Here is a 72089-nt window from a genome sequence, read left to right as displayed (position 1 = left end):
ACTACGCTTCTGATCAAAAAATATCATAGAACATAAATGGTAGGAAACATAATTCTCTACAAAAAAGGTCTCTTAACATTTTGCCATAGCTCGCTTCGTTTCCGAGATATTTGCAGATATATCTCAAGGGAAGGGGCCTGACGGACATATTTCGAGATATTTCTTCTTCTTGTTGTTCTTCTTCTGCACAGCTAAGCTGGAAGTGGCATTTACAGCTCGCAATAGTGCAGAGTTATCTCAAAGAAAGGGGCCACGGTGTTTCTGTATCTCTATTATGTTGGTGCGGCTTCGGAACTTTTAAATATCTTGATATATCTCGTGAACTACGCGTCTGATCAAAAAATATCATAGAACATAAAAAGTAGGAAACTTAATTCTCTACAAAAACGGTCTCTTAACATTTTGCCATAGCTCACTTCGTTTCCGAGATATTTGCAGATATATCTCAAGGGAAGGGGCCTGACGGACATATTTCGAGATATTTCTTCTTCTTGTTGTTCTTCTTCTGCACAGCTAAGCTGGAAGTGGCATTTGCGGCTCGCACTAGTGCACAGTTATCTCAAAGAAAGGGGCCACGGTGTTTCTGTATCTCTATTATGTTGGTGCGTCTTCGGAACTTTTAAATATCTCGATATATCTCGAAAACTACGCTTCTGATCAAAAAATATCATAGAACGTAAATTGTAGGAAACATTATTCTCTACAAAAAAGGTCTCTTAACATTTTGCCATAGCTCGCTTCGTTTCCGAGATATTTGCAGATTCATCTCAAGGGAAGGGGTCTGACGGACATATTTCGAGATATTTCTTCTTCTTGTTGTTCTTCTTCTGCACAGCTAAACTGGAAGTGGCATTTCCAGCTCGCAATCGTGCAGAGTTATCTCAAAGAAAGGGGCCACGGTGTTTCTGTATCTCTATTATGTTGGTGCGGCTTCGGAACTTTTAAATATCTCGATATATCTCGAAAACTACGCTTCTGATCAAAAAATATCATAGAACATAAATTGTAGGAAACATAATTCTCTACAAAAAAGGTCTCTTAACATTTTGCCATAGCTCGCTTCGTTTCCGAGATATTTGCAGATATATCTCAAGGGAAGGGGCCTGACGGACATATTTCGAGATATTTCTTCTTCTTGTTGTTCTTCTTCTGCACAGCTAAGCTGGAAGTGGCATTTGCAGCTCGCAATAGTGCAGAGTTATCTCAAAGAAAGGGGCCACGGTGTTTCTGTATCTCTATTATGTTGGTGCGGCTTCGGAACTTTTAAATATCTCGATATATCTCGAAAACTACGCTTCTGATCAAAAAATATCATAGAACATAAATTGTAGGAAACATATTTCTCTACAAAAAAGTCTCTTAACATTTTGCCATAGCTCGCTTCGTTTCCGAGATATTTGCAGATATATCTCAAGGGAAGGGGCCTGACGGACATATTTCGAGATATTTCTTCTTCTTGTTGTTCTTCTTCTGCACAGCTAAGCTGGAAGTGGCATTTGCAGCTCGCAATAGTGCAGAGTTATCTCAAAGAAAGGGGCCACGGTGTTTCTGTATCTCTATTATGTTGGTGCGGCTTCGGAACTTTTAAATATCTTGATATATCTCGAGAACTACGCATCTGATCAAAAAATATCATAGAATCTAAAAAGTAGGAAACATAATTCTCTACAAAAAAGGTCTCTTAACATTTTGCCATAGCTCGCTTCGTTTCCGAGATATTTGCAGATTCAGCTCAAAGGAACTGGCCTGACGGACATATTTCGAGATATTTCTTCTTCTTGTTGTTCTTCCTCTGCACAGCTAAGCTGGAAGTGGCATTTGCAGCTCGCAATAGTGCAGAGTTATCTCAAAGAAAGGGGCCACGGTGTTTCTGTATCTCTATTATGTTGGTGCGGCTTCGGAACTTTTAAATATCTTGATATATCTCGAGAACTACGCGTCTGATCAAAAAATATCATAGAACATAAAAAGTAGGAAACTTAATTCTCTACAAAAAAGGTCTCTTAACATTTTGCCATGGCTCGCTTCGTTTCCGAGATATTTGCAGATTCAGCTCAAAGGAACTGGCCTGACCGACATATTTCGAGATATTTCTTCTTCTTGTTGTTCTTGCTCTGCACAGCTAAGCTGGAAGTGGCATTTGCAGCTCGCAATGGTGCGGAGTTATCTCAAAGAAAGGGGCCACGGTGTTTCTGTATCTCTATTATGTTGGTGCGGCTTCGGAACTTTTAAATATCTTGATATATCTCGAGAACTACGCATCTGATCAAAAAATATCATAGAACATAAAAAGTAGGAAACTTAATTCTCTACAAAAAAGGTCTCTTAACATTTTGCCATAGCTCGCTTCGTTTCCGAGATATTTGCATATTTATCTCAAGGGAAGGGGCCTGACGGACATATTTCGAGATATTTCTTCTTCTTGTTGTTCTTCTTCTGCACAGCTAAGCTGGAAGTGGCATTTGCGGCTCGCACTAGTGCAGAGTTATCTCAAAGAAAGGGGCCACGGTGTTTCTGTATCTCTATTATGTTGGTGCGGCTTCGGAACTTTTAAATATCTCGATATATCTCGAAAACTACGCTTCTGATCAAAAAATATCATAGAACCTAAATTGTAGGAAACATAATTGTCTACAAAAAAGGTCTCTTAAGATTTTGCCATAGCTCGCTTGGTTTCCGAGATATTTGCAGATTTATCTCAAGGGAAGGGTCCTGATGGACATATTTCGAGATATCTCTTCTTCTTGTTGTTCTTCTTCAGCACAGCTAAGCTGGAAGTGGCATTTGCAGCTCGCAATAGTGCAGAGTTATCTCAAAGAAAGGGGCCACGGTGTTTCTGTATCTCTATTATGTTGGTGCGGCTTCGGAACTTTTAAATATCTCGATATATCTCGAAAACTACGCTTCTGATCAAAAAATATCATAGAACATAAATTGTAGGAAACATAATTCTCTACAAAAAAGGTCTCTTAACATTTTGCCATAGCTCGCTTCGTTTCCGAGATATTTGCAGATATATCTCAAGGGAAGGGGCCTGACGGACATATTTCGAGATATTTCTTCTTCTTGTTGTTCTTCTTCTGCACAGCTAAGCTGGAAGTGGCATTTGCAGCTCGCAATAGTGCAGAGTTATCTCAAAGAAAGGGGCCACGGTGTTTCTGTATCTCTATTATGTTGGTGCGGCTTCGGAACTTTTAAATTTCTTGATATATCTCGAGAACTACGCATCTGATCAAAAAATATCATAGAACATAAAAAGTAGGAAACATAATTCTCTACAAAAAAGGTCTCTTAACATTTTGCCATAGCTCGCTTCGTTTCCGAGATATTTGCAGATATATCTCAAGGGAAGGGGCCTGACGGACATATTTCGAGATATCTCTTCTTCTTGTTGTTCTTCTTCTGCACAGCTAAGCTGGAAGTGGCATTTGCAGCTCGCAATAGTGCAGAGTTATCTCAAAGAAAGGGGCCACGGTGTTTCTGTATCTCTATTATGTTGGTGCGGCTTCGGAACTTTTAAATATCTTGGTATATCTCGAGAACTACGCATCTGATAAAAAAATATCATAGAACATAAAAAGTAGGAAACATAATTCTCTACAAAAAAGGTCTCTTAACATTTTGCCATAGCTCGCTTCGTTTCCGAGATATTTGCAGATATATCTCAAGGGAAGGGGCCTGACGGACATATTTCGAGATATTTCTTCTTCTTGTTGTTCTTCTTCTGCACAGCTAAGCTGGAAGTGGCATTTGCAGCTCGCAATAGTGCAGAGTTATCTCAAAGAAAGGGGCCACGGTGTTTCTGTATCTCTATTATGTTGGTGCGGCTTCGGAACTTTTAAATATCTTGATATATCTCGAGAACTACGCATCTGATCAAAAAATATCATAGAACATAAAAAGTAGGAAACATAATTCTCTACAAAAAAGGTCTCTTAACATTTTGCCATAGCTCGCTTCGTTTCCGAGATATTTGCAGATATATCTCAAGGGAAGGGGCCTGACGGACATATTTCGAGATATCTCTTCTTCTTGTTGTTCTTCTTCTGCACAGCTAAGCTGGAAGTGGCATTTGCGGCTCGCACTAGTGCAGAGTTATCTCAAAGAAAGGGGCCACGGTGTTTCTGTATCTCTATTATGTTGGTGCGGCTTCGGAACTTTTAAATATCTCGATATATCTCGAAAACTACGCTTCTGATCAAAAAATATCATAGAACATAAATTGTAGGAAACAGAATTCTCTACAAAAAAAGTCTCTTAACATTTTGCCATAGCTCGCTTCGTTTCCGAGATATTTGCAGATATATCTCAAGGGAAGGGGCCTGACGGACATATTTCGAGATATTTCTTCTTCTTGTTGTTCTTCTTCTGCACAGCTAAGCTGGAAGTGGCATTTGCGGCTCGCACTAGTGCAGAGTTATCTCAAAGAAAGGGGCCACGGTGTTTCTGTATCCCTATTATGTTGGTGCGGCTTCGGAACTTTTAAATATCTCGATATATCTCGAGAACTACGCATCTGATCAAAAAATATCATAGAACATAAAAAGTAGGAAACTTAATTCTCTACAAAAAAGGTCTCTTAACATTTTGCCATAGCTCGCTTCGTTTCCGAGATATTTGCAGATTTATCTCAAGGGAAGGGGCCTGACGGACATATTTCGAGATATTTCTTCTTCTTGTTGTTCTTCTTCTGCACAGCTAAGCTGGAAGTGGCATTTGCGGCTCGCACTAGAGCAGAGTTATCTCAAAGAAAGGGGCCACGGTGTTTCTGTATCTCTATTATGTTGGTGCGGCTTCGGAACTTTTAAATATCTCGATATATCTCGAAAACTACGCTTCTGATCAAAAAATATCATAGAACATAAATTGTAGGAAACAGAATTCTCTACAAAAAAGGTCTCTTAACATTTTGCCATAGCTCGCTTCGTTTCCGAGATATTTGCAGATATATCTCAAGGGAAGGGGCCTGACGGACATATTTCGAGATATTTCTTCTTCTTGTTGTTCTTCTTCTGCACAGCTAAGCCGGAAGTGGCATTTGCAGCTCGCAATAGTGCAGAGTTATCTCAAAGAAAGGGGCCACGGTGTTTCTGTATCTCTATTATGTTGGTGCGGCTTCGGAACTTTTAAATATCTTGATATATTTCGAGAACTACGCATCTGATCAAAAAATATCATAGAACATAAAAAGTAGGAAACTTAATTCTCTACAAAAAAGGTCTCTTAACATTTTGCCATAGCTCGCTTCGTTTCCGAGATATTTGCAGATTCAGCTCAAAGGAACTGGCCTGACGGACATATTTCGAGATATTTCTTCTTCTTGTTGTTCTTCCTCTGCACAGCTAAGCTGGAAGTGGCATTTGCAGCTCGCAATAGTGCAGAGTTTTCTCAAAGAAAGGGGCCACGGTGTTTCTGTATCTCTATTATGTTGGTGCGGCTTCGGAACTTTTAAATATCTTGATATATCTCGAGAACTACGCATCTGATCAAAAAATATCATAGAACATAAAAAGTAGGAAACTTAATTCTCTACAAAAAAGGTCTCTTAAGATTTTGCCATAGCTCGCTTCGTTTCCGAGATATTTGCAGATTTATCTCAAGGGAAGGGGCCTGACGGACATATTTCGAGATATTTCTTTTTCCTGTTGTTCTTCTTCTGCACAGCTAAGCTGGAAGTGGCATTTGCAGCTCGCACTAGAGCAGAGTTATCTCAAAGAAAGGGGCCACGGTGTTTCTGTATCTCTATTATGTTGGTGCGGCTTCGGAACTTTTAAATATCTCGATATATCTCGAAAACTACGCTTCTGATCAAAAAATATCATAGAACATAAATTGTAGGAAACAGAATTCTCTACAAAAAAGGTCTCTTAACATTTTGCCATAGCTCGCTTCGTTTCCGAGATATTTGCAGATATATCTCAAGGGAAGGGGCCTGACGGACATATTTCGAGATATTTCTTCTTCTTGTTGTTCTTCTTCTGCACAGCTAAGCCGGAAGTGGCATTTGCAGCTCGCAATAGTGCAGAGTTATCTCAAAGAAAGGGGCCACGGTGTTTCTGTATCTCTATTATGTTGGTGCGGCTTCGGAACTTTTAAATATCTTGATATATTTCGAGAACTACGCATCTGATCAAAAAATATCATAGAACATAAAAAGTAGGAAACTTAATTCTCTACAAAAAAGGTCTCTTAACATTTTGCCATAGCTCGCTTCGTTTCCGAGATATTTGCAGATTCAGCTCAAAGGAACTGGCCTGACGGACATATTTCGAGATATTTCTTCTTCTTGTTGTTCTTCCTCTGCACAGCTAAACTGGAAGTAGCATTTCCAGCTCGCAATAGTGCAGAGTTATCTCAAAGAGAGGGGCCACGGTGTTTCTGTATCTCTATTATGTTGGTGCGGCTTCGGAACTTTTAAATGTCTTGATATATCTCGAGAACTACGCATCTGATCAAAAAATATCATAGAACATAAAAAGTAGGAAACATAATTCTCTACAAAAAAGGTCTCTTAACATTTTGCCATAGCTCGCTTCGTTTCCGAGATATTTGCAGATATATCTCAAGGGAAGGGGCCTGACGGACATATTTCGAGATATCTCTTCTTCTTGTTGTTCTTCTTCTGCACAGCTAAGCTGGAAGTGGCATTTGCAGCTCGCAATAGTGCAGAGTTATCTCAAAGAAAGGGGCCGGGGTGTTTCTGTATCTCTATTATGTTGGTGCGGCTTCGGAACTTTTAAATATCTTGATATATCTCGAGAACTACGCATCTGATCAAAAAATATCATAGAACATAAATAGTAGGAAACTTAATTCTCTACAAAAAAGGTCTCTTAACATTTTGCCATAGCTCGCTTCGTTTCCGAGATATTTGCACATTTATCTCAAGGGAAGGGGCCTAACGGACATATTTCGAGATATTTCTTCTTCTTGTTGTTCTTCTTCTGCACAGCTAAGCTGGAAGTGGCATTTGCAGCTCGCAATAGTGCAGAGTTATCTCAAAGAAAGGGGCCACGGTGTTTCTGTATCTCTATTATGTTGGTGCGGCTTCGGAACTTTTAAATGTCTTGATATATCTCGAGAACTACGCATCTGATCAAAAAATATCATCGAACATAAATAGTAGGAAACTTAATTCTCTACAAAAAAGGTCTCTCAACATTTTGCCATAGCTCGCTTCGTTTCCGAGATATTTGCACATTTATCTCAAGGGAAGGGGCCTAACGGACATATTTCGAGATATTTCTTCTTCTTGTTGTTCTTCTTCTGCACAGCTAAGCTGGAAGTGGCATTTGCGGCTCGCACTAGTGCAGAGTTATCTCAAAGAAAGGGGCCACGGTGTTTCTGTATCTCTATTATGTTGGTGCGGCTTCGGAACTTTTAAATATCTCGATATATCTCGAAAACTACGCTTCTGATCAAAAAATATCATAGAACATAAATTGTAGGAAACATATTTCTCTACAAAAAAGTCTGTTAACATTTTGCAATAGCTCGCTTCGTTTCCGAGATATTTGCAGATATATCTCAAGGGAAGGGGCCTGACGGACATATTTCGAGATATTTCTTCTTCTTGTTGTTCTTCTTCTGCACAGCTAAGCTGGAAGTGGCATTTGCAGCTCGCAATAGTGCAGAGTTATCTCAAAGAAAGGGGCCACGGTGTTTCTGTATCTCTATTATGTTGGTGCGGCTTCGGAACTTTTAAATATCTTGATATATCTCGAGAACTACGCATCTGATCAAAAAATATTATACAACATAAAAAGTAGGAAACTTAATTCTCTACAAAAAAGGTCTCTTAACATTTTGCCATAGCTCGCTTCGTTTCCGAGATATTTGCAGATTTATCTCAAGGGAAGGGGCCTAACGGACATATTTCGAGATATTTCTTCTTCTTGTTGTTCTTCTTCTGCACAGCTAAACTGGAAGTGGCATTTCCAGCTCGCAATAGTGCAGAGTTATCTCAAAGAGAGGGGCCACGGTGTTTCTGTATCTCTATTATGTTGGTGCGGCTTCGGAACTTTTAAATGTCTTGATATATCTCGAGAACTACGCTTCTGATCAAAAAATATCATAGAAGATAAAAAGTAGGAAACTTGATTTTCTACAAAAAAGGTCTCTTAACATTTTGCCATAGCTCGCTTCGTTTCCGAGATATTTGCACATTTATCTCAAGGGAAGGGGCCTAACGGACATATTTCGAGATATTTCTTCTTCTTGTTGTTCTTCTTCTGCACAGCTAAGCTGGAAGTGGCATTTGCAGCTCGCAATAGTGCAGAGTTATCTCAAAGAAAGGGGCCACGGTGTTTCTGTATCTCTATTATGTTGGTGCGGCTTCGGAACTTTTAAATATCTTGATATATCTCGAGAACTACGCATCTGATCAAAAAATATTATAGAACATAAAAAGTAGGAAACTTAATTCTCTACAAAAAAGGTCTCTTATGATTTTGCCATAGCTCGCTTCGTTTCCGAGATATTTGCAGATTTATCTCAAGGGAAGGGGCCTAACGGACATATTTCGAGATATTTCTTCTTCTTGTTGTTCTTCTTCTGCACAGCTAAACTGGAAGTGGCATTTCCAGCTCGCAATAGTGCAGAGTTATCTCAAAGAGAGGGGCCACGGTGTTTCTGTATCTCTATTATGTTGGTGCGGCTTCGGAACTTTTAAATGTCTTGATATATCTCGAGAACTACGCATCTGATCAAAAAATATCATCGAACATAAATAGTAGGAAACTTAATTCTCTACAAAAAAGGTCTCTCAACATTTTGCCATAGCTCGCTTCGTTTCCGAGATATTTGCACATTTATCTCAAGGGAAGGGGCCTAACGGACATATTTCGAGATATTTCTTCTTCTTGTTGTTCTTCTTCTGCACAGCTAAGCTGGAAGTGGCATTTGCGGCTCGCACTAGTGCAGAGTTATCTCAAAGAAAGGGGCCACGGTGTTTCTGTATCTCTATTATGTTGGTGCGGCTTCGGAACTTTTAAATATCTCGATATATCTCGAAAACTACGCTTCTGATCAAAAAATATCATAGAACATAAATTGTAGGAAACATATTTCTCTACAAAAAAGTCTGTTAACATTTTGCCATAGCTCGCTTCGTTTCCGAGATATTTGCAGATATATCTCAAGGGAAGGGGCCTGACGGACATATTTCGAGATATTTCTTCTTCTTGTTGTTCTTTTTCTGCACAGCTAAGCTGGAAGTGGCATTTGCAGCTCGCAATAGTGCAGAGTTATCTCAAAGAAAGGGGCCACGGTGTTTCTGTATCTCTATTATGTTGGTGCGGCTTCGGAACTTTTAAATATCTTGATATATCTCGAGAACTACGCATCTGATCAAAAAATATTATAGAACATAAAAAGTAGGAAACTTAATTCTCTACAAAAAAGGTCTCTTAACATTTTGCCATAGCTCGCTTCGTTTCCGAGATATTTGCAGATTTATCTCAAGGGAAGGGGCCTAACGGACATATTTCGAGATATTTCTTCTTCTTGTTGTTCTTCTTCTGCACAGCTAAACTGGAAGTGGCATTTCCAGCTCGCAATAGTGCAGAGTTATCTCAAGGAGAGGGGCCACGGTGTTTCTGTATCTCTATTATGTTGGTGCGGCTTCGGAACTTTTAAATGTCTTGATATATCTCGAGAACTACGCATCTGATCAAAAAATATCATAGAAGATAAAAAGTAGGAAACTTGATTTTCTACAAAAAAGGGCTCTTATCATTTTGCCATAGCTCGCTTCGTGTCCGAGATATTTGCAGATTTATCTCAAGGGAAGGGGCCTGACGGACATATTTCGAGATATTTCTTCTTCTTGTTGTTCTTCTTCTGCACAGCTAAGCTGGAAGTGGCATTTGCAGCTCGCAATAGTGCAGAGTTATCACAAAGAAAGGGGCCACGGTGTTTCTGTATCTCTATTATGTTGGTGCGGCTTCGGAACTTTTAAATATCTCGATATATCTCGAAAACTACGCTTCTGATCAAAAAATATTATGGAACATAAATTGTAGGAAACATAATTCTCTACAAAAAAGGTCTCTTAACATTTTGCCATAGCTCGCTTGGTTTCCGAGATATTTGCAGATATATCTCAAGGGAAGGGCCCTGACGGACATATTTCGAGATATTTCTTCTTCTTGTTGTTCTTCTTCTGCACAGCTAAGCTGGAAGTGGCATTTGCAGCTCGCAATAGTGCAGAGTTATCTCAAAGAAAGGGGCCACGGTGTTTCTGTATCTCTATTATGTTGGTGCGGCTTCGGAACTTTTAAATATCTTGATATATCTCGAGAACTACGCATCTGATCAAAAAATATTATAGAACATAAAAAGTAGGAAACTTAATTCTCTACAAAAAAGGTCTCTAAACATTTTGCCATAGCTCGCTTTGTTTCCGAGATATTTGCAGATTTATCTCAAGGGAAGGGGCCTAACGGACATATTTCGAGATATTTCTTCTTGTTGTTCTTCTTCTGCACAGCTAAGCTGGAAGTGGCATTTGCGGCTCGCACTAGTGCAGAGTTATCTCAAAGAAAGGGGCCACGGTGTTTCTGTATCTCTATTATGATGGTGCGGCTTCGGAACTTTTAAATATCTTGATATATCTCGAGAACTACGCTTCTGATCAAAAAATATCATAGACCATAAAAAGTATTGAACTTAATTCTCTACAAAAAAGGTCTCTTAACATTTTGCCATAGCTCGCTTCGTTTCCGAGATATTTGCACATTTATCTCAAGGGAAGGGGCCTAACGGACATATTTCGAGATATTTCTTCTTCTTGTTGTTCTTCTTCTGCACAGCTAAGCTGGAAGTGGCATTTGCAGCTCGCAATGGTGCAGAGTTATCTCAAAGAAAGGGGCCACGGTGTTTCTGTATCTCTATTATGTTGGTGCGGCTTCGGAACTTTTAAATATCTTGATATATCTCGAGAACTACGCATCTGATCAAAAAATATTATAGAACATAAAAAGTAGGAAACATAATTCTCTACAAAAAAGGTCTCTTAAGATTTTGCCATAGCTCGCTTCGTTTCCGAGATATTTGCAGATTTATCTCAAGGGAAGGGGCCTAACGGACATATTTCGAGATATTTCTTCTTCTTGTTGTTCTTCCTCTGCACAGCTAAACTGGAAGTAGCATTTCCAGCTCGCAATAGTGCAGAGTTATCTCAAAGAGAGGGGCCACGGTGTTTCTGTATCTCTATTATGTTGGTGCGGCTTCGGAACTTTTAAATGTCTTGATATATCTCGAGAACTACGCATCTGATCAAAAAATATCATAGAACATAAAAAGTAGGAAACGTAATTCTCTACAAAAAAGGTCTCTTAACATTTTGCCATAGCTCGCTTCGTTTCCGAGATATTTGCAGATATATCTCAAGGGAAGGGGCCTGACGGACATATTTCGAGATATCTCTTCTTCTTGTTGTTCTTCTTCTGCACAGCTAAGCTGGAAGTGGCATTTGCGGCTCGCAATAGTGCAGAGTTATCTCAAAGAAAGGGGCCGGGGTGTTTCTGTATCTCTATTATGTTGGTGCGGCTTCGGAACTTTTAAATATCTTGATATATCTCGAGAACTACGCATCTGATCAAAAAATATCATAGAACATAAATAGTAGGAAACTTAATTCTCTACAAAAAAGGTCTCTTAACATTTTGCCATAGCTCGCTTCGTTTCCGAGATATTTGCACATTTATCTCAAGGGAAGGGGCCTAACGGACATATTTCGAGATATTTCTTCTTCTTGTTGTTCTTCTTCTGCACAGCTAAGCTGGAAGTGGCATTTGCAGCTCGCAATAGTGCAGAGTTATCTCAAAGAAAGGGGCCACGGTGTTTCTGTATCTCTATTATGTTGGTGCGGCTTCGGAACTTTTAAATATCTTGATATATCTCGAGAACTACGCATCTGATCAAAAAATATTATAGAACATAAAAAGTAGGAAACTTAATTCTCTACAAAAAAGGTCTCTTAAGATTTTGCCATGGCTCGCTTCGTTTCCGAGATATTTGCAGATTTATCTCAAGGGAAGGGGCGTAACGGACATATTTCGAGATATTTCTTCTTCTTGTTGTTCTTCTTCTGCACAGCTAAACTGGAAGTGGCATTTCCAGCTCGCAATAGTGCAGAGTTATCTCAAAGAGAGGGGCCACGGTGTTTCTGTATCTCTATTATGTTGGTGCGGCTTCGGAACTTTTAAATGTCTTGATATATCTCGAGAACTACGCATCTGATCAAAAAATATCATCGAACATAAATAGTAGAAAACTTAATTCTCTACAAAAAAGGTCTCTCAACATTTTGCCATAGCTCGCTTCGTTTCCGAGATATTTGCACATTTATCTCAAGGGAAGGGGCCTAACGGACATATTTCGAGATATTTCTTCTTCTTGTTGTTCTTCTTCTGCACAGCTAAGCTGGAAGTGGCATTTGCGGCTCGCACTAGTGCAGAGTTATCTCAAAGAAAGGGGCCACGGTGTTTCTGTATCTCTATTATGTTGGTGCGGCTTCGGAACTTTTAAATATCTCGATATATCTCGAAAACTACGCTTCAGATCAAAAAATATCATAGAACATAAATTGTAGGAAACATATTTCTCTACAAAAAAGTCTGTTAACATTTTGCCATAGCTCGCTTCGTTTCCGAGATATTTGCAGATATATCTCAAGGGAAGGGGCCTGACGGACATATTTCGAGATATTTCTTCTTCTTGTTGTTCTTCTTCTGCACAGCTAAGCTGGAAGTGGCATTTGCAGCTCGCAATAGTGCAGAGTTATCTCAAAGAAAGGGGCCACGGTGTTTCTGTATCTCTATTATGTTGGTGCGGCTTCGGAACTTTTAAATATCTTGATATATCTCGAGAACTACGCATCTGATCAAAAAATATTATACAACATAAAAAGTAGGAAACTTAATTCTCTACAAAAAAGGTCTCTTAACATTTTGCCATAGCTCGCTTCGTTTCCGAGATATTTGCAGATTTATCTCAAGGGAAGGGGCCTAACGGACATATTTCGAGATATTTCTTCTTCTTGTTGTTCTTCTTCTGCACAGCTAAACTGGAAGTGGCATTTCCAGCTCGCAATAGTGCAGAGTTATCTCAAAGAGAGGGGCCAGGGTGTTTCTGTATCTCTATTATGTTGGTGCGGCTTCGGAACTTTTAAATGTCTTGATATATCTCGAGAACTACGCTTGTGATCAAAAAATATCATAGAAGATAAAAAGTAGGAAACTTGATTTTCTACAAAAAAGGTCTCTTAACATTTTGCCATAGCTCGCTTCGTTTCCGAGATATTTGCACATTTATCTCAAGGGAAGGGGCCTAACGGACATATTTCGAGATATTTCTTCTTCTTGTTGTTCTTCTTCTGCACAGCTAAGCTGGAAGTGGCATTTGCAGCTCGCAATAGTGCAGAGTTATCTCAAAGAAAGGGGCCACGGTGTTTCTGTATCTCTATTATGTTGGTGCGGCTTCGGAACTTTTAAATATCTTGATATATCTCGAGAACTACGCATCTGATCAAAAAATATTATAGAACATAAAAAGTAGGAAACTTAATTCTCTACAAAAAAGGTCTCTTAAGATTTTGCCATAGCTCGCTTCGTTTCCGAGATATTTGCAGATTTATCTCAAGGGAAGGGGCCTAACGGACATATTTCGAGATATTTCTTCTTCTTGTTGTTCTTCTTCTGCACAGCTAAACTGGAAGTGGCATTTCCAGCTCGCAATAGTGCAGAGTTATCTCAAAGAGAGGGGCCACGGTGTTTCTGTATCTCTATTATGTTGGTGCGGCTTCGGAACTTTTAAATGTCTTGATATATCTCGAGAACTACGCATCTGATCAAAAAATATCATCGAACATAAATAGTAGAAAACTTAATTCTCTACAAAAAAGGTCTCTCAACATTTTGCCATAGCTCGCTTCGTTTCCGAGATATTTGCACATTTATCTCAAGGGAAGGGGCCTAACGGACATATTTCGAGATATTTCTTCTTCTTGTTGTTCTTCTTCTGCACAGCTAAGCTGGAAGTGGCATTTGCGGCTCGCACTAGTGCAGAGTTATCTCAAAGAAAGGGGCCACGGTGTTTCTGTATCTCTATTATGTTGGTGCGGCTTCGGAACTTTTAAATATCTCGATATATCTCGAAAACTACGCTTCTGATCAAAAAATATCATAGAACATAAAAAGTAGGAAACTTAATTCTCTACAAAAAAGGTCTCTTAACATTTTGCCATAGCTCGCTTCGTTTCCGAGATATTTGCAGATTTATCTCAAGGGAAGGGGCCTAACGGACATATTTCGAGATATTTCTTCTTCTTGTTGTTCTTCTTCTGCACAGCTAAACTGGAAGTGGCATTTCCAGCTCGCAATAGTGCAGAGTTATCTCAAAGAGAGGGGCCAGGGTGTTTCTGTATCTCTATTATGTTGGTGCGGCTTCGGAACTTTTAAATGTCTTGATATATCTCGAGAACTACGCTGGTGATCAAAAAATATCATACAAGATAAAAAGTAGGAAACTTGATTTTCTACAAAAAAGGTCTCTTAACATTTTGCCATAGCTCGCTTCGTTTCCGAGATATTTGCACATTTATCTCAAGGGAAGGGGCCTAACGGACATATTTCGAGATATTTCTTCTTCTTGTTGTTCTTCTTCTGCACAGCTAAGCTGGAAGTGGCATTTGCAGCTCGCAATAGTGCAGAGTTATCTCAAAGAAAGGGGCCACGGTGTTTCTGTATCTCTATTATGTTGGTGCGGCTTCGGAACTTTTAAATATCTTGATATATCTCGAGAACTACGCATCTGATCAAAAAATATTATAGAACATAAAAAGTAGGAAACTTAATTCTCTACAAAAAAGGTCTCTTAAGATTTTGCCATAGCTCGCTTCGTTTCCGAGATATTTGCAGATTTATCTCAAGGGAAGGGGCCTAACGGACATATTTCGAGATATTTCTTCTTCTTGTTGTTCTTCTTCTGCACAGCTAAACTGGAAGTGGCATTTCCAGCTCGCAATAGTGCAGAGTTATCTCAAAGAGAGGGGCCACGGTGTTTCTGTATCTCTATTATGTTGGTGCGGCTTCGGAACTTTTAAATGTCTTGATATATCTCGAGAACTACGCATCTGATCAAAAAATATCATCGAACATAAATAGTAGAAAACTTAATTCTCTACAAAAAAGGTCTCTCAACATTTTGCCATAGCTCGCTTCGTTTCCGAGATATTTGCACATTTATCTCAAGGGAAGGGGCCTAACGGACATATTTCGAGATATTTCTTCTTCTTGTTGTTCTTCTTCTGCACAGCTAAGCTGGAAGTGGCATTTGCGGCTCGCACTAGTGCAGAGTTATCTCAAAGAAAGGGGCCACGGTGTTTCTGTATCTCTATTATGTTGGTGCGGCTTCGGAACTTTTAAATATCTCGATATATCTCGAAAACTACGCTTCTGATCAAAAAATATCATAGAACATAAATTGTAGGAAACATATTTCTCTACAAAAAAGTCTGTTAACATTTTGCCATAGCTCGCTTCGTTTCCGAGATATTTGCAGATATATCTCAAGGGAAGGGGCCTGACGGACATATTTCGAGATATTTCTTCTTCTTGTTGTTCTTCTTCTGCACAGCTAAGCTGGAAGTGGCATTTGCAGCTCGCAATAGTGCAGAGTTATCTCAAAGAAAGGGGCCACGGTGTTTCTGTATCTCTATTATGTTGGTGCGGCTTCGGAACTTTTAAATATCTTGATATATCTCGAGAACTACGCATCTGATCAAAAAATATTATACAACATAAAAAGTAGGAAACTTAATTCTCTACAAAAAAGGTCTCTTAACATTTTGCCATAGCTCGCTTCGTTTCCGAGATATTTGCAGATTTATCTCAAGGGAAGGGGCCTAACGGACATATTTCGAGATATTTCTTCTTCTTGTTGTTCTTCTTCTGCACAGCTAAACTGGAAGTGGCATTTCCAGCTCGCAATAGTGCAGAGTTATCTCAAAGAGAGGGGCCACGGTGTTTCTGTATCTCTATTATGTTGGTGCGGCTTCGGAACTTTTAAATGTCTTGATATATCTCGAGAACTACGCTTGTGATCAAAAAATATCATAGAAGATAAAAAGTAGGAAACTTGATTTTCTACAAAAAAGGTCTCTTAACATTTTGCCATAGCTCGCTTCGTTTCCGAGATATTTGCACATTTATCTCAAGGGAAGGGGCCTAACGGACATATTTCGAGATATTTCTTCTTCTTGTTGTTCTTCTTCTGCACAGCTAAGCTGGAAGTGGCATTTGCAGCTCGCAATAGTGCAGAGTTATCTCAAAGAAAGGGGCCACGGTGTTTCTGTATCTCTATTATGTTGGTGCGGCTTCGGAACTTTTAAATATCTTGATATATCTCGAGAACTACGCATCTGATCAAAAAATATTATAGAACATAAAAAGTAGGAAACTTAATTCTCTACAAAAAAGGTCTCTTAAGATTTTGCCATAGCTCGCTTCGTTTCCGAGATATTTGCAGATTTATCTCAAGGGAAGGGGCCTAACGGACATATTTCGAGATATTTCTTCTTCTTGTTGTTCTTCTTCTGCACAGCTAAACTGGAAGTGGCATTTCCAGCTCGCAATAGTGCAGAGTTATCTCAAAGAGAGGGGCCACGGTGTTTCTGTATCTCTATTATGTTGGTGCGGCTTCGGAACTTTTAAATGTCTTGATATATCTCGAGAACTACGCATCTGATCAAAAAATATCATCGAACATAAATAGTAGGAAACTTAATTCTCTACAAAAAAGGTCTCTCAACATTTTGCCATAGCTCGCTTCGTTTCCGAGATATTTGCACATTTATCTCAAGGGAAGGGGCCTAACGGACATATTTCGAGATATTTCTTCTTCTTGTTGTTCTTCTTCTGCACAGCTAAGCTGGAAGTGGCATTTGCGGCTCGCACTAGTGCAGAGTTATCTCAAAGAAAGGGGCCACGGTGTTTCTGTATCTCTATTATGTTGGTGCGGCTTCGGAACTTTTAAATATCTCGATATATCTCGAAAACTACGCTTCTGATCAAAAAATATCATAGAACATAAATTGTAGGAAACATATTTCTCTACAAAAAAGTCTATTAACATTTTGCCATAGCTCGCTTCGTTTCCGAGATATTTGCAGATATATCTCAAGGGAAGGGGCCTGACGGACATATTTCGAGATATTTCTTCTTCTTGTTGTTCTTTTTCTGCACAGCTAAGCTGGAAGTGGCATTTGCAGCTCGCAATAGTGCAGAGTTATCTCAAAGAAAGGGGCCACGGTGTTTCTGTATCTCTATTATGTTGGTGCGGCTTCGGAACTTTTAAATATCTTGATATATCTCGAGAACTACGCATCTGATCAAAAAATATTATAGAACATAAAAAGTAGGAAACTTAATTCTCTACAAAAAAGGTCTCTTAACATTTTGCCATAGCTCGCTTCGTTTCCGAGATATTTGCAGATTTATCTCAAGGGAAGGGGCCTAACGGACATATTTCGAGATATTTCTTCTTCTTGTTGTTCTTCTTCTGCACAGCTAAACTGGAAGTGGCATTTCCAGCTCGCAATAGTGCAGAGTTATCTCAAGGAGAGGGGCCACGGTGTTTCTGTATCTCTATTATGTTGGTGCGGCTTCGGAACTTTTAAATGTCTTGATATATCTCGAGAACTACGCATCTGATCAAAAAATATCATAGAAGATAAAAAGTAGGAAACTTGATTTTCTACAAAAAAGGGCTCTTAACATTTTGCCATAGCTCGCTTCGTTTCCGAGATATTTGCAGATTTATCTCAAGGGAAGGGGCCTGACGGACATATTTCGAGATATTTCTTCTTCTTGTTGTTCTTCTTCTGCACAGCTAAGCTGGAAGTGGCATTTGCAGCTCGCAATGGTGCAGAGTTATCTCAAAGAAAGGGGCCACGGTGTTTCTGTATCTCTATTATGTTGGTGCGGCTTCGGAACTTTTAAATATCTTGATATATCTCGAGAACTACGCATCTGATCAAAAAATATTATAGAACATAAAAAGTAGGAAACTTAATTCTCTACAAAAAAGGTCTCTAAACATTTTGCCATAGCTCGCTTCGTTTCCGAGATATTTGCAGATTTATCTCAAGGGAAGGGGCCTAACGGACATATTTCGAGATATTGCTTCTTCTTGTTGTTCTTCTTCTGCACAGCTAAACTGGAAGTGGCATTTCCAGCTCGCAATAGTGCAGAGTTATCTCAAAGAGAGGGGCCACGGTGTTTCTGTATCTCTATTATGTTGGTGCGGCTTCGGAACTTTTAAATATCTCGATATATCTCGAAAACTACGCTTCTGATCAAAAAATATCATAGAACATAAATTGTAGGAAACATATTTCTCTACAAAAAAGTCTATTAACATTTTGCCATAGCTCGCTTCGTTTCCGAGATATTTGCAGATATATCTCAAGGGAAGGGGCCTGACGGACATATTTCGAGATATTTCTTCTTCTTGTTGTTCTTTTTCTGCACAGCTAAGCTGGAAGTGGCATTTGCAGCTCGCAATAGTGCAGAGTTATCTCAAAGAAAGGGGCCACGGTGTTTCTGTATCTCTATTATGTTGGTGCGGCTTCGGAACTTTTAAATATCTTGATATATCTCGAGAACTACGCATCTGATCAAAAAATATTATAGAACATAAAAAGTAGGAAACTTAATTCTCTACAAAAAAGGTCTCTTAACATTTTGCCATAGCTCGCTTCGTTTCCGAGATATTTGCAGATTTATCTCAAGGGAAGGGGCCTAACGGACATATTTCGAGATATTTCTTCTTCTTGTTGTTCTTCTTCTGCACAGCTAAACTGGAAGTGGCATTTCCAGCTCGCAATAGTGCAGAGTTATCTCAAGGAGAGGGGCCACGGTGTTTCTGTATCTCTATTATGTTGGTGCGGCTTCGGAACTTTTAAATGTCTTGATATATCTCGAGAACTACGCATCTGATCAAAAAATATCATAGAAGATAAAAAGTAGGAAACTTGATTTTCTACAAAAAAGGGCTCTTAACATTTTGCCATAGCTCGCTTCGTTTCCGAGATATTTGCAGATTTATCTCAAGGGAAGGGGCCTGACGGACATATTTCGAGATATTTCTTCTTCTTGTTGTTCTTCTTCTGCACAGCTAAGCTGGAAGTGGCATTTGCAGCTCGCAATGGTGCAGAGTTATCTCAAAGAAAGGGGCCACGGTGTTTCTGTATCTCTATTATGTTGGTGCGGCTTCGGAACTTTTAAATATCTTGATATATCTCGAGAACTACGCATCTGATCAAAAAATATTATAGAACATAAAAAGTAGGAAACTTAATTCTCTACAAAAAAGGTCTCTAAACATTTTGCCATAGCTCGCTTCGTTTCCGAGATATTTGCAGATTTATCTCAAGGGAAGGGGCCTAACGGACATATTTCGAGATATTGCTTCTTCTTGTTGTTCTTCTTCTGCACAGCTAAACTGGAAGTGGCATTTCCAGCTCGCAATAGTGCAGAGTTATCTCAAAGAGAGGGGCCACGGTGTTTCTGTATCTCTATTATGTTGGTGCGGCTTCGGAACTTTTAAATATCTCGATATATCTCGAAAACTACGCTTCTGATCAAAAAATATCATAGAACATAAATTGTAGGAAACATATTTCTCTACAAAAAAGTCTATTAACATTTTGCCATAGCTCGCTTCGTTTCCGAGATATTTGCAGATATATCTCAAGGGAAGGGGCCTGACGGACATATTTCGAGATATTTCTTCTTCTTGTTGTTCTTTTTCTGCACAGCTAAGCTGGAAGTGGCATTTGCAGCTCGCAATAGTGCAGAGTTATCTCAAAGAAAGGGGCCACGGTGTTTCTGTATCTCTATTATGTTGGTGCGGCTTCGGAACTTTTAAATATCTTGATATATCTCGAGAACTACGCATCTGATCAAAAAATATTATAGAACATAAAAAGTAGGAAACTTAATTCTCTACAAAAAAGGTCTCTTAACATTTTGCCATAGCTCGCTTCGTTTCCGAGATATTTGCAGATTTATCTCAAGGGAAGGGGCCTAACGGACATATTTCGAGATATTTCTTCTTCTTGTTGTTCTTCTTCTGCACAGCTAAACTGGAAGTGGCATTTCCAGCTCGCAATAGTGCAGAGTTATCTCAAGGAGAGGGGCCACGGTGTTTCTGTATCTCTATTATGTTGGTGCGGCTTCGGAACTTTTAAATGTCTTGATATATCTCGAGAACTACGCATCTGATCAAAAAATATCATAGAAGATAAAAAGTAGGAAACTTGATTTTCTACAAAAAAGGGCTCTTAACATTTTGCCATAGCTCGCTTCGTTTCCGAGATATTTGCAGATTTATCTCAAGGGAAGGGGCCTGACGGACATATTTCGAGATATTTCTTCTTCTTGTTGTTCTTCTTCTGCACAGCTAAGCTGGAAGTGGCATTTGCAGCTCGCAATGGTGCAGAGTTATCTCAAAGAAAGGGGCCACGGTGTTTCTGTATCTCTATTATGTTGGTGCGGCTTCGGAACTTTTAAATATCTTGATATATCTCGAGAACTACGCATCTGATCAAAAAATATTATAGAACATAAAAAGTAGGAAACTTAATTCTCTACAAAAAAGGTCTCTAAACATTTTGCCATAGCTCGCTTCGTTTCCGAGATATTTGCAGATTTATCTCAAGGGAAGGGGCCTAACGGACATATTTCGAGATATTGCTTCTTCTTGTTGTTCTTCTTCTGCACAGCTAAACTGGAAGTGGCATTTCCAGCTCGCAATAGTGCAGAGTTATCTCAAAGAGAGGGGCCACGGTGTTTCTGTATCTCTATTATGTTGGTGCGGCTTCGGAACTTTTAAATGTCTTGATATATCTCGAGAACTACGCATCTGATCAAAAAATATCATAGAACATAAAAAGTAGGAAACTTAATTCTCTACAAAAAAGGTCTCTTAATATTTTGCCATAGCTCGCTTCGTTTCCGAGATATTTGCAGATTTATCTCAAGGGAAGGGGCCTGACGGACATATTTCGAGATATTTCTTCTTGTTGTTCTTCTTCTGCACAGCTAAGCTGGAAGTGGCATTTGCGGCTCGCACTAGTGCAGAGGTATCTCAAAGAAAGGGGCCACGGTGTTTCTGTATCTCTATTATGATGGTGCGGCTTCGGAACTTTTAAATATCTTGATATATCTCGAGAACTACGCTTCTGATCAAAAAATATCATAGAACATAAAAAGTATTAAACTTAATTCTCTACAAAAAAGGTCTCTTAACATTTTGCTATAGCTCGCTTCGTTTCCGAGATATTTGCAGATTTATCTCAAGGGAAGGGGCCTGACGGACATATTTCGAGATATTTCTTCTTCTTGTTGTTCTTCTTCTGCACAGCTAAGATGGAAGTGGCATTTGCGGCTCGCACTAGTGCAGAGATATCTCAAAGAAAGGGGCCACGGTGTTTCTGTATCTCTATTATGTTGGTGCGGCTTCGGAACTTTTAAATATCTCGATATATCTCGAAAACTACGCTTCTGATCAAAAAATATCATAGAACATAAATTGTAGGAAACATAATTCTCTACAAAAAAGGTCTCTTAACATTTTGCCATAGCTCGCTTGGTTTCCGAGATATTTGCAGATATATCTCAAGGGAAGGGGCCTGACGGACATATTTCGAGATATTTCTTCTTCTTGTTGTTCTTCTTCTGCACAGCTAAACTGGAAGTGGCATTTCCAGCTCGCAATAGTGCAGAGTTATCTCAAAGAGAGGGGCCACGGTGTTTCTGTATCTCTATTATGTTGGTGCGGCTTCGGAACTTTTAAATGTCTTGATATATCTCGAGAACTACGCATCTGATCAAAAAATATCATAGAAGATAAAAAGTAGGAAACTTAATTTTCTACAAAAAAGGGCTGTTAACATTTTGCCATAGCTCGCTTCGTTTCCGAGATATTTGCAGATTTATCTCAAGCGAAGGGGCCTGACGGACATATTTCGAGATATTTCTTCTTCTTGTTTTTCTTCTTCTGCACAGCTAAGCTGGAAGTGGCATTTGCGGCTCGCACTAGTGCAGACTTATCTCAAAGAAAGGGGCCACGGTGTTTCTGTATCTCTATTATGTTGGTGCGGCTTCGGAACTTTTAAATATCTCGATATATCTCGAAAACTACGCTTCTGATCAAAAAATATCGTAGAACATAAATTGTAGGAAACATAATTCTCTACAAAAAACGTCTCTCAACATTTTGCCATAGCTCGCTTCGTTTCCGAGATATTTGCAGATTCAGCTCAAAGGAACTGGCCTGACGGACATATTTCGAGATATTTCTTCTTCTTGTTGTTCTACCTCTGCACAGCTAAGCTGGAAGTGGCATTTGCAGCTCGCAATAGTGCAGAGTTATCTCAAAGAAAGGGGCCACGGTTTTTCTGTATCTCTATTATGTTGGTGCGGCTTCGGAACTTTTAAATATCTTGATATATCTCGAGAACTACGCATCTGATCAAAAAATATCATAGAACATAAAAAGTAGGAAACTTAATTCTCTACAAAAAAGGTGTCTTAACATTTTGCCATAGCTCGCTTCGTTTCCGAGATATTTGCAGATTTATCTCAAGGGAAGGGGCCTAACGGACATATTTCGAGATATTTCTTCTTCTTGTTGTTCTTCTTCTGCACAGCTAAACTGGAAGTGGCATTTCCAGCTCGCAATAGTGCAGAGTTATCTCAAAGAGAGGGGCCACGGTGTTTCTGTATCTCTATTATGTTGGTGCGGCTTCGGAACTTTTAAATATCTTGATATATCTCGAGAACTACGCATCTGATCAAAAAATATCATGGAACATAAAAAGTAGAAAACTTAATTCTCTACAAAAAAGGTCTCTTAAGATTTTGCCATAGCTCGCTTCGTTTCCGAGATATTTGCAGATTTATCACAAGGTAAGGGGCCTGACGGACATATTTCGAGATATTTCTTTTTCCTGTTGTTCTTCTTCTGCACAGCTAAGCTGGAAGTGGCATTTGCAGCTCGCAATAGTGCAGAGTTATCTCAAAGAAAGGGGCCACGGTGTTTCTGTATCTCTATTATGTTGGTGCGGCTTCGGAACTTTTAAATATCTTGATATATCTCGAGAACTACGCATCTGATCAAAAAATATCATAGAAGATAAAAAGTAGGAAACTTAATTCTCTACAAAAAAGGGCTCTTAACATTTTGCCATAGCTCGCATCGTTTCCGAGATATTTGCAGATTTATCTCAAGGGAAGGGGCCTGACGGACATATTTCGAGATATTTCTTCTTCTTGCTGTTCTTCTTCTGCACAGCTAAGCTGGAAGTGGCATTTGCGGCTCGCACTAGTGCAGAATTATCTCAAAGAAAGGGGCCACGGTGTTTCTGTATCTCTATTATGTTGGTGCAGCTTCGGAACTTTTAAATATCTTGATATATCTCGAGAACTACGCATCTGATCAAAAAATATCATGGAACATAAAAAGTAGAAAACTTAATTCTCTACAAAAAAGGTCTCTTAACATTTTGCCATAGCTCGCTTCGTTTCCGAGATATTTGCAGATTTATCTCAAGGTAAGGGGCCTGACGGACATATTTCGAGATATTTCTTTTTCCTGTTGTTCTTCTTCTGCACAGCTAAGCTGGAAGTGGCATTTGCAGCTCGCAATAGTGCAGAGTTATCTCAAAGAAAGGGGCCACGGTGTTTCTGTATCTCTATTATGTTGGTGCGGCTTCGGAACTTTTAAATATCTTGATATATCTCGAGAACTACGCATCTGATCAAAAAATATCATAGAAGATAAAAAGTAGGAAACTTAATTCTCTACAAAAAAGGGCTCTTAACATTTTGCCATAGCTCGCATCGTTTCCGAGATATTTGCAGATTTATCTCAAGGGAAGGGGCCTGACGGACATATTTCGAGATATTTCTTCTTCTTGTTGTTCTTCTTCTGCACAGCTAAACTGGAAGTGGCATTTGCGGCTCGCACTAGTGCAGAGTTATCTCAAAGAAAGGGGCCACGGTGTTTCTGTATCTCTATTATGTTGGTGCGGCTTCGGAACTTTTAAATATCTCGATATATCTCGAAAACTACGCTTCTGATCAAAAAATATCGTAGAACATAAATTGTAGGAAACATAATTCTCTACAAAAAACGTCTCTCAACATTTTGCCATAGCTCGCTTCGTTTCCGAGATATTTGCAGATTCAGCTCAAAGGAACTGGCCTGACGGACATATTTCGAGATATTTCTTCTTCTTGTTGTTCTACCTCTGCACAGCTAAGCTGGAAGTGGCATTTGCAGCTCGCAATAGTGCAGAGTTATCTCAAAGAAAGGGGCCACGGTTTTTCTGTATCTCTATTATGTTGGTGCGGCTTCGGAACTTTTAAATATCTTGATATATCTCGAGAACTACGCATCTGATCAAAAAATATCATAGAACATAAAAAGTAGGAAACTTAATTCTCTACAAAAAAGGTGTCTTAAGATTTTGCCATAGCTCGCTTCGTTTCCGAGATATTTGCAGATTTATCTCAAGGGAAGGGGCCTAACGGACATATTTCGAGATATTTCTTCTTCTTGTTGTTCTTCTTCTGCACAGCTAAACTGGAAGTGGCATTTCCAGCTCGCAATAGTGCAGAGTTATCTCAAAGAGAGGGGCCACGGTGTTTCTGTATCTCTATTATGTTGGTGCGGCTTCGGAACTTTTAAATATCTTGATATATCTCGAGAACTACGCATCTGATCAAAAAATATCATGGAACATAAAAAGTAGAAAACTTAATTCTCTACAAAAAAGGTCTCTTAAGATTTTGCCATAGCTCGCTTCGTTTCCGAGATATTTGCAGATTTATCACAAGGTAAGGGGCCTGACGGACATATTTCGAGATATTTCTTTTTCCTGTTGTTCTTCTTCTGCACAGCTAAGCTGGAAGTGGCATTTGCAGCTCGCAATAGTGCAGAGTTATCTCAAAGAAAGGGGCCACGGTGTTTCTGTATCTCTATTATGTTGGTGCGGCTTCGGAACTTTTAAATATCTTGATATATCTCGAGAACTACGCATCTGATCAAAAAATATCATAGAAGATAAAAAGTAGGAAACTTAATTCTCTACAAAAAAGGGCTCTTAACATTTTGCCATAGCTCGCATCGTTTCCGAGATATTTGCAGATTTATCTCAAGGGAAGGGGCCTGACGGACATATTTCGAGATATTTCTTCTTCTTGCTGTTCTTCTTCTGCACAGCTAAGCTGGAAGTGGCATTTGCGGCTCGCACTAGTGCAGAATTATCTCAAAGAAAGGGGCCACGGTGTTTCTGTATCTCTATTATGTTGGTGCAGCTTCGGAACTTTTAAATATCTTGATATATCTCGAGAACTACGCATCTGATCAAAAAATATCATGGAACATAAAAAGTAGAAAACTTAATTCTCTACAAAAAAGGTCTCTTAACATTTTGCCATAGCTCGCTTCGTTTCCGAGATATTTGCAGATTTATCTCAAGGTAAGGGGCCTGACGGACATATTTCGAGATATTTCTTTTTCCTGTTGTTCTTCTTCTGCACAGCTAAGCTGGAAGTGGCATTTGCAGCTCGCAATAGTGCAGAGTTATCTCAAAGAAAGGGGCCACGGTGTTTCTGTATCTCTATTATGTTGGTGCGGCTTCGGAACTTTTAAATATCTTGATATATCTCGAGAACTACGCATCTGATCAAAAAATATCATAGAAGATAAAAAGTAGGAAACTTAATTCTCTACAAAAAAGGGCTCTTAACATTTTGCCATAGCTCGCATCGTTTCCGAGATATTTGCAGATTTATCTCAAGGGAAGGGGCCTGACGGACATATTTCGAGATATTTCTTCTTCTTGTTGTTCTTCTTCTGCACAGCTAAACTGGAAGTGGCATTTGCGGCTCGCACTAGTGCAGAGTTATCTCAAAGAAAGGGGCCACGGTGTTTCTGTATCTCTATTATGTTGGTGCGGCTTCGGAACTTTTAAATATCTCGATATATCTCGAAAACTACGCTTCTGATCAAAAAATATCATAGAACATAAATTGTAGGAAACATAATTCTCTACAAAAAAGGTCTCTTAACATTTTGCCATAGCTCGCTTCGTTTCCGAGATATTTGCAGATATATCTCAAGGGAAGGGGCCTGACGGACATATTTCGAGATATTTCTTCTTCTTGTTGTTCTTCCTCTGCACAGCTAAGCTGGAAGTGGCATTTGCAGCTCGCAATAGTGCAGAGTTATCTCAAAGAAAGGGGCCACGGTGTTTCTGTATCTCTATTATGTTGGTGCGGCTTCGGAACTTTTAAATATCTTGATATATCTCGAGAACTACGCATCTGATCAAAAAATATTATAGAACATAAAAAGTAGGAAACTTAATTCTCTACAAAAAAGGTCTCTTAACATTTTGCCATAGCTCGCTTCGTTTCCGAGATATTTGCAGATTTATCTCAAGGGAAGGGGCCTGACGGACATATTTCGAGATATTTCTTCTTGTTGTTCTTCTTCTGCACAGCTAAGCTGGAAGTGGCATTTGCGGCTCGCACTAGTGCAGGGTTATCTGAAAGAAAGGGGCCACGGTGTTTCTGTATCTCTATTATGTTGGTGCGGCTTCGGAACTTTTAAATATCTCGATATATCTCGAAAACTACGCTTCTGATCAAAAAATATCATAGAACATAAATTGTAGGAAACATAATTCTCTACAAAAAAGGTCTCTTAACATTTTGCCATAGCTCGCTTCGTTTCCGAGATATTTGCAGATTTATCTCAAGCGAAGGGGCCTGACGGACATATTTCGAGATATTTCTTCTTCTTGTTGTTCTTCTTCTGCACAGCTAAGCTGGAAGTGGCATTTGCGGCTCGCACTAGTGCAGACTTATCTCAAAGAAAGGGGCCACGGTGTTTCTGTATCTCTATTATGTTGGTGCGGCTTCGGAACTTTTAAATATCTCGATATATCCCGAAAACTACGCTTCTGATCAAAAAATATCATAGAACATAAATTGTAGGAAACATAATTCTCTACAAAAAAGGTCTCTTAACATTTTGCCATAGCTCGCTTCGTTTTCGAGATATTTGCAGATATATCTCGAGGGAAGGGGCCTGACGGACATATTTCGAGATATTTCTTCTTCTTGTTGTTCTTCCTCTGCACAGCTAAGCTGGAAGTGGCATTTGCAGCTCGCAATAGTGCAGAGTTATCTCAAAGAAAGGGGCCACGGTGTTTCTGTATCTCTATTATGTTGGTGCGGCTTCGGAACTTTTAAATATCTTGATATATCTCGAGAACTACGCATCTGATCAAAAAATATTATAGAACATAAAAAGTAGGAAACTTAATTCTCTACAAAAAAGGTCTCTTAACATTTTGCCATAGCTCGCTTCGTTTACGAGATATTTGCAGATTTATCTCAAGGGAAGGGGCCTGACGGACATATTTCGAGATATTTCTTCTTGTTGTTCTTCTTCTGCACAGCTAAGCTGGAAGTGGCATTTGCGGCTCGCACTAGTGCAGAGTTATCTCAAAGAAAGGGGCCACGGTGTTTCTGTATCTCTATTATGTTGGTGCGGCTTCGGAACTTTTAAATATCTCGATATATCTCGAAAACTACGCTTCTGATCAAAAAATATCATAGAACATAAATTGTAGGAAACATAATTCTCTACAAAAAACGTCTCTTAACATTTTGCCATAGCTCGCTTCGTTTCCGAGATATTTGCAGATTTATCTCAAGGGAAGGGGCCTGACGGACATATTTCGAGATATTTCTTCTTGTTGTTCTTCTTCTGCACAGCTAAGCTGGAAGTGGCATTTGCGGCTCGCACTAGTGCAGAGTTATCTCAAAGAAAGGGGCCACGGTGTTTCTGTATCTCTATTATGTTGGTGCGGCTTCGGAACTTTTAAATATCTCGATATATCTCGAAAACTACGCTTCTGATCAAAAAATATCATAGAACATAAATTGTAGGAAACATAATTCTCTACAAAAAAGGTCTCTTAACATTTTGCCATAGCTCGCTTCGTTTCCGAGATATTTGCAGATTTATCTCAAGGGAAGGGGCCTGACGGACATATTTCGAGATATTTCTTCTTCTTGTTGTTCTTCTTCTGCACAGCTAAGCTGGAAGTGGCATTTGCAGCTCGCAATAGTGCAGAGTTATCTCAAAGAAAGGGGCCACGGTGTTTCTGTATCTCTATTATGTTGGTGCGGCTTCGGAACTTTTAAATATCTTGATATATCTCGAGAACTACGCTTCTGATCAAAAAATATCATAGAACATAAATTGTAGGAAACATAATTCTCTACAAAAAAGGTCTCTTAACATTTTGCCATAGCTCGCTTTGTTTCCGAGATATTTGCAGATATATCTCAAGGGAAGGGGCCTGACGGACATATTTCGAGATATTTCTTCTTCTTGTTGTTCTTCTTCTGCACAGCTAAGCTGGAAGTGGCATTTGCAGCTCGCAATAGTGCAGAGTTATCTCAAAGAAAGGGGCCACGGTGTTTCTGTATCTCTATTATGTTGGTGCGGCTTCGGAACTTTTAAATGTCTTGATATATCTCGAGAACTACGCATCTGATCAAAAAATATCATAGAACATAAAAAGTAGGAAACTTAATTTTCTACAAAAAAGGGCTGTTAACATTTTGCCATAGCTCGCTTCGTTTCCGAGATATTTGCAGATTTATCTCAAGGGAAGGGGCCTGACGGACATATTTCGAGATATTTCTTCTTCTTGTTGTTCTTCTTCTGCACAGCTAAGCTGGAAGTGGCATTTGCGGCTCGCACTAGTGCAGACTTATCTCAAAGAAAGGGGCCACGGTGTTTCTGTATCTCTATTATGTTGGTGCGGCTTCGGAACTTTTAAATATCTCGATATATCTCGAAAACTACGCTTCTGATCAAAAAATATCATACAACATAAAAAGTAGGAAACTTAATTCTCTACAAAAAAGGTCTCTTAATATTTTGCCATAGCTCGCTTCTTTTCCGAGATATTTGCAGATTTATCTCAAGGGAAGGGGCCTAACGGACATATTTCGAGATATTTCTTCTTCTTGTTGTTCTTCTTCTGCACAGCTAAACTGGAAGTGGCATTTCCAGCTCGGAATAGTGCAGAGTTATCTCAAAGAAAGGGGCCACGGTGTTTCTGTATCTCTATTATGTTGGTGCGGCTTCGGAACTTTTAAATATCTCGATATATCTCGAAAACTACGCTTCTGATCAAAAAATATCATAGAATATAAATTGTAGGAAACATAATTCTCTACAAAAAAGGTCTCTTAACATTTTGCCATAGCTCGCTTCGTTTCCGAGATATTTGCAGATTTATCTCAAGGGAAGGGGCCTGACGGACATATTTCGAGATATTTCTTCTTCTTGTTGTTCTTCTTCTGCACAGCTAAGCTGGAAGTGGCATTTGCAGCTCGCAATAGTGCAGAGTTATCTCAAAGAAAGGGGCCACGGTGTTTCTGTATCTCTATTATGTTGGTGCGGCTTCGGAACTTTTAAATATCTTGATATATCTCGAGAACTACGCTTCTGATCAAAAAATATCATAGAACATAAATTGTAGGAAACATAATTCTCTACAAAAAAGGTCTCTTAACATTTTGCCATAGCTCGCTTCGTTTCCGAGATATTTGCAGATATATCTCAAGGGAAGGGGCCTGACGGACATATTTCGAGATATTTCTTCTTCTTGTTGTTCTTCTTCTGCACAGCTAAGCTGGAAGTGGCATTTGCAGCTCGCAATAGTGCAGAGTTATCTCAAAGAAAGGGGCCACGGTGTTTCTGTATCTCTATTATGTTGGTGCGGCTTCGGAACTTTTAAATGTCTTGATATATCTCGAGAACTACGCATCTGATCAAAAAATATCATAGAACATAAAAAGTAGGAAACTTAATTTTCTACAAAAAAGGGCTGTTAACATTTTGCCATAGCTCGCTTCGTTTCCGAGATATTTGCAGATTTATCTCAAGGGAAGGGGCCTGACGGACATATTTCGAGATATTTCTACTTCTTGTTGTTCTTCTTCTGCACAGCTAAGCTGGAAGTGGCATTTGCGGCTCGCACTAGTGCAGACTTATCTCAAAGAAAGGGGCCACGGTGTTTCTGTATCTCTATTATGTTGGTGCGGCTTCGGAACTTTTAAATATCTCGATATATCTCGAAAACTACGCTTCTGATCAAAAAATATCATACAACATAAAAAGTAGGAAACTTAATTCTCTACAAAAAAGGTCTCTTAACATTTTGCCATAGCTCGCTTCTTTTCCGAGATATTTGCAGATTTATCTCAAGGGAAGGGGCCTAACGGACATATTTCGAGATATTTCTTCTTCTTGTTGTTCTTCTTCTGCACAGCTAAACTGGAAGTGGCATTTCCAGCTCGGAATAGTGCAGAGTTATCTCAAAGAAAGGGGCCACGGTGTTTCTGTATCTCTATTATGTTGGTGCGGCTTCGGAACTTTTAAATATCTTGATATATCTCGAGAACTACGCATCTGATCAAAAAATATCATAGAACATAAAAAGTAGGAAACTTAATTCTCTACAAAAAAGGTCTCTTAACATTTTGCCATAGCTCGCTTCGTTTCCAAAATATTTGCAGATTTATCTCAAGGGAAGGGGCCTGACGGACATATTTCGAGATATTTCTTCTTCTTGTTGTTCTTCTTCTGCACAGCTAAGCTGGAAGTGGCATTTGCAGCTCGCAATAGTGCAGTTATCTCAAAGAAAGGGGCCACGGTGTTTCTGTATCTCTATTATGTTGGTGCGGCTTCGGAACTTTTAAATATCTTGATATATCTCGAGAACTACGCTTCTGCTCAAAAAATAACATAGAACATAAATTGTAGGAAACATAATTCTCTACAAAAAAGGTCTCTTAACATTTTGCCATAGCTCGCTTCGTTTCCGAGATATTTGCAGATATATCTCAAGGGAAGGGGCCTGACGGACATATTTCGAGATGTTTCTTCTTCTTGTTGTTCTTCTTCTGCACAGCTAAGCTGGAAGTGGCATTTGCAGCTCGCAATAGTGCAGAGTTATCTCAAAGAAAGGGGCCACGGTGTTTCTGTATCTCTATTATGTTGGTGCGGCTTCGGAACTTTTAAATATCTTGATATATCTCGAGAACTACGCATCTGATCAAAAAATATTATAGAACATAAAAAGTAGGAAACTTAATTCTCTGCAAAAAGGTCTGCTAACATTTTGCCATAGCTCGCTTCGTTTCCGAGATATTTGCAGATTTATCTCAAGGGAAGGGGCCTGACGGACATATTTCGAGATATTTCTTCTTCTTGTTGTTCTTCTTCTGCACAGCTAAGCTGGAAGTGGCATTTGCGGCTCGCACTAGTGCAGAGTTATCTCAAAGAAAGGGGCCACGGTGTTTCTGTATCTCTATTATGTTGGTGCGGCTTCGGAACTTTTAAATATCTTGATATATCTCGAGAACTACGCATCTGATCAAAAAATATCATAGAACATAAAAAGTAGGAAACTTAATTCTCTACAAAAAAGGTCTCTTAATATTTTGCCATAGCTCGCTTCGTTTCCGAGATATTTGCAGATTTATCTCAAGGGAAGGGGCCTGACGGACATATTTCGAGATATTTCTTCTTGTTGTTCTTCTTCTGCACAGCTAAGCTGGAAGTGGCATTTCCAGCTCGCAATAGTGCAGAGTTATCTCAAAGAGAGGGGCCACGGTGTTTCTGTATCTCTATTATGTTGGTGCGGCTTCGGAACTTTTAAATGTCTTGATATATCTCGAGAACTACGCATCTGATCAAAAAATATCATAGAAGATAAAAAGTAGGAAACTTAATTCTCTACAAAAAAGGGCTCTTAACATTTTGCCATAGCTCGCATCGTTTCCGAGATATTTGCAGATTTATCTCAAGGGAAGGAGCCTGACGGACATATTTCGAGATATTTCTTCTTCTTGTTGTTCTTCTTCTGCACAGCTCAGCTGGAAGTGGCATTTGCGGCTCGCGCTAGTGCAGAGTTATCTCAAAGAAAGGGGCCACGGTGTTTCTGTATTTCTATTATGTTGGTGCGGCTTCGGAACTTTTAAATATCTCGATATATCTCGAAAACTACGCTTCTGATCAAAAAATATCATAGAACATAAATTGTAGGAAACATAATTCTCTACAAAAAACGTCTCTTAACATTTTGCCATAGCTCGCTTCGTTTCCGATATATTTGCAGATTTATCTCAAGGGAAGGGGCCTAATGGACATATTTCGAGATATTTCTTCTTCTTGTTGTTCTTCTTCTGCACAGCTAAACTGGAAGTGGCATTTCCAGCTCGCAATAGTGCAGAGTTATCTCAAAGAAAGGGGCCACGGTGTTTCTGTATCTCTATTATGTCGGTGCGGCTTCGGAACTTTTAAATATCTTGATATATCTCGAGAACTACGCATCTGATCAAAAAATATCATAGAACATAAAAAGTAGGAAACTTAATTCTCTACAAAAAAGGTCTCTTAACATTTTGCCATAGCTCGCTTCGTTTCCGAGATATTTGCAGATTTATCTCAAGGGAAGGTGCCTGACGGACATATTTCGAGATATTTCTTCTTCTTGTTGTTCTTCTTCTGCACAGCTAAGCTGGAAGTGGCATTTGCGGCTCGCACTAGTGCAGAGTTATCTCAAAGAAAGGGGCCACGGTGCTTCTGCATCTCTATTATGTTGGTGCGGCTTCGGAACTTTTAAATATCTTGATATATCTCGAGAACTACGCATCTGATCAAAAAATATCATAGAACATAAAAAGTAGGAAACTTAATTCTCTACAAAAAAGGTCTCTTAACATTTTGCCATAGCTCGCTTCGTTTCCGAGATATTTGCAGATTTATCTCAAGGGAAGGGGCCTAACGGACATATTTCGAGATATTTCTCCTTCTTGTTGTTCTTCTTCTGCACAGCGAAACTGGAAGCGGCATTTCCAGCTCGCAATAGTGCAGAGCTATCTCAAAGAAAGGGGCCACGGTGTTTCTGTATCTCTATTATGTTGGTGCGGCTTCGGAACTTTTAAATATCTCGATATATCTCGGAAACTACGCTTCTGATCAAAAAATATCATAGAACATAAATTGTAGAAAACATAATTGTCTACAAAAAAGGTCTCTTAACATTTTGCCATAGCTCGCTTCGTTTCCGAGATATTTGCAGATACATCTCAAGGGAAGGGGCCTGACGGACATATTTCGAGATATTTCTTCTTCTTGTTGTTCTTCCTCTGCACAGCTAAGCTGGAAGTGGCATTTGCAGCTCGCAATAGTGCAGAGTTATCTCAAAGAAAGGGGCCACGGTGTTTCTGTATCTCTATTATGTTGGCGCGGCTTCGGAACTTTTAAATATCTTGATATATCTCGAGAACTACGCATCTGATCAAAAAATATCATAGAACATAAAAAGTAGGAAACTTAATTCTCTACAAAAAAGGTCTCTTAACATTTTGCCATAGCTCGCTGCATTTCCGAGATATTTGCAGATTTATCTCAAGGGAAGGGGCCTGACGGACATATTTCGAGATATTTCTTCTTCTTGTTGTTCTCCTTCTGCACTACTAAGCTGGAAGTGGCATTTGCAGCTCGCAATAGTGCAGAGTTATCTCAAAGAAAGGGGCCACGGTGTTTCTGTATCTCTATTATGTTGGTGCGGCTTCGGAACTTTTAAATGTCTTGATATATCTCGAGAACTACGCATCTGATCAAAAAATATCATAGAAGATAAAAAGTAGGAAACTTAATTTTCTACAAAAAAGGGCTGTTAACATTTTGCCATAGCTCGCTTCGTTTCCGAGATATTTGCAGATTTATCTCAAGGGAAGGGGCCTGACGGACATATTTCGAGATATTTCTTCTTCTTGTTGTTCTTCTTCTGCACAGCTAAGCTGGAAGTGGCATTTGCGGCTCGCACTAGTGCAGACTTATCTCAAAGAAAGGGGCCACGGTGTTTCTGTATCTCTATTATGTTGGTGCGGCTTCGGAACTTTTAAATATCTCGATATATCTCGAAAACTACGCTTCTGATCAAAAAATATCATACAACATAAAAAGTAGGAAACTTAATTCTCTACAAAAAAGGTCTCTTAACATTTTGCCATAGCTCGCTTCTTTTCCGAGATATTTGCAGATTTATCTCAAGGGAAGGGGCCTAACGGACATATTTCGAGATATTTCTTCTTCTTGTTGTTCTTCTTCTGCACAGCTAAACTGGAAGTGGCATTTCCAGCTCGGAATAGTGCAGAGTTATCTCAAAGAAAGGGGCCACGGTGTTTCTGTATCTCTATTATGTTGGTGCGGCTTCGGAACTTTTAAATATCTTGATATATGTCGAGAACTACGCATCTGATCAAAAAATATCATAGAACATAAAAAGTAGGAAACTTAATTCTCTACAAAAAAGGTCTCTTAACATTTTGCCATAGCTCGCTTCGTTTCCGAGATATTTGCAGATTTATCTCAAGGGAAGGGGCCTAACGGACATATTTCGAGATATTTCTCCTTCTTGTTGTTCTTCTTCTGCACAGCTAAACTGGAAGTGGCATTTCCAGCTCGCAATAGTGCAGAGTTATCTCAAAGAAAGGGGCCACGGTGTTTCTGTATCTCTATTATGTTGGTGCGGCTTCGGAACTTTTAAATATCTTGATATATCTCGAGAACTACGCATCTGATCAAAAAATATTATAGAACATAAAAAGTAGGAAACTTAATTCTCTACAAAAAAGGTCTCTTAACATTTTGCCATAGCTCGCTTCGTTTCCGAGATATTTGCAGATTTATCTCAAGGGAAGGGGCCTGACGGACATATTTCGAGATATTTCTTCTTCTTGTTGTTCTTCTTCTGCACAGCTAAGCTGGAAGTGGCATTTGCGGCTCGCACTAGTGCAGAGTTATCTCAAAGAAAGGGGCCACGGTGTTTCTGTATCTCTATTATGTTGGTGCGGCTTCGGAACTTTTAAATATCTTGATATATCTCGAGAACTACGCATCTGATCAAAAAATATCATAGAACATAAAAAGTAGGAAACTTAATTCTCTACAAAAAAGGTCTCTTAACATTTTGCCATAGCTCGCTTCGTTTCCGAGATATTTGCAGATTTATCTCAAGGGAAGGGGCCTGACGGACATATTTCGAGATATTTCTTCTTCTTGTTGTTCTTCTTCTGCACAGCTAAGCTGGAAGTGGCATTTGCGGCTCGCGCTAGTGCAGAGTTATCTCAAAGAACGGGGCCACGGTGTTTCTGTATCTGTATTATGTTGGTGCGGCTTCGGAACTTTTAAATATCTTGATATATCTCGAGAACTACGCATCTGATCAAAAAATATCATAGAACATAAAAAGTAGGAAACTTAATTCTCTACAAAAAAGGTCTCTTAATATTTTGCCATAGCTCGCTTCGTTTCCGAGATATTTGCAGATTTATCTCAAGGGAAGGGGCCTGACGGACATATTTCGAGATATTTCTTCTTGTTGTTCGTCTTCTGCACAGCTAAGCTGGAAGTGGCATTTGCGGCTCGCACTAGTGCAGAGTTATCTCAAAGAAAGGGGCCACGGTGTTTCTGTATCTCTATTATGTTGGTGCGGCTTCGGAACTTTTAAATATCTCGATATATCTCGAAAACTACGCTTCTGATCAAAAAATATCATAGAACATAAATTGTAGGAAACATAATTCTCTACAAAAAAGGTCTCTTAACATTTTGCCATAGCTCGCTTCGTTTCCGAGATATGTGCAGATTCAACTCAAAGGAACTAGCCTGACGGACATATTTCGAGATATTTCTTCTTCCTGTTGTTCTTCCTCTGCACAGCTAAGCTGGAAGTGGCATTTGCAGCTCGCAATAGTGCAGAGTTATCTCGAAGAAAGGGGCCACGGTGTTTCTGTATCTCTATTATGTTGGTGCGGCTTCGGAACTTTAAAATATCTTTATATATCTCGAGAACTACGCATCTGATCAAAAAATATCATAGAACATAAATTGTAGGAAACATAATTCTCTACAAAAAACGTCTCTTAACATTTTGCCATAGCTCGCTTCGTTTCCGAGATATTTGCAGATTCAGCTCAAAGGAACTGGCCTGACGGACATATTTCGAGATATTTCTTCTTCTTGTTGTTCTTCCTCTGCACAGCTAAGCTGGAAGTGGCATTTGCAGCTCGCAATAGTGCAGAGTTATCTCAAGGAAAGGGGCCACGGTGTTTCTGTATCTCTATTATGTTGGTGCGGCTTCGGAACTTTTAAATATCTTGATATATCTCGAGAACTACGCATCTGATCAAAAAATATCATAGAACATAAAAAGTAGGAAACTTAATTCTCTACAAAAAAGGTCTCTTAACATTTTGCCATACCTCGCTTCGTTTCCGAGATATTTGCATATTTATCTCAAGGGAAGGGGCCTGACGGACATATTTCGAGATATTTCTTCTTCTTGTTGTTCTTCCTCTGCACAGCTAAGCTGGAAGTGGCATTTGCAGCTCGCAATAGTGCAGAGTTATCTCAAGGAAAGGGGCCACGGTGTTTCTGTATCTCTATTATGTTGGTGCGGCTTCGGAACTTTTAAATATCTTGATATATCTCGAGAACTACGCATCTGATCAAAAAATATCATAGAACATAAAAAGTAGGAAACTTAATTCTCTACAAAAAAGGTCTCTTAACATTTTGCCATACCTCGCTTCGTTTCCGAGATATTTGCATATTTATCTCAAGGGAAGGGGCCTGACGGACATATTTCGAGATATTTCTTCTTCTTGTTGTTCTTCTTCTGCACAGCTAAGCTGGAAGTGGCATTTGCGGCTCGCACTAGTGCAGAGTTATCTCAAAGAAAGGGGCCACGGTGTTTCTGTATCTCTATTATGTTGGTGCGGCTTCGGAACTTTTAAATATCTCGATATATCTCGAAAACTACGCTTCTGATCAAAAAATATCATAGAACCTAAATTGTAGGAAACATAATTCTCTACAAAAAAGGTCTGTTAACATTTTGCCATAGCTCGCTTCGTTTCCGAGGTATTTGCAGATATATCTCAAGGGAAGGGGCCTGACGGACATATTTCGAGATATTTCTTCTTCTTGTTGTTCTTCCTCTTTACAGCTAAGCTGGAAGTGGCATTTGCAGCTCGCAATAGTGCAGAGTTATCTCAAAGAAAGGGGCCACGGTGTTTCTGTATCTCTATTATCTTGGTGCGTCTTCGGAACTTTTAAATATCTCGATATATCTCGAAAACTACGCTTCTGATCAAAAAATATCATAGAACATAAATTGTAGGAAACATAATTCTCTACAAAAAACGTCTCTTAACATTTTGCCATAGCTCGCTTCGTTTCCGAGATATTTGCAGATTCATCTCAAAGGAACTGGCCTGACGGACATATTTCGAGATATTTCTTCTTCTTGTTGTTCTTCTTCTGCACAGCTAAGCTGGAAGTGGCATTTGCAGCTCGCAATAGTGCAGAGTTATCTCAAAGAAAGGGGCCAAGGTGTTTCTGTATCTCTATTATGTTGGTGCGGCTTCGGAACTTTTAAATATCTTGATATATCTCGAGAACTACGCATCTGATCAAAAAATATCATAGAACATAAAAAGTAGGAAACCTAATTCTCTACAAAAGAGGTCTCTTAACATTTTGCCATAGCTCGCTTCGTTTCCGAGATATTTGCAGATTTATCTCAAGGGAAGGGGCCTAACGGACATATTTCGAGATATTTCTTCTTCTTGTTGTTCTTCTTCTGCACAGCTAAACTGGAAGTGGCATTTCCAGCTCGCAATAGTGCAGAGTTATCTCAAAGAAAGGGGCCACGGTGTTTCTGTATCCCTATTATGTTGGTGCGGCTTCGGAACTTTTAAATATCTCGATATATCTCGAAAACTACGCTTCTGATCAAAAAATATCATAGAACATAAATTGTAGGAAACATAATTCTCTATAAAAAACGTCTCTTAACATTTTGCCATAGCTCGCTTCGTTTCCGAGATATTTGCAGATTCAGCTCAAAGGAACTGGCCTGACGGACATATTTCGAGATATTTCTTCTTCTTGTTGTTCTTCTTCTGCACAGCTAAGCTGGAAGTGGCATTTGCAGCTCGCAATAGTGCAGAGTTATCTCAAAGAAAGGGGCCACGGTGTTTCTGTATCTCTATTATGTTGGTGCGGCTTCGGAACTTTTAAATATCTTGATATATCTCGAGAACTACGCATCTGATCAAAAAATATCATAGAACATAAAAAGTAGGAAACTTAATTCTCTGCAAAAAAGGTCTCTTAACATTTTGCCATAGCTCGCTTCGTTTCCGAGATATTTGCAGATTTATCTCAAGGGAAGGGGCCTGACGGACATATTTCGAGATATTTCTTCTTCTTGTTGTTCTTCTTCTGCACAGCTAAGCTGGAAGTGGCATTTGCGGCTCGCACTAGTGCAGAGTTATCTCAAAGAAAGGGGCCACGGTGTTTCTGTATCTCTATTATGTTGGTGCGGCTTCGGAACTTTTAAATATCTTGATATATCTCGAGAACTACGCATCCGATCAAAAAATATCATAGAACATAAAAAGTAGGAAACTTAATTCTCTACAAAAAAGGTCTCTTAACATTTTGCCATAGCTCTCTTCGTTTCCGAGATATTTGCAGATGTATCTCAAGGGAAGGGGCCTGACGGACATATTTCGAGATATTTCTTCTTCTTGTTGTTCTTCTTCTGCACAGCTAAGCTGGAAGTGGCATTTGCAGCTCGCAATAGTGCAGAGTTATCTCAAAGAAAGGGGCCACGGTGTTTCTGTATCTCTATTATGTTGGTGCGGCTTCGGAACTTTCAAATATCTTGATATATCTCGAGAACTACGCATCTGATCAAAAAATATCATAGAACATAAAAAGTAGGAAACTTAATTCTCTGCAAAAAAGGTCTCTTAACATTTTGCCATAGCTCGCTTCGTTTCCGAGATATTTGCAGATTCAGCTCAAAGGAACTGGCCTGACGGACATATTTCGAGATATTTCTTCTTCTTGTTGTTCTTCTTCTGCACAGCTAAGCTGGAAGTGGCATTTGCAGCTCGCAATAGTGCAGAGTTATCTCAAAGAAAGGGGCCACGGTGTTTCTGTATCTCTATTATGTTGGTGCGGCTTCGGAACTTTTAAATATCTTGATATATCTCGAGAACTACGCATCTGATCAAAAAATATCATAGAACATAAAAAGTAGGAAACTTAATTCTCTGCAAAAAAGGTCTCTTAACATTTTGCCATAGCTCGCTTCGTTTCCGAGATATTTGCAGATTTATCTCAAGGGAAGGGGCCTGACGGACATATTTCGAGATATTTCTTCTTCTTGTTGTTCTTCTTCTGCACAGCTAAGCTGGAAGTGGCATTTGCGGCTCGCACTAGTGCAGAGTTATCTCAAAGAAAGGGGCCACGGTGTTTCTGTATCTCTATTATGTTGGTGCGGCTTCGGAACTTTTAAATATCTTGATATATCTCGAGAACTACGCATCCGATCAAAAAATATCATAGAACATAAAAAGTAGGAAACTTAATTCTCTACAAAAAAGGTCTCTTAACATTTTGCCATAGCTCTCTTCGTTTCCGAGATATTTGCAGATTTATCTCAAGGGAAGGGGCCTGACGGACATATTTCGAGATATTTCTTCTTCTTGTTGTTCTTCTTCTGCACAGCTAAGCTGCAAGTGGCATTTGCAGCTCGCAATAGTGCAGAGTTATCTCAAAGAAAGGGGCCACGGTGTTTCTGTATCTCTATTATGTTGGTGCGGCTTCGGAACTTTTAAATATCTTGATATATCTCGAGAACTACGCATCTGATCAAAAAATATCATAGAACATAAAAAGTAGGAAACATAATTCTCTATAAAAAACGTCTCTTCACATTTTGCCATAGCTCGCTTCGTTTCCGAGATATTTGCAGATTCAGCTCAAAGGAACTGGCCTGACGGACATATTTCGAGATATTTCTTCTTCTTGTTGTTCTTCCTCTGCACAGCTAAGCTGGAAGTGGCATTTGCAGCTCGCAATAGTGCAGAGTTATCTCAAAGAAAGGGGCCACGGTGTTTCTGTATCTCTATTATGTTGGTGCGGCTTCGGAACTTTTAAATATCTTGATATATCTCGAGAACTACGCATCTGATCAAAAAATATCATAGAACATAAAAAGTAGGAAACTTAATTTCCTACAAAAAAGGTCTCTTAACATTTTGCCATAGCTCGCTTCGTTTCCGAGATATTTGCAGATTTATCTCAAGGGAAGGGGCCTGACGGACATATTTCGAGATATTTCTTCTTCTTGTTGTTCTTCTTCTGCACAGCGAAGCTGGAAGTGGCATTTGCGGCTCGCACTAGTGCAGAGTTATCTCAAAGAAAGGGGCCACGGTGATTCTGTATCTCTATTATGTTGGTGCGGCTTCGGAACTTTTAAATATCTCGATGTATCTCGAAAACTACGCTTCTGATCAAAAAATATCATAGAACATAAATTGTAGGAAACATAATTCTCTACAAAAAAGGTCTCTTAACATTTTGCCATAGCTCGCTTCGTTTCCGAGATATTTGCAGATATATCTCAAGGGAAGGGGCCTGACGGACATATTTCGAGATATTTCTTCTTCTTGTTGTTCTTCTTCTGCACAGCTAAGCTGGAAGTGGCATTTCCAGCTCGCAATAGTGCAGAGTTATCTCAAAGAAAGGGGCCACGGTGTTTCTGTATCTCTATTATGTTGGTGCGGCTTCGGAACTTTTAAATATCTTGATATATCTCGAGAACTACGCATCTGATCAAAAAATATTATAGAACATAAAAAGTAGGAAACTTAATTCTCTACAAAAAAGGTCTCTTAACATTTTGCCATAGCTCGCTTCGTTTCCGAGATATTTGCAGATTTATCTCAAGGGAAGGGGCCTGACGGACATATTTCGAGATATTTCTTCTTCTTGTTGTTCTTCTTCTGCACAGCTAAGCTGGAAGTGGCATTTGCGGCTCGCACTAGTGCAGAGTTATCTCAAAGAAAGGGGCCACGGTGTTTCTGTATCTCTATTATGTTGGTGCGGCTTCGGAACTTTTAAATATCTTGATATATCTCGAGAACTACGCATCTGATCAAAAAATATCATAGAACATAAAAAGTAGGAAACTTAATTCTCTACAAAAAAGGTCTCTTAACATTTTGCCATAGCTCGCTTCGTTTCCGAGATATTTGCAGATTTATCTCAAGGGAAGGGGCCTGACGGACATATTTCGAGATATTTCTTCTTCTTGTTGTTCTTCTTCTGCACAGCTAAGCTGGAAGTGGCATTTGCGGCTCGCGCTAGTGCAGAGTTATCTCAAAGAACGGGGCCACGGTGTTTCTGTATCTCTATTATGTTGGTGCGGCTTCGGAACTTTAAAATATCTTTATATATCTCGAGAACTACGCATCTGATCAAAAAATATCATAGAACATAAATTGTAGGAAACATAATTCTCTACAAAAAAGGTCTCTTAACATTTTGCCATAGCTCGCTTCGTTTCCGAGATATGTGCAGATTCAACTCAAAGGAACTAGCCTGACGGACATATTTCGAGATATTTCTTCTTCCTGTTGTTCTTCCTCTGCACAGCTAAGCTGGAAGTGGCATTTGCAGCTCGCAATAGTGCAGAGTTATCTCGAAGAAAGGGGCCACGGTGTTTCTGTATCTCTATTATGTTGGTGCGGCTTCGGAACTTTAAAATATCTTTATATATCTCGAGAACTACGCATCTGATCAAAAAATATCATAGAACATAAATTGTAGGAAACATAATTCTCTACAAAAAACGTCTCTTAACATTTTGCCATAGCTCGCTTCGTTTCCGAGATATTTGCAGATTCAGCTCAAAGGAACTGGCCTGACGGACATATTTCGAGATATTTCTTCTTCTTGTTGTTCTTCCTCTGCACAGCTAAGCTGGAAGTGGCATTTGCAGCTCGCAATAGTGCAGAGTTATCTCAAGGAAAGGGGCCACGGTGTTTCTGTATCTCTATTATGTTGGTGCGGCTTCGGAACTTTTAAATATCTTGATATATCTCGAGAACTACGCATCTGATCAAAAAATATCATAGAACATAAAAAGTAGGAAACTTAATTCTCTACAAAAAAGGTCTCTTAACATTTTGCCATACCTCGCTTCGTTTCCGAGATATTTGCATATTTATCTCAAGGGAAGGGGCCTGACGGACATATTTCGAGATATTTCTTCTTCTTGTTGTTCTTCCTCTGCACAGCTAAGCTGGAAGTGGCATTTGCAGCTCGCAATAGTGCAGAGTTATCTCAAGGAAAGGGGCCACGGTGTTTCTGTATCTCTATTATGTTGGTGCGGCTTCGGAACTTTTAAATATCTTGATATATCTCGAGAACTACGCATCTGATCAAAAAATATCATAGAACATAAAAAGTAGGAAACTTAATTCTCTACAAAAAAGGTCTCTTAACATTTTGCCATACCTCGCTTCGTTTCCGAGATATTTGCATATTTATCTCAAGGGAAGGGGCCTGACGGACATATTTCGAGATATTTCTTCTTCTTGTTGTTCTTCTTCTGCACAGCTAAGCTGGAAGTGGCATTTGCGGCTCGCACTAGTGCAGAGTTATCTCAAAGAAAGGGGCCACGGTGTTTCTGTATCTCTATTATGTTGGTGCGGCTTCGGAACTTTTAAATATCTCGATATATCTCGAAAACTACGCTTCTGATCAAAAAATATCATAGAACCTAAATTGTAGGAAACATAATTCTCTACAAAAAAGGTCTGTTAACATTTTGCCATAGCTCGCTTCGTTTCCGAGGTATTTGCAGATATATCTCAAGGGAAGGGGCCTGACGGACATATTTCGAGATATTTCTTCTTCTTGTTGTTCTTCCTCTTTACAGCTAAGCTGGAAGTGGCATTTGCAGCTCGCAATAGTGCAGAGTTATCTCAAAGAAAGGGGCCACGGTGTTTCTGTATCTCTATTATCTTGGTGCGTCTTCGGAACTTTTAAATATCTCGATATATCTCGAAAACTACGCTTCTGATCAAAAAATATCATAGAACATAAATTGTAGGAAACATAATTCTCTACAAAAAACGTCTCTTAACATTTTGCCATAGCTCGCTTCGTTTCCGAGATATTTGCAGATTCATCTCAAAGGAACTGGCCTGACGGACATATTTCGAGATATTTCTTCTTCTTGTTGTTCTTCTTCTGCACAGCTAAGCTGGAAGTGGCATTTGCAGCTCGCAATAGTGCAGAGTTATCTCAAAGAAAGGGGCCAAGGTGTTTCTGTATCTCTATTATGTTGGTGCGGCTTCGGAACTTTTAAATATCTTGATATATCTCGAGAACTACGCATCTGATCAAAAAATATCATAGAACATAAAAAGTAGGAAACCTAATTCTCTACAAAAGAGGTCTCTTAACATTTTGCCATAGCTCGCTTCGTTTCCGAGATATTTGCAGATTTATCTCAAGGGAAGGGGCCTAACGGACATATTTCGAGATATTTCTTCTTCTTGTTGTTCTTCTTCTGCACAGCTAAACTGGAAGTGGCATTTCCAGCTCGCAATAGTGCAGAGTTATCTCAAAGAAAGGGGCCACGGTGTTTCTGTATCCCTATTATGTTGGTGCGGCTTCGGAACTTTTAAATATCTCGATATATCTCGAAAACTACGCTTCTGATCAAAAAATATCATAGAACATAAATTGTAGGAAACATAATTCTCTATAAAAAACGTCTCTTAACATTTTGCCATAGCTCGCTTCGTTTCCGAGATATTTGCAGATTCAGCTCAAAGGAACTGGCCTGACGGACATATTTCGAGATATTTCTTCTTCTTGTTGTTCTTCTTCTGCACAGCTAAGCTGGAAGTGGCATTTGCAGCTCGCAATAGTGCAGAGTTATCTCAAAGAAAGGGGCCACGGTGTTTCTGTATCTCTATTATGTTGGTGCGGCTTCGGAACTTTTAAATATCTTGATATATCTCGAGAACTACGCATCTGATCAAAAAATATCATAGAACATAAAAAGTAGGAAACTTAATTCTCTGCAAAAAAGGTCTCTTAACATTTTGCCATAGCTCGCTTCGTTTCCGAGATATTTGCAGATTTATCTCAAGGGAAGGGGCCTGACGGACATATTTCGAGATATTTCTTCTTCTTGTTGTTCTTCTTCTGCACAGCTAAGCTGGAAGTGGCATTTGCGGCTCGCACTAGTGCAGAGTTATCTCAAAGAAAGGGGCCACGGTGTTTCTGTATCTCTATTATGTTGGTGCGGCTTCGGAACTTTTAAATATCTTGATATATCTCGAGAACTACGCATCCGATCAAAAAATATCATAGAACATAAAAAGTAGGAAACTTAATTCTCTACAAAAAAGGTCTCTTAACATTTTGCCATAGCTCTCTTCGTTTCCGAGATATTTGCAGATGTATCTCAAGGGAAGGGGCCTGACGGACATATTTCGAGATATTTCTTCTTCTTGTTGTTCTTCTTCTGCACAGCTAAGCTGGAAGTGGCATTTGCAGCTCGCAATAGTGCAGAGTTATCTCAAAGAAAGGGGCCACGGTGTTTCTGTATCTCTATTATGTTGGTGCGGCTTCGGAACTTTCAAATATCTTGATATATCTCGAGAACTACGCATCTGATCAAAAAATATCATAGAACATAAAAAGTAGGAAACTTAATTCTCTGCAAAAAAGGTCTCTTAACATTTTGCCATAGCTCGCTTCGTTTCCGAGATATTTGCAGATTCAGCTCAAAGGAACTGGCCTGACGGACATATTTCGAGATATTTCTTCTTCTTGTTGTTCTTCTTCTGCACAGCTAAGCTGGAAGTGGCATTTGCAGCTCGCAATAGTGCAGAGTTATCTCAAAGAAAGGGGCCACGGTGTTTCTGTATCTCTATTATGTTGGTGCGGCTTCGGAACTTTTAAATATCTTGATATATCTCGAGAACTACGCATCTGATCAAAAAATATCATAGAACATAAAAAGTAGGAAACTTAATTCTCTGCAAAAAAGGTCTCTTAACATTTTGCCATAGCTCGCTTCGTTTCCGAGATATTTGCAGATTTATCTCAAGGGAAGGGGCCTGACGGACATATTTCGAGATATTTCTTCTTCTTGTTGTTCTTCTTCTGCACAGCTAAGCTGGAAGTGGCATTTGCGGCTCGCACTAGTGCAGAGTTATCTCAAAGAAAGGGGCCACGGTGTTTCTGTATCTCTATTATGTTGGTGCGGCTTCGGAACTTTTAAATATCTTGATATATCTCGAGAACTACGCATCCGATCAAAAAATATCATAGAACATAAAAAGTAGGAAACTTAATTCTCTACAAAAAAGGTCTCTTAACATTTTGCCATAGCTCTCTTCGTTTCCGAGATATTTGCAGATTTATCTCAAGGGAAGGGGCCTGACGGACATATTTCGAGATATTTCTTCTTCTTGTTGTTCTTCTTCTGCACAGCTAAGCTGCAAGTGGCATTTGCAGCTCGCAATAGTGCAGAGTTATCTCAAAGAAAGGGGCCACGGTGTTTCTGTATCTCTATTATGTTGGTGCGGCTTCGGAACTTTTAAATATCTTGATATATCTCGAGAACTACGCATCTGATCAAAAAATATCATAGAACATAAAAAGTAGGAAACATAATTCTCTATAAAAAACGTCTCTTCACATTTTGCCATAGCTCGCTTCGTTTCCGAGATATTTGCAGATTCAGCTCAAAGGAACTGGCCTGACGGACATATTTCGAGATATTTCTTCTTCTTGTTGTTCTTCCTCTGCACAGCTAAGCTGGAAGTGGCATTTGCAGCTCGCAATAGTGCAGAGTTATCTCAAAGAAAGGGGCCACGGTGTTTCTGTATCTCTATTATGTTGGTGCGGCTTCGGAACTTTTAAATATCTTGATATATCTCGAGAACTACGCATCTGATCAAAAAATATCATAGAACATAAAAAGTAGGAAACTTAATTTCCTACAAAAAAGGTCTCTTAACATTTTGCCATAGCTCGCTTCGTTTCCGAGATATTTGCAGATTTATCTCAAGGGAAGGGGCCTGACGGACATATTTCGAGATATTTCTTCTTCTTGTTGTTCTTCTTCTGCACAGCGAAGCTGGAAGTGGCATTTGCGGCTCGCACTAGTGCAGAGTTATCTCAAAGAAAGGGGCCACGGTGATTCTGTATCTCTATTATGTTGGTGCGGCTTCGGAACTTTTAAATATCTCGATGTATCTCGAAAACTACGCTTCTGATCAAAAAATATCATAGAACATAAATTGTAGGAAACATAATTCTCTACAAAAAAGGTCTCTTAACATTTTGCCATAGCTCGCTTCGTTTCCGAGATATTTGCAGATATATCTCAAGGGAAGGGGCCTGACGGACATATTTCGAGATATTTCTTCTTCTTGTTGTTCTTCTTCTGCACAGCTAAGCTGGAAGTGGCATTTCCAGCTCGCAATAGTGCAGAGTTATCTCAAAGAAAGGGGCCACGGTGTTTCTGTATCTCTATTATGTTGGTGCGGCTTCGGAACTTTTAAATATCTTGATATATCTCGAGAACTACGCATCTGATCAAAAAATATTATAGAACATAAAAAGTAGGAAACTTAATTCTCTACAAAAAAGGTCTCTTAACATTTTGCCATAGCTCGCTTCGTTTCCGAGATATTTGCAGATTTATCTCAAGGGAAGGGGCCTGACGGACATATTTCGAGATATTTCTTCTTCTTGTTGTTCTTCTTCTGCACAGCTAAGCTGGAAGTGGCATTTGCGGCTCGCACTAGTGCAGACTTATCTCAAAGAAAGGGGCCACGGTGTTTCTGTATCTCTATTATGTTGGTGCGGCTTCGGAACTTTTAAATATCTTGATATATCTCGAGAACTACGCATCTGATCAAAAAATATCATAGAACATAAAAAGTAGGAAACTTAATTCTCTACAAAAAAGGTCTCTTAACATTTTGCCATAGCTCGCTTCGTTTCCGAGATATTTGCAGATTTATCTCAAGGGAAGGGGCCTGACGGACATATTTCGAGATATTTCTTCTTCTTGTTGTTCTTCTTCTGCACAGCTAAGCTGGAAGTGGCATTTGCGGCTCGCGCTAGTGCAGAGTTATCTCAAAGAACGGGGCCACGGTGTTTCTGTATCTCTATTATGTTGGTGCGGCTTCGGAACTTTAAAATATCTTTATATATCTCGAGAACTACGCATCTGATCAAAAAATATCATAGAACATAAATTGTAGGAAACATAATTCTCTACAAAAAACGTCTCTTAACATTTTGCCATAGCTCGCTTCGTTTCCGAGATATTTGCAGATTCAGCTCAAAGGAACTGGCCTGACGGACATATTTCGAGATATTTCTTCTTCTTGTTGTTCTTCCTCTGCACAGCTAAGCTGGAAGTGGCATTTGCAGCTCGCAATAGTGCAGAGTTATCTCAAGGAAAGGGGCCACGGTGTTTCTGTATCTCTATTATGTTGGTGCGGCTTCGGAACTTTTAAATATCTTGATATATCTCGAGAACTACGCATCTGATCAAAAAATATCATAGAACATAAAAAGTAGGAAACTTAATTCTCTACAAAAAAGGTCTCTTAACATTTTGCCATACCTCGCTTCGTTTCCGAGATATTTGCATATTTATCTCAAGGGAAGGGGCCTGACGGACATATTTCGAGATATTTCTTCTTCTTGTTGTTCTTCTTCTGCACAGCTAAGCTGGAAGTGGCATTTGCGGCTCGCACTAGTGCAGAGTTATCTCAAAGAAAGGGGCCACGGTGTTTCTGTATCTCTATTATGTTGGTGCGGCTTCGGAACTTTTAAATATCTCGATATATCTCGAAAACTACGCTTCTGATCCAAAAATATCATAGAACCTAAATTGTAGGAAACATAATTCTCTACAAAAAAGGTCTGTTAACATTTTGCCATAGCTCGCTTCGTTTCCGAGGTATTTGCAGATATATCTCAAGGGAAGGGGCCTGACGGACATATTTCGAGATATTTCTTCTTCTTGTTGTTCTTCCTCTGCACAGCTAAGCTGGAAGTGGCATTTGCAGCTCGCAATAGTGCAGAGTTATCTCAAAGAAAGGGGCCACGGTGTTTCTGTATCTCTATTATGTTGGTGCGGCTTCGGAACTTTTAAATATCTTGATATATCTCGAGAACTACGCATCTGATCAAAAAATATCATAGAACATAAAAAGTAGGAAACTTAATTCTCTACAAAAACGGTCTCTTAACATTTTGCCATAGCTCGCTTCGTTTCCGAGATATTTGCAGATATATCTCAAGGGAAGGGGCCTGACGGACATATTTCGAGATATTTCTTCTTCTTGTTGTTCTTCTTCTGCACAGCTAAGCTGGAAGTGGCATTTGCGGCTCGCACTAGTGCACAGTTATCTCAAAGAAAGGGGCCACGGTGTTTCTGTATCTCTATTATCTTGGTGCGTCTTCGGAACTTTTAAATATCTCGATATATCTCGAAAACTACGCTTCTGATCAAAAAATATCATAGAACATAAATTGTAGGAAACATAATTCTCTACAAAAAACGTCTCTTAACATTTTGCCATAGCTCGCTTCGTTTCCGAGATATTTGCAGATTCATCTCAAAGGAACTGGCCTGACGGACATATTTCGAGATATTTCTTCTTCTTGTTGTTCTTCTTCTGCACAGCTAAGCTGGAAGTGGCATTTGCAGCTCGCAATAGTGCAGAGTTATCTCAAAGAAAGGGGCCAAGGTGTTTCTGTATCTCTATTATGTTGGTGCGGCTTCGGAACTTTTAAATATCTTGATATATCTCGAGAACTACGCATCTGATCAAAAAATATCATAGAACATAAAAAGTAGGAAACCTAATTCTCTACAAAAGAGGTCTCTTAACATTTTGCCATAGCTCGCTTCGTTTCCGAGATATTTGCAGATTTATCTCAAGGGAAGGGGCCTAACGGACATATTTCGAGATATTTCTTCTTCTTGTTGTTCTTCTTCTGCACAGCTAAACTGGAAGTGGCATTTCCAGCTCGCAATAGTGCAGAGTTATCTCAAAGAAAGGGGCCACGGTGTTTCTGTATCCCTATTATGTTGGTGCGGCTTCGGAACTTTTAAATATCTCGATATATCTCGAAAACTACGCTTCTGATCAAAAAATATCATAGAACATAAATTGTAGGAAACATAATTCTCTATAAAAAACGTCTCTTAACATTTTGCCATAGCTCGCTTCGTTTCCGAGATATTTGCAGATTCAGCTCAAAGGAACTGGCCTGACGGACATATTTCGAGATATTTCTTCTTCTTGTTGTTCTTCTTCTGCACAGCTAAGCTGGAAGTGGCATTTGCAGCTCGCAATAGTGCAGAGTTATCTCAAAGAAAGGGGCCACGGTGTTTCTGTATCTCTATTATGTTGGTGCGGCTTCGGAACTTTTAAATATCTTGATATATCTCGAGAACTACGCATCTGATCAAAAAATATCATAGAACATAAAAAGTAGGAAACTTAATTCTCTGCAAAAAAGGTCTCTTAACATTTTGCCATAGCTCGCTTCGTTTCCGAGATATTTGCAGATTTATCTCAAGGGAAGGGGCCTGACGGACATATTTCGAGATATTTCTTCTTCTTGTTGTTCTTCTTCTGCACAGCTAAGCTGGAAGTGGCATTTGCGGCTCGCACTAGTGCAGAGTTATCTCAAAGAAAGGGGCCACGGTGTTTCTGTATCTCTATTATGTTGGTGCGGCTTCGGAACTTTTAAATATCTTGATATATCTCGAGAACTACGCATCCGATCAAAAAATATCATAGAACATAAAAAGTAGGAAACTTAATTCTCTACAAAAAAGGTCTCTTAACATTTTGCCATAGCTCTCTTCGTTTCCGAGATATTTGCAGATGTATCTCAAGGGAAGGGGCCTGACGGACATATTTCGAGATATTTCTTCTTCTTGTTGTTCTTCTTCTGCACAGCTAAGCTGGAAGTGGCATTTGCAGCTCGCAATAGTGCAGAGTTATCTCAAAGAAAGGGGCCACGGTGTTTCTGTATCTCTATTATGTTGGTGCGGCTTCGGAACTTTCAAATATCTTGATATATCTCGAGAACTACGCATCTGATCAAAAAATATCATAGAACATAAAAAGTAGGAAACTTAATTCTCTGCAAAAAAGGTCTCTTAACATTTTGCCATAGCTCGCTTCGTTTCCGAGATATTTGCAGATTCAGCTCAAAGGAACTGGCCTGACGGACATATTTCGAGATATTTCTTCTTCTTGTTGTTCTTCTTCTGCACAGCTAAGCTGGAAGTGGCATTTGCAGCTCGCAATAGTGCAGAGTTATCTCAAAGAAAGGGGCCACGGTGTTTCTGTATCTCTATTATGTTGGTGCGGCTTCGGAACTTTTAAATATCTTGATATATCTCGAGAACTACGCATCTGATCAAAAAATATCATAGAACATAAAAAGTAGGAAACTTAATTCTCTGCAAAAAAGGTCTCTTAACATTTTGCCATAGCTCGCTTCGTTTCCGAGATATTTGCAGATTTATCTCAAGGGAAGGGGCCTGACGGACATATTTCGAGATATTTCTTCTTCTTGTTGTTCTTCTTCTGCACAGCTAAGCTGGAAGTGGCATTTGCGGCTCGCACTAGTGCAGAGTTATCTCAAAGAAAGGGGCCACGGTGTTTCTGTATCTCTATTATGTTGGTGCGGCTTCGGAACTTTAAAATATCTTTATATATCTCGAGAACTACGCATCTGATCAAAAAATATCATAGAACATAAATTGTAGGAAACATAATTCTCTACAAAAAACGTCTCTTAACATTTTGCCATAGCTCGCTTCGTTTCCGAGATATTTGCAGATTCAGCTCAAAGGAACTGGCCTGACGGACATATTTCGAGATATTTCTTCTTCTTGTTGTTCTTCCTCTGCACAGCTAAGCTGGAAGTGGCATTTGCAGCTCGCAATAGTGCAGAGTTATCTCAAGGAAAGGGGCCACGGTGTTACTGTATCTCTATTATGTTGGTGCGGCTTCGGAACTTTTAAATATCTTGATATATCTCGAGAACTACGCATCTGATCAAAAAATATCATAGAACATAAAAAGTAGGAAACTTAATTCTCTACAAAAAAGGTCTCTTAACATTTTGCCATACCTCGCTTAGTTTCCGAGATATTTGCATATTTATCTCAAGGGAAGGGGCCTGACGGACATATTTCGAGATATTTCTTCTTCTTGTTGTTCTTCTTCTGCACAGCTAAGCTGGAAGTGGCATTTGCGGCTCGCACTAGTGCAGAGTTATCTCAAAGAAAGGGGCCACGGTGTTTCTGTATCTCTATTATGTTGGTGCGGCTTCGGAACTTTTAAATATCTCGATATATCTCGAAAACTACGCTTCTGATCAAAAAATATCATAGAACCTAAATTGTAGGAAACATAATTCTCTACAAAAAAGGTCTGTTAACATTTTGCCATAGCTCGCTTCGTTTCCGAGGTATTTGCAGATATATCTCAAGGGAAGGGGCCTGACGGACATATTTCGAGATATTTCTTCTTCTTGTTGTTCTTCCTCTGCACAGCTAAGCTGGAAGTGGCATTTGCAGCTCGCAATAGTGCAGAGTTATCTCAAAGAAAGGGGCCACGGTGTTTCTGTATCTCGATTATGTTGGTGCGGCTTCGGAACTTTTAAATATCTTGATATATCTCGAGAACTACGCATCTGATCAAAAAATATCATAGAACATAAAAAGTAGGAAACTTAATTCTCTACAAAAACGGTCTCTTAACATTTTGCCATAGCTCGCTTCGTTTCCGAGATATTTGCAGATATATCTCAAGGGAAGGGGCCTGACGGACATATTTCGAGATATTTCTTCTTCTTGTTGTTCTTCTTCTGCACAGCTAAGCTGGAAGTGGCATTTGCGGCTCGCACTAGTGCACAGTTATCTCAAAGAAAGGGGCCACGGTGTTTCTGTATCTCTATTATCTTGGTGCGTCTTCGGAACTTTTAAATATCTCGATATATCTCGAAAACTACGCTTCTGATCAAAAAATATCATAGAACATAAATTGTAGGAAACATAATTCTCTACAAAAAACGTCTCTTAACATTTTGCCATAGCTCGCTTCGTTTCCGAGATATTTGCAGATTCATCTCAAAGGAACTGGCCTGACGGACATATTTCGAGATATTTCTTCTTCTTGTTGTTCTTCTTCTGCACAGCTAAGCTGGAAGTGGCATTTGCAGCTCGCAATAGTGCAGAGTTATCTCAAAGAAAGGGGCCAAGGTGTTTCTGTATCTCTATTATGTTGGTGCGGCTTCGGAACTTTTAAATATCTTGATATATCTCGAGAACTACGCATCTGATCAAAAAATATCATAGAACATAAAAAGTAGGAAACCTAATTCTCTACAAAAGAGGTCTCTTAACATTTTGCCATAGCTCGCTTCGTTTCCGAGATATTTGCAGATTTATCTCAAGGGAAGGGGCCTAACGGACATATTTCGAGATATTTCTTCTTCTTGTTGTTCTTCTTCTGCACAGCTAAACTGGAAGTGGCATTTCCAGCTCGCAATAGTGCAGAGTTATCTCAAAGAAAGGGGCCACGGTGTTTCTGTATCCCTATTATGTTGGTGCGGCTTCGGAACTTTTAAATATCTCGATATATCTCGAAAACTACGCTTCTGATCAAAAAATATCATAGAACATAAATTGTAGGAAACATAATTCTCTATAAAAAACGTCTCTTAACATTTTGCCATAGCTCGCTTCGTTTCCGAGATATTTGCAGATTCAGCTCAAAGGAACTGGCCTGACGGACATATTTCGAGATATTTCTTCTTCTTGTTGTTCTTCTTCTGCACAGCTAAGCTGGAAGTGGCATTTGCAGCTCGCAATAGTGCAGAGTTATCTCAAAGAAAGGGGCCACGGTGTTTCTGTATCTCTATTATGTTGGTGCGGCTTCGGAACTTTTAAATATCTTGATATATCTCGAGAACTACGCATCTGATCAAAAAATATCATAGAACATAAAAAGTAGGAAACTTAATTCTCTGCAAAAAAGGTCTCTTAACATTTTGCCATAGCTCGCTTCGTTTCCGAGATATTTGCAGATTTATCTCAAGGGAAGGGGCCTGACGGACATATTTCGAGATATTTCTTCTTCTTGTTGTTCTTCTTCTGCACAGCTAAGCTGGAAGTGGCATTTGCGGCTCGCACTAGTGCAGAGTTATCTCAAAGAAAGGGGCCACGCTGTTTCTGTATCTCTATTATGTTGGTGCGGCTTCGGAACTTTTAAATATCTTGATATATCTCGAGAACTACGCATCCGATCAAAAAATATCATAGAACATAAAAAGTAGGAAACTTAATTCTCTACAAAAAAGGTCTCTTAACATTTTGCCATAGCTCTCTTCGTTTCCGAGATATTTGCAGATGTATCTCAAGGGAAGGGGCCTGACGGACATATTTCGAGATATTTCTTCTTCTTGTTGTTCTTCTTCTGCACAGCTAAGCTGGAAGTGGCATTTGCAGCTCGCAATAGTGCAGAGTTATCTCAAAGAAAGGGGCCACGGTGTTTCTGTATCTCTATTATGTTGGTGCGGCTTCGGAACTTTCAAATATCTTGATATATCTCGAGAACTACGCATCTGATCAAAAAATATCATAGAACATAAAAAGTAGGAAACTTAATTCTCTGCAAAAAAGGTCTCTTAACATTTTGCCATAGCTCGCTTCGTTTCCGAGATATTTGCAGATTCAGCTCAAAGGAACTGGCCTGACAGACATATTTCGAGATATTTCTTCTTCTTGTTGTTCTTCTTCTGCACAGCTAAGCTGGAAGTGGCATTTGCAGCTCGCAATAGTGCAGAGTTATCTCAAAGAAAGGGGCCACGGTGTTTCTGTATCTCTATTATGTTGGTGCGGCTTCGGAACTTTTAAATATCTTGATATATCTCGAGAACTACGCATCTGATCAAAAAATATCATAGAACATAAAAAGTAGGAAACTTAATTCTCTGCAAAAAAGGTCTCTTAACATTTTGCCATAGCTCGCTTCGTTTCCGAGATATTTGCAGATTTATCTCAAGGGAAGGGGCCTGACGGACATATTTCGAGATATTTCTTCTTCTTGTTGTTCTTCTTCTGCACAGCTAAGCTGGAAGTGGCATTTGCGGCTCGCACTAGTGCAGAGTTATCTCAAAGAAAGGGGCCACGGTGTTTCTGTATCTCTATTATGTTGGTGCGGCTTCGGAACTTTTAAATATCTTGATATATCTCGAGAACTACGCATCCGATCAAAAAATATCATAGAACATAAAAAGTAGGAAACTTAATTCTCTACAAATAAGGTCTCTTAACATTTTGCCATAGCTCGCTTCGTTTCCGAGATATTTGCAGATTTATGTCAAGGGAAGGGGCCTGACGGACATATTTCGAGATATTTCTTCTTCTTGTTGTTCTTCTTCTGCACAGCTAAGCTGGAAGTGGCATTTGCAGCTCGCAATAGTGCAGAGATATCTCAGAGAAAGGGGCCACGGTGTTTCTGTATCTCTATTATGTTGGTGCGGCTCGGAACTTTTAAATATCTTGATATATCTCGAGAACTACGGGTCTGATCAAAAAATATCATAGAACATAAAAAGTAGGAAACATAATTCTCTACAAAAAAGGTCTCTTAACATTTTGCCATAGCTCGCTTCGTTTCCGAGATATTTGCAGATTTATCTCAAGGGAAGGGGCCTCACGGACATATTTCGAGATATTTCTTCTTCTTGTTGTTCTTCTTCTGCACAGCTAAGCTGGAAGTGACATTTGCGGCTCGCACTAGTGCAGAGTTATCTCAAAGAAAGGGGCCACGGTGTTTCTGTATCTCTATTATGTTGGTGCGGCTTCGGAACTTTTAAATATCTTGATATATCTCGAGAACTACGCATCTGATCAAAAAATATCATAGAACGTAAAAAGTAGGAAACTTAATTCTCTACAAATAAGGTCTCTTAACATTTTGCCATAGCTCGCTTCGTTTCCGAGATATTTGCAGATTTATGTCAAGGGAAGGGGCCTGACGGACATATTTCGAGATATTTCTTCTTCTTGTTGTTCTTCTTCTGCACAGCTAAGCTGGAAGTGGCATTTGCAGCTCGCAATAGTGCAGAGATATCTCAAAGAAAGGGGCCACGGTGTTTCTGTATCTCTATTATGTTGGTGCGGTTTCGGAACTTTTAAATATCTTGATATATCTCGAGAACTACGCATCTGATCAAAAAATATCATAGAACATAAAAAGTAGGAAACTTAATTCTCTACAAATAAGGTCTCTTAACATTTTGCCATAGCTCGCTTCGTTTCCGAGATATTTGCAGATTTATGTCAAGGGAAGGGGCCTGACGGACATATTTCGAGATATTTCTTCTTCTTGTTGTTCTTCCTCTGCACAGCTAAGCTGGAAGTGGCATTTGCAGCTCGCAATAGTGCAGAGTTATCTCAAAGAAAGGGGCCACGGTGTTTCTGTATCTCTATTATGTTGGTGCGGCTTCGGAACTTTTAAATATCTTGATATATCTCGAGAACTACGCATCTGATCAAAAAATATCATAGAACATAAAAAGTAGGAAACTTAATTCTCTACAAAAAAGGTCTCTTAACATTTTGCCATAGCTCGCTTCGTTTCCGAGATATTTGCATATTTATCTCATGGGAAGGGGCCTGACGGACATATTTCGAGATATTTCTTCTTCTTGTTGTTGTTCTTCTGCACAGCTAAGCTGGAAGTGGCATTTGCGGCTCGCACTAGTGCAGAGTTATCTCAAAGAAAGGGGCCACGGTGTTTCTGTATCTCTATTATGTTGGTGCGGCTTCGGAACTTTTAAATATCTCGATATATCTCGAAAACTACGCTTCTGATCAAAAAATATCATAGAACATAAAAAGTAGGAAACTTAATTCTCTACAAAAAAGGTCTCTTAACATTTTGCCATAGCTCGCTTCGTTTCCGAGATATTTGCAGATTTATCTCAAGGGAAGGGGCCTAACGGACATATTTCGAGATATTTCTTCTTCTTGTCGTTCTTCTTCTGCACAGCTAAACTGGAAGTGGCATTTCCAGCTCGCAATAGTGCAGAGTTATCTCAAAGAAAGGGGCCACGGTGTTTCTGTATCTCTATTATGTTGGTGCGGCTTCGGAACTTTTAAATATCTTGATATATCTCGAGAACTACGCATCTCATCAAAAAATATCATAGCACATAAAAAGTAGGAAACTTAATTCTCTACAAAAAAGGTCTCTTAACATTTTGCCATAGCTCGCTTCGTTTCCGAGATATTTGCAGATTTATCTCAAGGGAAGGGGCCTGACGGACATATTTCGAGATATTTCTTCTTCTTGTTGTTCTTCTTCTGCACAGCTAAGCTGGAAGTGGCATTTGCAGCTCGCACTAGTGCTGAGTTATCTCAAAGAAAGGGGCCACGGTGTTTCTGTATCTCTATTATGTTGGTGCGGCTTCGGAACTTTTAAATACCTTGATATATCTCGAGAACTACGCATCTGATCAAAAAATATCATAGAACATAAAAAGTAGGAAACTTAATTCTCTACAAAAAAGGTCTCTTAACATTTTGCCATAGCTCGCTTCGTTTCCGAGATATTTGCATATTTATCTCAAGGGAAGGGGCCTGACGGACATATTTCGAGATATTTCTTCTTCTTGTTGTTCTTCTTCTGCACAGCTAAGCTGGAAGTGGCATTTGCGGCTCGCACTAGTGCAGAGTTATCTCAAAGAAAGGGGCCACGGTGTTTCTGTATCTCTATTATGTTGGTGCGGCTTCGGAACTTTTAAAAATCTCGATATATCTCGAAAACTACGCTTCTGATCAAAAAATATCATAGAACATAAATTGTAGGAAACATAATTCTCTACAAAAAAGGTCTCTTAACATTTTGCCATAGCTCGCTTCGTTTCCGAGATATTTGCAGATATATCTCAAGGGAAGGGGCCTGACGGACATATTTCGAGATATTTCTTCTTCTTGTTGTTCTTCTTCTGCACAGCTAAGCTGGAAGTGGCATTTGCGGCTCGCACTAGTGCAGAGTTATCTCAAAGAAAGGGGCCACGGTGTTTCTGTATCTCTATTATGTTGGTGCGGCTTCGGAACTTTTAAATATCTCGATATATCTCGAAAACTACGCTTCTGATCAAAAAATATCATAGAACATAAAAAGTAGGAATCTTAATTCTCTACAAAAAAGGTCTCTTAACATTTTGCCATAGCTCGCTTCGTTTCCGAGATATTTGCAGATTTATCTCAAGGGAAGGGGCCTAACGGACATATTTCGAGATATTTCTTCTTCTTGTTGTTCTTCTTCTGCACAGCTAAGCTGGAAGTGGCATTTGCGGCTCGCACTAGTGCAGAGTTATCTCAAAGAAAGGGGCCACGGTGTTTCTGTATCTCTATTATGTTGGTGCGGCTTCGGAACTTTTAAATATCTTGATATATCTCGAGAACTACGCATCTGATCAAAAAATATCATAGAACATAAAAAGTAGGAAACTTAATTCTCTACAAAAAAGGTCTCTTAACATTTTGCCATAGCTCGCTTCGTTTCCGAGATATCTGCATATTTATCTCAAGGGAAGGGGCCTGACGGACATATTTCGAGATATTTCTTCTTCTTGTTGTTCTTCTTCTGCACAGCTAAGCTGGAAGTGGCATTTGCGGCTCGCACTAGTGCAGAGTTATCTCAAAGAAAGGGGCCACGGTGTTTCTGTATCTCTATTATGTTGGTGCGGCTTCGGAACTTTTAAATATCTCGATATATCTCGAAAACTACGCTTCTGATCAAAAAATATCATAGAACATATATTGTAGGAAACATAATTCTCTACAAAAAAGGTTTCTTAACATTTTGCCATAGCTCGCTTCGTTTCCGAGATATTTGCAGATATATCTCAAGGGAAGGGGCCTGACGGACATATTTCGAGATATTTCTTCTTCTTGTTGTTCTTCTTCTGCACCGCTAAGCTGGAAGTGGCATTTACAGCTCGCAATAGTGCAGAGTTATCTCAAAGAAAGGGGCCACGGTGTTTCTGTATCTCTATTATGTTGGTGCGGCTTCGGAACTTTTAAATATCTTGATATATCTCGAGAACTACGCATCTGATCAAAAAATATCATAGAACGTAAAAAGTAGGAAACTTAATTCTCTACAAATAAGGTCTCTTAACATTTTGCCATAGCTCGCTTCGTTTCCGAGATATTTGCAGATTTATGTCAAGGGAAGGGGCCTGACGGACATATTTCGAGATATTTCTTCTTCTTGTTGTTCTTCTTCTGCACAGCTAAGCTGGAAGTGGCATTTGCAGCTCGCAATAGTGCAGAGATATCTCAAAGAAAGGGGCCACGGTGTTTCTGTATCTCTATTATGTTGGTGCGGTTTCGGAACTTTTAAATATCTTGATATATCTCGAGAACTACGCATCTGATCAAAAAATATCATAGAACGTAAAAAGTAGGAAACTTAATTCTCTACAAATAAGGTCTCTTAACATTTTGCCATAGCTCGCTTCGTTTCCGAGATATTTGCAGATTTATGTCAAGGGAAGGGGCCTGACGGACATATTTCGAGATATTTCTTCTTCTTGTTGTTCTTCTTCTGCACAGCTAAGCTGGAAGTGGCATTTGCAGCTCGCAATAGTGCAGAGATATCTCAGAGAAAGGGGCCACGGTGTTTCTGTATCTCTATTATGTTGGTGCGGCTCGGAACTTTTAAATATCTTGATATATCTCGAGAACTACGGGTCTGATCAAAAAATATCATAGAACATAAAAAGTAGGAAACATAATTCTCTACAAAAAAGGTCTCTTAACATTTTGCCATAGCTCGCTTCGTTTCCGAGATATTTGCAGATTTATCTCAAGGGAAGGGGCCTCACGGACATATTTCGAGATATTTCTTCTTCTTGTTGTTCTTCTTCTGCACAGCTAAGCTGGAAGTGACATTTGCGGCTCGCACTAGTGCAGAGTTATCTCAAAGAAAGGGGCCACGGTGTTTCTGTATCTCTATTATGTTGGTGCGGCTTCGGAACTTTTAAATATCTTGATATATCTCGAGAACTACGCATCTGATCAAAAAATATCATAGAACGTAAAAAGTAGGAAACTTAATTCTCTACAAATAAGGTCTCTTAACATTTTGCCATAGCTCGCTTCGTTTCCGAGATATTTGCAGATTTATGTCAAGGGAAGGGGCCTGACGGACATATTTCGAGATATTTCTTCTTCTTGTTGTTCTTCTTCTGCACAGCTAAGCTGGAAGTGGCATTTGCAGCTCGCAATAGTGCAGAGATATCTCAAAGAAAGGGGCCACGGTGTTTCTGTATCTCTATTATGTTGGTGCGGTTTCGGAACTTTTAAATATCTTGATATATCTCGAGAACTACGCATCTGATCAAAAAATATCATAGAACATAAAAAGTAGGAAACTTAATTCTCTACAAATAAGGTCTCTTAACATTTTGCCATAGCTCGCTTCGTTTCCGAGATATTTGCATATTTATCTCATGGGAAGGGGCCTGACGGACATATTTCGAGATATTTCTTCTTCTTGTTGTTGTTCTTCTGCACAGCTAAGCTGGAAGTGGCATTTGCGGCTCGCACTAGTGCAGAGTTATCTCAAAGAAAGGGGCCACGGTGTTTCTGTATCTCTATTATGTTGGTGCGGCCTCGGAACTTTTAAATATCTCGATATATCTCGAAAACTACGCTTCTGATCAAAAAATATCATAGAACATAAAAAGTAGGAAACTTAATTCTCTACAAAAAAGGTCTCTTAACATTTTGCCATAGCTCGCTTCGTTTCCGAGATATTTGCAGATTTATCTCAAGGGAAGGGGCCTAACGGACATATTTCGAGATATTTCTTCTTCTTGTCGTTCTTCTTCTGCACAGCTAAGCTGGAAGTGGCATTTCCAGCTCGCAATAGTGCAGAGTTATCTCAAAGAAAGGGGCCACGGTGTTTCTGTATCTCTATTATGTTGGTGCGGCTTCGGAACTTTTAAATATCTTGATATATCTCGAGAACTACGCATCTGATCAAAAAATATCATAGAACATAAAAAGTAGGAAACTTAATTCTCTACAAAAAAGGTCTCTTAACATTTTGCCATAGCTCGCTTCGTTTCCGAGATATTTGCAGATTTATCTCAAGGGAAGGGGCCTGACGGACATATTTCGAGATATTTCTTCTTCTTGTTGTTCTTCTTCTGCACAGCTAAGCTGGAAGTGGCATTTGCAGCTCGCACTAGTGCTGAGTTATCTCAAAGAAAGGGGCCACGGTGTTTCTGTATCTCTATTATGTTGGTGCGGCTTCGGAACTTTTAAATATCTTGATATATCTCGAGAACTACGCATCTGATCAAAAAATATCATAGAACATAAAAAGTAGGAAACTTAATTCTCTACAAAAAAGGTCTCTTAACATTTTGCCATAGCTCGCTTCGTTTCCGAGATATTTGCATATTTATCTCAAGGGAAGGGGCCTGACGGACATATTTCGAGATATTTCTTCTTCTTGTTGTTCTTCTTCTGCACAGCTAAGCTGGAAGTGGCATTTGCGGCTCGCACTAGTGCAGAGTTATCTCAAAGAAAGGGGCCACGGTGTTTCTGTATCTCTATTATGTTGGTGCGGCTTCGGAACTTTTAAAAATCTCGATATATCTCGAAAACTACGCTTCTGATCAAAAAATATCATAGAACATAAATTGTAGGAAACATAATTCTCTACAAAAAAGGTCTCTTAACATTTTGCCATAGCTCGCTTCGTTTCCGAGATATTTGCAGATATATCTCAAGGGAAGGGGCCTGACGGACATATTTCGAGATATTTCTTCTTCTTGTTGTTCTTCTTCTGCACAGCTAAGCTGGAAGTGGCATTTGCGGCTCGCACTAGTGCAGAGTTATCTCAAAGAAAGGGGCCACGGTGTTTCTGTATCTCTATTATGTTGGTGCGGCTTCGGAACTTTTAAATATCTCGATATATCTCGAAAACTACGCTTCTGATCAAAAAATATCATAGAACATAAAAAGTAGGAAACTTAATTCTCTACAAAAAAGGTCTCTTAACATTTTGCCATAGCTCGCTTCGTTTCCGAGATATTTGCAGATTTATCTCAAGGGAAGGGGCCTAACGGACATATTTCGAGATATTTCTTCTTCTTGTTGTTCTTCTTCTGCACAGCTAAGCTGGAAGTGGCATTTGCGGCTCGCACTAGTGCAGAGTTATCTCAAAGAAAGGGGCCACGGTGTTTCTGTATCTCTATTATGTTGGTGCGGCTTCGGAACTTTTAAATATCTCGATATATCTCGAAAACTACGCTTCTGATCAAAAAATATCATAGAACATAAAACGTAGGAAACTTAATTCTCTACAAAAAAGGTCTCTTAACATTTTGCCATAGCTCGCTTCGTTTCCGAGATATTTGCAGATTTATCTCAAGGGAAGGGGCCTGACGGACATATTTCGAGATATTTCTTCTTCTTGTTGTTCTTCTTCTGCACAGCTAAGCTGGAAGTGGCATTTGCGGCTCGCACTAGTGCAGAGTTATCTCAAAGAAAGGGGCCACGGTGTTTCTGTATCTCTATTATGTTGGTGCGGCTTCGGGACTTTTAAATATCTTGATATATCTCGAGAACTACGCATCTGATCAAACAATATCATAGAACATAAAAAGTAGGAAACTTAATTCTCTACAAAAAAGGTCTCTTAACATTTTGCCATAGCTCGCTTCGTTTCCGAGATATTTGCAGATTTATCTCAAGGGAAGGGGCCTGACGGACATATTTCGAGATATTTCTTCTTCTTGTTGTTCTTCTTCTGCACAGCTAAGCTGGAAGTGGCATTTGCGGCTCGCACTAGTGCAGAGTTATCTCAAAGAAAGGGGCCACGGTGTTTCTGTATCTCTATTATGTTGGTGCGGCTTCGGAACTTTTAAATATCTTGATATATCTCGAGAACTACGCATCTGATCAAACAATATCATAGAACATAAAAAGTAGGAAACTTAATTCTCTACAAAAAAGGTCTCTTAACATTTTGCCATAGCTCGCTTCGTTTCCGAGATATTTGCATATTTATCTCAAGGGAAGGGGCCTGACGGACATATTTCGAGATATTTCTTCTTCTTGTTGTTCTTCTTCTGCACAGCTAAGCTGGAAGTGGCATTTGCGGCTCGCACCAGTGCAGAGTTATCTCAAAGAAAGGGGCCACGGTGTTTGTGTATCTCTATTATGTTGGTGCGGCTTCGGAACTTTTAAATATCTCGATATATCTCGAAAACTACGCTTCTGATCAAAAAATATCATAGAACATAAAAAGTAGGAAACTTAATTCTCTACAAAAAAGGTCTCTTAACATTTTGCCATAGCTCGCTTCGTTTCCGAGATATTTGCAGATATATCTCAAGGGAAGGGGCCTGACGGACATATTTCGAGATATTTCTTCTTCTTGTTGTTCTTCTTCTGCACAGCTAAGCTGGAAGTGGCATTTGCGGCTCGCACTAGTGCAGAGTTATCTCAAAGAAAGGGGCCACGGTGTTTCTGTATCTCTATTATGTTGGTGCGGCTTCGGAACTTTTAAATATCTCGATATATCTCGAAAACTACGCTTCTGATCAAAAAATATCATACAACATAAAAAGTAGGAAACTTAATTCTCTACAAAAAAGGTCTCTTAACATTTTGCCATAGCTCGCTTCGTTTCCGAGATATTTGCAGATATATCTCAAGGGAAGGGGCCTGACGGACATATTTCGAGATATTTCTTCTTCTTGTTGTTCTTCTTCTGCACAGCTAAGCTGGAAGTGGCATTTGCGGGTCGCACTAGTGCAGAGTTATCTCAAAGAAAGGGGCCACGGTGTTTCTGTATCTCTATTATGTTGGTGCGGCTTCGGAACTTTTAAATATCTCGATATATCTCGAAAACTACGCTTCTGATCAAAAAATATCATAGAACATAAAAAGTAGGAAACTTAATTCTCTACAAAAAAGGTCTCTTAACATTTTGCCATAGCTCGCTTCGTTTCCGAGATATTTGCAGATTTATCTCAAGGGAAGGGGCCTAACGGACATATTTCGAGATATTTCTTCTTCTTGTTGTTCTTCTTCTGCACAGCTAAACTGGAAGTGGCATTTCCAGCTCGCAATAGTGCAGAGTTATCTCAAAGAAAGGGGCCACGGTGTTTCTGTATATCTATTATGTTGGTGCGGCTTCGGAACTTTTAAATATCTTGATATATCTCGAGAACTACGCATCTGATCAAAAAATATCATAGAACATAAAAAGTAGGAAACTTAATTCTCTACAAAAAAGGTCTCTTAACATTTTGCCATAGCTCGCTTCGTTTCCGAGATATTTGCATATTTATCTCATGGGAAGGGGCCTGACGGACATATTTCGAGATATTTCTTCTTCTTGTTGTTCTTCTTCTGCACAGCTAAGCTGGAAGTGGCATTTGCGGCTCGCACTAGTGCAGAGTTATCTCAAAGAAAGGGGCCACGGTGTTTCTGTATCTCTATTATGTTGGTGCGGCTTCGGAACTTTTAAATATCTCGATATATCTCGAAAACTACGCTTCTGATCAAAAAATATCATAGAACATAAAAAGTAGGAAACTTAATTCTCTACAAAAAAGGTCTCTTAACATTTTGCCATAGCTCGCTTCGTTTCCGAGATATTTGCAGATTTATCTCAAGGGAAGGGGCCTAACGGACATATTTCGAGATATTTCTTCTTCTTGTCGTTCTTCTTCTGCACAGCTAAACTGGAAGTGGCATTTCCAGCTCGCAATAGTGCAGAGTTATCTCAAAGAAAGGGGCCACGGTGTTTCTGTATCTCTATTATGTTGGTGCGGCTTCGGAACTTTTAAATATCTTGATATATCTCGAGAACTACGCATCTGATCAAAAAATATCATAGAACATAAAAAGTAGGAAACTTAATTCTCTACAAAAAAGGTCTCTTAACATTTTGCCATAGCTCGCTTCGTTTCCGAGATATTTGCAGATTTATCTCAAGGGAAGGGGCCTGACGGACATATTTCGAGATATTTCTTCTTCTTGTTGTTCTTCTTCTGCACAGCTAAGCTGGAAGTGGCATTTGCAGCTCGCACTAGTGCTGAGTTATCTCAAAGAAAGGGGCCACGGTGTTTCTGTATCTCTATTATGTTGGTGCGGCTTCGGAACTTTTAAATATCTTGATATATCTCGAGAACTACGCATCTGATCAAAAAATATCATAGAACATAAAAAGTAGGAAACTTAATTCTCTACAAAAAAGGTCTCTTAACATTTTGCCATAGCTCGCTTCGTTTCCGAGATATTTGCATATTTATCTCAAGGGAAGGGGCCTGACGGACATATTTCGAGATATTTCTTCTTCTTGTTGTTCTTCTTCTGCACAGCTAAGCTGGAAGTGGCATTTGCGGCTCGCACTAGTGCAGAGTTATCTCAAAGAAAGGGGCCACGGTGTTTCTGTATCTCTATTATGTTGGTGCGGCTTCGGAACTTTTAAAAATCTCGATATATCTCGAAAACTACGCTTCTGATCAAAAAATATCATAGAACATAAATTGTAGGAAACATAATTCTCTACAAAAAAGGTCTCTTAACATTTTGCCATAGCTCGCTTCGTTTCCGAGATATTTGCAGATATATCTCAAGGGAAGGGGCCTGACGGACATATTTCGAGATATTTCTTCTTCTTGTTGTTCTTCTTCTGCACAGCTAAGCTGGAAGTGGCATTTGCGGCTCGCACTAGTGCAGAGTTATCTCAAAGAAAGGGGCCACGGTGTTTCTGTATCTCTATTATGTTGGTGCGGCTTCGGAACTTTTAAATATCTCGATATATCTCGAAAACTACGCTTCTGATCAAAAAATATCATAGAACATAAAAAGTAGGAAACTTAATTCTCTACAAAAAAGGTCTCTTAACATTTTGCCATAGCTCGCTTCGTTTCCGAGATATTTGCAGATTTATCTCAAGGGAAGGGGCCTAACGGACATATTTCGAGATATTTCTTCTTCTTGTTGTTCTTCTTCTGCACAGCTAAGCTGGAAGTGGCATTTGCGGCTCGCACTAGTGCAGAGTTATCTCAAAGAAAGGGGCCACGGTGTTTCTGTATCTCTATTATGTTGGTGCGGCTTCGGAACTTTTAAATATCTCGATATATCTCGAAAACTACGCTTCTGATCAAAAAATATCATAGAACATAAAACGTAGGAAACTTAATTCTCTACAAAAAAGGTCTCTTAACATTTTGCCATAGCTCGCTTCGTTTCCGAGATATTTGCAGATTTATCTCAAGGGAAGGGGCCTGACGGACATATTTCGAGATATTTCTTCTTCTTGTTGTTCTTCTTCTGCACAGCTAAGCTGGAAGTGGCATTTGCGGCTCGCACTAGTGCAGAGTTATCTCAAAGAAAGGGGCCACGGTGTTTCTGTATCTCTATTATGTTGGTGCGGCTTCGGGACTTTTAAATATCTTGATATACCTCGAGAACTACGCATCTGATCAAACAATATCATAGAACATAAAAAGTAGGAAACTTAATTCTCTACAAAAAAGGTCTCTTAACATTTTGCCATAGCTCGCTTCGTTTCCGAGATATTTGCAGATTTATCTCAAGGGAAGGGGCCTGACGGACATATTTCGAGATATTTCTTCTTCTTGTTGTTCTTCTTCTGCACAGCTAAGCTGGAAGTGGCATTTGCGGCTCGCACTAGTGCAGAGTTATCTCAAAGAAAGGGGCCACGGTGTTTCTGTATCTCTATTATGTTGGTGCGGCTTCGGAACTTTTAAATATCTTGATATATCTCGAGAACTACGCATCTGATCAAACAATATCATAGAACATAAAAAGTAGGAAACTTAATTCTCTACAAAAAAGGTCTCTTAACATTTTGCCATAGCTCGCTTCGTTTCCGAGATATTTGCATATTTATCTCAAGGGAAGGGGCCTGACGGACATATTTCGAGATATTTCTTCTTCTTGTTGTTCTTCTTCTGCACAGCTAAGCTGGAAGTGGCATTTGCGGCTCGCACCAGTGCAGAGTTATCTCAAAGAAAGGGGCCACGGTGTTTGTGTATCTCTATTATGTTGGTGCGGCTTCGGAACTTTTAAATATCTCGATATATCTCGAAAACTACGCTTCTGATCAAAAAATATCATAGAACATAAAAAGTAGGAAACTTAATTCTCTACAAAAAAGGTCTCTTAACATTTTGCCATAGCTCGCTTCGTTTCCGAGATATTTGCAGATATATCTCAAGGGAAGGGGCCTGACGGACATATTTCGAGATATTTCTTCTTCTTGTTGTTCTTCTTCTGCACAGCTAAGCTGGAAGTGGCATTTGCGGCTCGCACTAGTGCAGAGTTATCTCAAAGAAAGGGGCCACGGTGTTTCTGTATCTCTATTATGTTGGTGCGGCTTCGGAACTTTTAAATATCTCGATATATCTCGAAAACTACGCTTCTGATCAAAAAATATCATAGAACATAAAAAGTAGGAAACTTAATTCTCTACAAAAAAGGTCTCTTAACATTTTGCCATAGCTCGCTTCGTTTCCGAGATATTTGCAGATATATCTCAAGGGAAGGGGCCTGACGGACATATTTCGAGATATTTCTTCTTCTTGTTGTTCTTCTTCTGCACAGCTAAGCTGGAAGTGGCATTTGCGGGTCGCACTAGTGCAGAGTTATCTCAAAGAAAGGGGCCACGGTGTTTCTGTATCTCTATTATGTTGGTGCGGCTTCGGAACTTTTAAATATCTCGATATATCTCGAAAACTACGCTTCTGATCAAAAAATATCATAGAACATAAAAAGTAGGAAACTTAATTCTCTACAAAAAAGGTCTCTTAACATTTTGCCATAGCTCGCTTCGTTTCCGAGATATTTGCAGATTTATCTCAAGGGAAGGGTCCTAACGGACATATTTCGAGATATTTCTTCTTCTTGTTGTTCTTCTTCTGCACAGCTAAACTGGAAGTGGCATTTCCAGCTCGCAATAGTGCAGAGTTATCTCAAAGAAAGGGGCCACGGTGTTTCTGTATATCTATTATGTTGGTGCGGCTTCGGAACTTTTAAATATCTTGATATATCTCGAGAACTACGCATCTGATCAAAAAATATCATAGAACATAAAAAGTAGGAAACTTAATTCTCTACAAAAAAGGTCTCTTAAGATTTTGCCATAGCTCGCTTCGTTTCCGAGATATTTGCATATTTATCTCATGGGAAGGGGCCTGACGGACATATTTCGAGATATTTCTTCTTCTTGTTGTTCTTCTTCTGCACAGCTAAGCTGGAAGTGGCATTTGCGGGTCGCACTAGTGCAGAGTTATCTCAAAGAAAGGGGCCACGGTGTTTCTGTATCTCTATTATGTTGGTGCGGCTTCGGAACTTTTAAATATCTCGATATATCTCGAAAACTACGCTTCTGATCAAAAAATATCATAGAACATAAAAAGTAGGAAACTTAATTCTCTACAAAAAAGGTCTCTTAACATTTTGCCATAGCTCGCTTCGTTTCCGATATATTTGCAGATTTATCTCAAGGGAAGGGGCCTAACGGACATATTTCGAGATATTTCTTCTTCTTGTTGTTCTTCTTCTGCACAGCTAAACTGGAAGTGGCATTTCCAGCTCGCAATAGTGCAGAGTTATCTCAAAGAAAGGGGCCACGGTGTTTCTGTATATCTATTATGTTGGTGCGGCTTCGGAACTTTTAAATATCTTGATATATCTCGAGAACTACGCATCTGATCAAAAAATATCATAGAACATAAAAAGTAGGAAACTTAATTCTCTACAAAAAAGGTCTCTTGACATTTTGCCATAGCTCGCTTCGTTTCCGAGATATTTGCATATTTATCTCATGGGAAGGGGCCTGACGGACATATTTCGAGATATTTCTTCTTCTTGTTGTTCTTCTTCTGCACAGCTAAGCTGGAAGTGGCATTTGCGGCTCGCACTAGTGCAGAGTTATCTCAAAGAAAGGGGCCACGGTGTTTCTGTATCTCTATTATGTTGGTGCGGCTTCGGAACTTTTAAATATCTCGATATATCTCGAAAACTACGCTTCTGATCAAAAAATATCATAGAACATAAAAAGTAGGAAACTTAATTCTCTACAAAAAAGGTCTCTTAACATTTTGCCATAGCTCGCTTCGTTTCCGAGATATTTGCAGATTTATCTCAAGGGAAGGGGCCTAACGGACATATTTCGAGATATTTCTTCTTCTTGTCGTTCTTCTTCTGCACAGCTAAACTGGAAGTGGCATTTGCGGCTCGCACTAGTGCAGAGTTATCTCAAAGAAAGGGGCCACGGTGTTTCTGTATCTCTATTATGTTGGTGCGGCTTCGGAACTTTTAAATATCTCGATATATCTCGAAAACTACGCTTCTGATCAAAAAATATCATAGAACATAAAAAGTAGGAAACTTAATTCTCTACAAAAAAGGTCTCTTAACATTTTGCCATAGCTCGCTTCGTTTCCGAGATATTTGCAGATTTATCTCAAGGGAAGGGGCCTAACGGACATATTTCGAGATATTTCTTCTTCTTGTTGTTCTTCTTCTGCACAGCTAAGCTGGAAGTGGCATTTGCGGCTCGCACTAGTGCAGAGTTATCTCAAAGAAAGGGGCCACGGTGTTTCTGTATCTCTATTATGTTGGTGCGGCTTCGGAACTTTTAAATATCTCGATATATCTCGAAAACTACGCTTCTGATCAAAAAATATCATAGAACATAAAACGTAGGAAACTTAATTCTCTACAAAAAAGGTCTCTTAACATTTTGCCATAGCTCGCTTCGTTTCCGAGATATTTGCAGATTTATCTCAAGGGAAGGGGCCTGACGGACATATTTCGAGATATTTCTTCTTCTTGTTGTTCTTCTTCTGCACAGCTAAGCTGGAAGTGGCATTTGCGGCTCGCACTAGTGCAGAGTTATCTCAAAGAAAGGGGCCACGGTGTTTCTGTATCTCTATTATGTTGGTGCGGCTTCGGGACTTTTAAATATCTTGATATATCTCGAGAACTACGCATCTGATCAAACAATATCATAGAACATAAAAAGTAGGAAACTTAATTCTCTACAAAAAAGGTCTCTTAACATTTTGCCATAGCTCGCTTCGTTTCCGAGATATTTGCAGATTTATCTCAAGGGAAGGGGCCTGACGGACATATTTCGAGATATTTCTTCTTCTTGTTGTTCTTCTTCTGCACAGCTAAGCTGGAAGTGGCATTTGCGGCTCGCACTAGTGCAGAGTTATCTCAAAGAAAGGGGCCACGGTGTTTCTGTATCTCTATTATGTTGGTGCGGCTTCGGAACTTTTAAATATCTTGATATATCTCGAGAACTACGCATCTGATCAAACAATATCATAGAACATAAAAAGTAGGAAACTTAATTCTCTACAAAAAAGGTCTCTTAACATTTTGCCATAGCTCGCTTCGTTTCCGAGATATTTGCATATTTATCTCAAGGGAAGGGGCCTGACGGACATATTTCGAGATATTTCTTCTTCTTGTTGTTCTTCTTCTGCACAGCTAAGCTGGAAGTGGCATTTGCGGCTCGCACCAGTGCAGAGTTATCTCAAAGAAAGGGGCCACGGTGTTTGTGTATCTCTATTATGTTGGTGCGGCTTCGGAACTTTTAAATATCTCGATATATCTCGAAAACTACGCTTCTGATCAAAAAATATCATAGAACATAAAAAGTAGGAAACTTAATTCTCTACAAAAAAGGTCTCTTAACATTTTGCCATAGCTCGCTTCGTTTCCGAGATATTTGCAGATATATCTCAAGGGAAGGGGCCTGACGGACATATTTCGAGATATTTCTTCTTCTTGTTGTTCTTCTTCTGCACAGCTAAGCTGGAAGTGGCATTTGCGGCTCGCACTAGTGCAGAGTTATCTCAAAGAAAGGGGCCACGGTGTTTCTGTATCTCTATTATGTTGGTGCGGCTTCGGAACTTTTAAATATCTCGATATATCTCGAAAACTACGCTTCTGATCAAAAAATATCATAGAACATAAAAAGTAGGAAACTTAATTCTCTACAAAAAAGGTCTCTTAACATTTTGCCATAGCTCGCTTCGTTTCCGAGATATTTGCAGATATATCTCAAGGGAAGGGGCCTGACGGACATATTTCGAGATATTTCTTCTTCTTGTTGTTCTTCTTCTGCACAGCTAAGCTGGAAGTGGCATTTGCGGGTCGCACTAGTGCAGAGTTATCTCAAAGAAAGGGGCCACGGTGTTTCTGTATCTCTATTATGTTGGTGCGGCTTCGGAACTTTTAAATATCTCGATATATCTCGAAAACTACGCTTCTGATCAAAAAATATCATAGAACATAAAAAGTAGGAAACTTAATTCTCTACAAAAAAGGTCTCTTAACATTTTGCCATAGCTCGCTTCGTTTCCGAGATATTTGCAGATTTATCTCAAGGGAAGGGGCCTAACGGACATATTTCGAGATATTTCTTCTTCTTGTTGTTCTTCTTCTGCACAGCTAAACTGGAAGTGGCATTTCCAGCTCGCAATAGTGCAGAGTTATCTCAAAGAAAGGGGCCACGGTGTTTCTGTATATCTATTATGTTGGTGCGGCTTCGGAACTTTTAAATATCTTGATATATCTCGAGAACTACGCATCTGATCAAAAAATATCATAGAACATAAAAAGTAGGAAACTTAATTCTCTACAAAAAAGGTCTCTTAACATTTTGCCATAGCTCGCTTCGTTTCCGAGATATTTGCATATTTATCTCATGGGAAGGGGCCTGACGGACATATTTCGAGATATTTCTTCTTCTTGTTGTTCTTCTTCTGCACAGCTAAGCTGGAAGTGGCATTTGCGGCTCGCACTAGTGCAGAGTTATCTCAAAGAAAGGGGCCACGGTGTTTCTGTATCTCTATTATGTTGGTGCGGCTTCGGAACTTTTAAATATCTCGATATATCTCGAAAACTACGCTTCTGATCAAAAAATATCATAGAACATAAAAAGTAGGAAACTTAATTCTCTACAAAAAAGGTCTCTTAACATTTTGCCATAGCTCGCTTCGTTTCCGAGATATTTGCAGATTTATCTCAAGGGAAGGGGCCTAACGGACATATTTCGAGATATTTCTTCTTCTTGTCGTTCTTCTTCTGCACAGCTAAACTGGAAGTGGCATTTCCAGCTCGCAATAGTGCAGAGTTATCTCAAAGAAAGGGGCCACGGTGTTTCTGTATCTCTATTATGTTGGTGCGGCTTCGGAACTTTTAAATATCTTGATATATCTCGAGAACTACGCATCTGATCAAAAAATATCATAGAACATAAAAAGTAGGAAACTTAATTCTCTACAAAAAAGGTCTCTTAACATTTTGCCATAGCTCGCTTCGTTTCCGAGATATTTGCAGATTTATCTCAAGGGAAGGGGCCTGACGGACATATTTCGAGATATTTCTTCTTCTTGTTGTTCTTCTTCTGCACAGCTAAGCTGGAAGTGGCATTTGCAGCTCGCACTAGTGCTGAGTTATCTCAAAGAAAGGGGCCACGGTGTTTCTGTATCTCTATTATGTTGGTGCGGCTTCGGAACTTTTAAATATCTTGATATATCTCGAGAACTACGCATCTGATCAAAAAATATCATAGAACATAAAAAGTAGGAAACTTAATTCTCTACAAAAAAGGTCTCTTAACATTTTGCCATAGCTCGCTTCGTTTCCGAGATATTTGCATATTTATCTCAAGGGAAGGGGCCTGACGGACATATTTCGAGATATTTCTTCTTCTTGTTGTTCTTCTTCTGCACAGCTAAGCTGGAAGTGGCATTTGCGGCTCGCACTAGTGCAGAGTTATCTCAAAGAAAGGGGCCACGGTGTTTCTGTATCTCTATTATGTTGGTGCGGCTTCGGAACTTTTAAAAATCTCGATATATCT

Source organism: Osmia lignaria, unplaced genomic scaffold (genome assembly GCF_051020975.1).
Source record: "Osmia lignaria lignaria isolate PbOS001 unplaced genomic scaffold, iyOsmLign1 scaffold0005, whole genome shotgun sequence".
NCBI classification, from domain to species: domain Eukaryota; kingdom Metazoa; phylum Arthropoda; class Insecta; order Hymenoptera; family Megachilidae; genus Osmia; species Osmia lignaria.
The sequence above is the reverse complement of the archived record's forward strand: the minus strand, read 5'-3'. Positions refer to the sequence as shown.